This window comes from Arachis hypogaea, chromosome 15, assembly GCF_003086295.3.
Source record: "Arachis hypogaea cultivar Tifrunner chromosome 15, arahy.Tifrunner.gnm2.J5K5, whole genome shotgun sequence".
Taxonomy (NCBI): domain Eukaryota; kingdom Viridiplantae; phylum Streptophyta; class Magnoliopsida; order Fabales; family Fabaceae; genus Arachis; species Arachis hypogaea.
In genome coordinates, this window is record NC_092050.1 from 22,427,892 (window position 1) to 22,499,980 (window position 72,089).

The 72,089-nt window shown below is 34.9% G+C and overlaps 4 protein-coding genes and 1 long non-coding RNA gene across 6 annotated transcripts; 3 read left to right on the plus strand and 2 right to left on the minus strand.

The window, feature by feature from the left end:
* Nucleotides 1–15,385: 15,385 nt before the first annotated feature.
* LOC112749958 (ABC transporter B family member 26, chloroplastic) lies at nt 15,386–21,918 on the minus strand. 2 transcript variants are annotated; one of them, XM_025798412.3, is made up of 18 exons: nt 21,162–21,918; nt 20,945–21,072; nt 20,508–20,550; nt 20,202–20,246; nt 19,976–20,098; nt 19,787–19,890; nt 19,396–19,450; nt 19,243–19,313; nt 19,060–19,162; nt 18,661–18,871; nt 18,296–18,369; nt 17,644–17,700; nt 17,475–17,549; nt 17,217–17,291; nt 16,851–17,132; nt 16,692–16,756; nt 16,531–16,591; nt 15,386–15,910 (listed from the first exon to the last, which is right to left on the minus strand). In XM_025798412.3, the coding sequence occupies exons 1-18, from the start codon at nt 21,624–21,626 to the stop codon at nt 15,830–15,832; spliced, it is 2,118 nt and encodes a 705-aa protein (XP_025654197.1). In that variant the 5' UTR covers nt 21,627–21,918; the 3' UTR covers nt 15,386–15,829. The 2 variants fall into 2 exon arrangements, with proteins under 2 accessions (XP_025654197.1, XP_072074961.1); XM_072218860.1 differs by having other exon boundaries at nt 20,934–21,072.
* Nucleotides 21,919–25,525: 3,607 nt separating this feature from the next.
* On the plus strand, nt 25,526–26,179 carry LOC114925334 (uncharacterized). The gene has a single exon (XM_029292917.1). It carries the CDS (start codon nt 25,526–25,528, stop codon nt 26,177–26,179), a length of 654 nt encoding a protein of 217 aa, XP_029148750.1.
* Nucleotides 26,180–37,303: 11,124 nt separating this feature from the next.
* On the plus strand, nt 37,304–38,626 carry LOC112749959 (large ribosomal subunit protein P2B). Its single transcript, XM_025798414.3, has 3 exons — nt 37,304–37,981; nt 38,106–38,332; nt 38,434–38,626. The coding sequence occupies exons 1-3, from the start codon at nt 37,894–37,896 to the stop codon at nt 38,458–38,460; spliced, it is 342 nt and encodes a 113-aa protein (XP_025654199.1). The 5' UTR covers nt 37,304–37,893; the 3' UTR covers nt 38,461–38,626.
* A 1,333-nt stretch (nt 38,627–39,959) lies between these two features.
* LOC140179629 (uncharacterized) lies at nt 39,960–41,081 on the plus strand. The gene is made up of 2 exons (XR_011873290.1): nt 39,960–40,137; nt 40,241–41,081. It is a non-coding gene; the product is annotated as an uncharacterized lncRNA (long non-coding RNA).
* A 16,571-nt stretch (nt 41,082–57,652) lies between these two features.
* LOC112746935 (protein DETOXIFICATION 29) lies at nt 57,653–65,045 on the minus strand. The gene is made up of 7 exons (XM_025795042.3): nt 64,677–65,045; nt 63,026–63,567; nt 59,398–59,484; nt 59,216–59,272; nt 58,281–58,638; nt 58,091–58,177; nt 57,653–57,924 (listed from the first exon to the last, which is right to left on the minus strand). Exons 1-7 carry the CDS (start codon nt 64,995–64,997, stop codon nt 57,850–57,852), a joined length of 1,527 nt encoding a protein of 508 aa, XP_025650827.1. The 5' UTR covers nt 64,998–65,045; the 3' UTR covers nt 57,653–57,849.
* Nucleotides 65,046–72,089: the final 7,044 nt, after the last annotated feature.

Consider the following 72,089-nt stretch of genomic DNA (forward strand, 5'->3'; position numbering starts at 1 on the left):
GAACACATCTATTTTATGAGTCTTGGCCGTGGCCCTAAGCACTTTGTTTTCCAGTATTACCACCGGATACATAAATGCCACAGACACATAATTGGGTGAACTCTTTTAGATTGTGACTCAACTTTGCTAAAGTCCCCAATTAGAGGTGTCCAGGGTTCTTAAGCACACTCTTCTTTTTGCTTTGGACCTTGACTTTAACCGCTCAGTCTCAAGTTTTCACTTGACACCTTCACGCCACAAGCACATGGCTAGGGACAACTTGGTTTAGCCGCTTAGGCCAGGATTTTATTCCTTTAGGCCCTCCTATCCACTGATGCTCAAAGCCTTGGGATCCTTTCTATTACCCTTGCCTTTTGGTTTTAAGAGCTTTGGCTTTTTCTACTTGCTTTCTCTTTCTCTTTCTTTTTTTTTCTCTTTTTTTTTTCTGCAAGCTTTGTTCTTTGCTGCTTTTTCTTGCTTCAAGAATCATTTTTATGATTTTTCAGATTATCAATAACATGTCTCATGTTCATCATTCTTTCAAGATCCAACATATTTAACAGTCGTAAACAACAAATTCAAAAGACATATGCACTGTTCAAGCATTCATTCAGAAGACAGAAAGCATTGCCACCACATGTTACTAATTAGAATTTTTCTTATTAAAAACTCGAATTTTATTGCCTCTTATTTAAAAGATCTACTATTTTATTCATGTTTGCTGATGATGAGAAAAATAGACTATAACTTAATTGGAGGTAAAATCAAAATAGACACTAATTACTACTATATGACTCCTAAGGTAAACTCCTATAACGACAACTATCACAGAGTTAAAGCAGAAATTGGAATTTAACAACCTTTGTTCTGGGAAGTGGATGTTCCTTGGATCTGTGGGGTGCTTGGTCCTTCAAGAGATAACTTCTGGCGCTTCAATTCCCTCAAGTCACGCCCTTGCTCTTCTTGTTCTTTAATCAAATAGCAAAGAATTTGACTTTGTTCCTTCTGTTCCTTTATTATTTGTTCCATTGCTTCTTGCATCTTGGTAACTGATGTTTCAAGATACTCCCAATATTCAGATTGAGGGATTTCTGGGAGAAATTCCTGTGTTTTCTTTTTGATGGGGTCATCCTGTGCTTGTTGTTTTTCCATTGATGCTTTGGTGATTGGTTTCTCAATTGAGATATACTCAGTTATTCCCATCCTTACTCCAGCGTCCTTGCAGAGCAGAGAAATCAAGCTTGGGTAAGCCAACCTGGCCTCTTTAGAATTTTTATTAGCAATTTTGTAGAATTCAGTTGAAATCAGTTGATGAACTTCCACTTCTTTTCCCATCATGATGCAATGGATCATCACTGCTCTTTTAACAGTGACTTCAGAACGGTTGCTGGTGGGCAGCAGAGAATGCCCAATGAAGTCCAGCCATCCTCTGGCGACTGGTTTGAGATCTTCTCTTTTGAGTTGATTTGGGACACCCTTCGTGCTAGTGGTCCACCTTGCTCCAGGGATACATATATCCTCTAGAATCTTATCCAGGCCCTTGTCTGTTCTCATTATTCTCCTGTTGAAAGAGTCTGGATCATCTTTTAGCTGAGGTAGCTTTAAGATCTCTCTGATCTTGTCAGGGATGGTATGAATAATCTTTCCTCTGACCACGATCCGATATTCATAGAAAGCAGTTCCAGATAGTTTTTGCTTGTCAGTCTGCCACATATTAGCATAGAACTCCTGGACCATATTCCTTCCCACTTTCGTCTCAGGATTAGCTAGGACCTCCCAGTTCCTGATTCGAATTTGCTCCTGGATCTCCGGATATTCGTCTTCTTTCAGATCGAATCTAACTTCCGGGATCACTGATCTTAGACCCATTATTTTGTAATAATGGTCTGAATGTTCTTTAGATAAGAACTTCCCTTGATTCCAAAGTGGTTTTGGAACGCTCTCTTTCTTGCCTCTTGAAGTGGGTTGTTTTCCCTTAGGAGCCATGATCTTAGTGATCACGGATAAACACACCAAACTTAGAGGTTTGCTTGTCCTCAAGCAAAAGAAAAGAAAAGAGAGGGATAGAAGGAGAGCTAGGTGCAATTGTTGATGGAGGGGGGGGAGGCCGAACCCATATTTAAAGGGAGGGGGGTGGGTTCGAAAATTTAGAAAAGATATGATAAAAAAAAGATTGATTTGGAAAAGATAAGATAGAAGATATGATAAGAGAGGATATAGTTTAAAATTGAAAAGATATGAAAATTTTTTGAAAAAGATAAATCTAGATTTTGAAAAGGATAATGTGGAGATTTGAAAAAGATAATAGTTGAAAAGATAGATTTGTTTTGAAAATTTGAAAAAAGAGTTGAATTGAATTGAAAAAGAGGGTTTGTGCTTATGGATTAAGATATATTTGATATTTTTAAGGTAGGGTTTTTAGAAATTAGGGATTTTAAAAATCAGAGTTCTTAACATGTTTATGCAAGAAATCATGGATTAAAGCATGAAAATTAAGATTAGAACGAAAAAATATGAAGAAAGAATGAATTTACCTCCTCCCCACCATCCTGGCGTTTGAACGCCCAAACGCTGCATGTTATGGGTGTTCAGCGCCCAAATGCTGCCTCTCCTGGGCGTTCAACGCCCAGCTGCTGCTTCTTTCTGGCGTTGAACGCCAGGAAGTCCTTTGTTACTGGGCGTTTTTTTGAACGCCCAGAATGCTGTAAATCTGGCGTTAAACGCCCAGAAAGAGCTTCTTTCTGGTGTTTAACGCCCAGATGGCTATCCTCACTGGCGTTCAACGCCCAGTGGATGCTTCTGTTGGGCGTTGAACGCCCAAAACAGACTTTGACTGGCGTTTTCTTGCCAGTGAGCTCTTTTTCTCTGTTTTGTGTGCAGAATCCTTCTGTAACCCTGTGAACTTATACAATTGACTCTTTACCTTAGGATCAGTGAACTTTATATAAACAAATAAAAATAAAAATAGGGCAAAATGCTTAGAGGATTGATGCCCCATGGCTGGGTTGCCTCCCAACAAGCGCTTCTTTATTGTCTTTAGCTGGACCTTGCTGAGTTTTTAGTCTAGCTTCAGCCTTGAGCACTCTTGCTCAACATTGCCTTCAAGATAGTGCTTGATTCTCTGTCCATTGACAATGAACTTCTTATCAGAATCAATATCTTGAAGCTCCACATAACCATATGGTGATACACTTGTAATCACATATGGTCCCCTCCACCGGGACTTCAGTTTCCCGGGGAATAGCCTGAGCCTGAAGTTGAACAACAGAACCTTTTGTCCTGGTTCAAAGATTCTAGATGACAGCTTTCTGTCATGCCACTTTTTTTATTTTTCTTTATAAAGCTTGGCATTTTCGAAAGCAGTGAATCTGAATTCCTCTAGCTCATTTAGCTGGAGCAATCTTTTTTCTCCAGCTAATTTGGCATCAAAGTTCAGGAATCTGGTTGCCCAGTAGGCTTTATGTTCCAGTTCCACGGGCAGGTGACATGCCTTACCATAGACCAGTTGGTATGGGGAGGTCCCTATAGGAGTCTTGAATGTTGTTCTGTATGCCCACAGAGCATCATCCAAGCTTCTTGCCCAATCCTTTCTACGGGTATTTACAGTCCGTTCTAGGATTCTTTTTAGTTCTCTGTTAAAGACTTCAGCTTGTCCATTAGTCTGTGGATGATATGGAGTCGCCACCTTGTGGCGAATCCCATACCGAACCATGGCAGAGTAAAGCTGTTTGTTGCAGAAGTGAGTGCCCCCATCACTGATTAGTACTCTAGGGACCCCAAACCTGCTGAAGATATATTTCTGGAGGAACTTCAGCACTGTTTTAGTATCATTAGTGGGTGTGGCAACGGCCTCAACCCATTTTGATACATAGTCAACTGCCACCAGAATATAAGTGTTTGAGAATGATGGTGGGAAAGGTCCCATGAAGTCAATTCCCCATACGTCAAACAACTCAATCTCCAAGATTCCTTGTTGAGGCATGGCGTAACCATGAGGCAGATTACCAGCTCTTTGGCAACTGTCACAGTTACGTATAAACTCTCGGGAATCTTTATAGAGTGTGGGCCAATAGAAGCCACATTGGAGGACCTTGGTGGCTGTTCGCTCACCTCCGAAATGGCCTCCATATTGAGATCCATGGCAATGCCATAGGATCCTCTGTGCTTCTTCTCTAGGAACACACCTACGGATTATTCCGTCTGCACATCTCTTAAAGAGATAGGGTTCATCCCACAAGTAGTACTTTGCATCAGTGATTAATTTTTTCTTTTGTTGCCTGTTGTACTCTTTGGGTATGAACCTTGCAGCTTTATAGTTTGCAATATCGGCAAACCATGGTGTTTCCTGAATGGCAAATAAATGCTCATCCGGAAAAGTCTCAGAGATCTCAAGAGAGGGGAGGGACGTCCCTTCTACTGGCTCTATCCGGGATAGATGATCAGCCACTTGATTCTCCGTCCCTTTTCTGTCTCTTATTTCTATATCAAACTCTTGCAGAAGCAACACCTATCTGATGAGCCTGGGTTTTGAATCCTGCTTTGTAAGTAGGTATTTAAGAGCAGCATTGTCAGTATACACAATCACTTTTGATCCTACTAAGTATGATCTGAACTTGTCAATGGCATAAACCAATGCAAGTAATTCTTTTTCTGTGGTTGTGTAATTTTTTTGGGCATCATTTAAAACGCGACTAGCATAATAAATGACGTGCAGAAGCTTGTCATGCCTCTGTCCCAATACTGCACCAATGGCGTGATCACTGGCATCACACATGAGCTCAAATGGTAATGTCCAGTCTGGTGCGGAAATAACTGGTGCTGTGACCAACTTAGCTTTCAGCATTTCAAACGCCTGCAGACACTCTGTGTCAAACACAAATGGCGTGTCAGCAGCTAGCAGATTACTCAGAGGTTTTGCAATTTTTGAAAAATCCTTTATAAACCTCCTATAGAATCATGCATGCCCCAGAAAGCTTCTGATTGCCTTAACATTGGCAGGTGGTGGTAGTTTTTCAATTACCTCTATTTTTGCTTGATCCACCTCTATTCCCTTATTTGAGATTTTATGCCCAAGGACAATCCCTTCAGTCACCATGAAGTGACATTTTTTCCAGTTTAAAACTAGGTTGGTCTCTTGGCATCTCTTCAGAACAAGTTTCAGGTGATCAAGACAGGAGCTGAATGAGTCTCCATATACTGAGAAGTCATCCATGAAGACTTCCAGAAAATTTTCCACCATATCAGAGAAAATAGAGAGCATGCATCTCTGGAAGGTTGCAGGCGCATTACACAGCCCAAATGGCATCCTTCTATAAGCAAACACTCCAGATGGACATGTGAATGCTGTTTTCTCTTGATCCTGGGGATCTACTGCAATCTGGTTATAGCCTGAGTAACCATCCAAAAAGCAGTAATAATCATGACCTGCCAATCTTTCTAGCATCTGGTCTATGAATGGTAAAGGAAAATGATCCTTTCTGGTGGCTGTATTGAGCCTTCTATAGTCAATACACATGCGCCACCCTGTAACTGTTCTTGTAGGAACCAGTTCATTCTTTTCATTATGAACCACTGTCATGCCTCCCTTTTTGGGGACAACTTGGACAGGGCTCACCCAGGGGCTGTCAGAAATAGGATAAATAATCCTAGCCTCCAGTAATTTGGTGACCTCTTTCTGCACCACTTCGTTCATGGCTGGATTTAGCCGCCTCTGTGGTTGAACCACTGGTTTAGCATTATCTTCCAATAAGATTTTGTGCATGCATCTAGCTGGGCTTATGCCCTTAAGGTCACCTATGGACCACCCAAGAGCTGTCTTGTGTGTCCTTAGCACTTGAATAAGTGCTTCCTCTTCCTGTGGATTTAAAGCAGAGCTTATGATCACTAGAAAAGTGTCACCTTCTCCCAGAAATACATATTTCAGGGATGGTGGTAATGGTTTGAGCTCGGGTTTAGGAGGTTTTTCCTCTTTCAGAGGAAATTTCAGAGGCTCTTTCATCTCCTCTGAATCCTCCAAATCAGGCTGAACATCTTTAAAGATGTCTTCCAACTCTGATTCGAGACTCTCAGCCATGTTGATCTCTTCTACCAAAGAGTCAATAAGATCAACTTTCATGCAGTCTTTTGACGTGTCTGGATGCTGCATGGCTTTGACAGCATTCAACTTAAACTCATCATCATTGACTCTCAGGGTTATTTCCCCTTGTTGGACATCAATGAGGGTTCGTCCAGTTGCTAGGAAGGGTCTTCCTAGAATGAGAGTAGCACTCTTGTGCTCCTCCATTTCCAGCACTACAAAGTCAGTGGGAAAGGCGAATGGTCCAACTCTGACAATCATGTCTTCAATCACGCCTGATGGGTATTTAATGGAGCCATCGACAAGTTGGAGACATATCCGGGTTGGTTTAACTTCTTCAGTTAAGCCAAGCTTTCTGATAGTGGATGCAGGTATTAGGTTGATGCTTGCCCCAAGATCACATAAAGCTGTCTTGGTGCAATTACATTCTAATATGCATGGTATCAGAAAACTCCCAGGGTCTTTAAGCTTTTCAGGAAAGCTCTTCAGAATGACTGCACTGCATTCTTCAGTGAGGAGAACTCTTTCTGTTTCTCTCTAATCCTTTTTATGACTCAAGATATCTTTCATGAACTTGGCATAAGAAGGTATTTGCTCTAGTGCTTCTGCAAATGGAATCTTTATTTCAAGAGTCCTGAGATAATCTGCAAAGCGAGCAAATTGCTTATCCTGCTCCTCTTTCCGGAGTTTTTGAGGATAAGGTATCTTGGCTTTATATTCCTTAACCTTAGTTTCTGTAGGTTTATTGCCTACAGAAGTGGTTGAAGAAGCCTTTTTAGAGGGGTTGTCATCAGCACTCGTGTGTGTCTGATCCCTCACTGGCAATTGAGAGCCAGAGTTAGAAGCTGGAGTGACGTTAGACGCCAACTCCTTGTCTGTTCCTGGCGTCTGAACGCCAGAACTGTGCCCATTTTGGGCGTTCAGCGCCAGATCTTGCCTATTTTGGGCGTTCAACGCCAGATCCTTGCTTGTTATTGGCGTTGAACGCCAGTCTTGGGCATGGTCTGGGCGTTCAGCGCCAGTCTTCCACCAGATTGCTGGCGTTTTAGTGCCAGAATTACTTTTTCCTATGCTCTTACTGTCCTCAGGTGAATTTTGGGTGGTTTGCTCATTCCTTAGCTCTTTGCTGCCTTGAGGTGGGGTATTTAATGTTTTCCCACTTCTTAATTGAACTGCTTGGCATTCTTCTATTATTTGTCTTGACAGCTGCTGCTTTGTTTGCTTCAATTGTTCTTCCATATTTATATTAGCCATCCTTGTCTCTTGTAGTTTATCCTTGAATTCGGCTAACTGCTTTGTTAGAAAGTCTAATTGCTGATTGAATTCAGCAGCTTGTTTTACAGGACTGAGTTCAGCAGTTACTGTTTTAACCTCTTCTTTCATGGAAGGGTCGCTGCTTAGGTACAGATGCTGATTTCTAGCAACTGTATCAATGAGCTCTTGAGCTTCTTCAATTGTCTTTCTCATGTGGATGGATCCACCAGCTGAGCAATCTAAAGAGATCTGAGCTCTTTCTGTAAGCCCATAATAAAAGATGTCTAACTGAACCCACTCTGAAAATATTTCAGAGGGGCATTTGCGTAGCATCTCTCTGTATCTCTCCCAGGCATCATAAAGAGATTCATTATCTCCTTGTTTAAAGCCTTGGATGTCCAGCCTTAGCTGTGTCATCCGTTTTGGAGGAAAGTATTGATTCAGAAATTTTTCTGTCAGCTGTTTCCATGTCCTTATGCTAGCCTTAGGTTGGTTATTTAACCACCTCTTGGCTTGGTCTTTTACAGCAAATGGAAACAGTAATAGTTTGTAAACATCCTGATCTACCTCCTTATCATGTATTGTGTCAGCAATTTGTAAAAACTGTGCCAAAAACTCTGTAGGTTCTTCCTGTGGAAGACCGGAATACTGGCAGCTTTGCTGCACCATGATAATGAGCTGAGGATTCAACTCAAAGCTATTGACTCCAATGGAGGGTATGCAGATACTGCTCCCATATGAAGCAGTAGAGAGGTTAGCATATGACCCCAGAGTCCTCCTAGACTGTTCATTTCTACTCAGATCCATGATGGAGAAAGGGAGATGATGTAAAGTAAAAAAAATTTTATTTTTATTTATTTATTTATTTATTTATTTCGAAAATGAAATAGATTAAAATAAAGTAAATAAAAATGATTGAAAATTTTCGAAAAATTTGATGAGGGAGAAAGTGGTTAGGAAGTTTTGAAAAAGATATGAATTTTTTTTTTAAATAATTTTCGAAAATTTGTTTTAAAATAGAGAGGGAAGACACCAAACTTAAAATTTTTAGAAAACCAAAATAAAATTTTCGAAAACCAAAGAAAAATCAACAAGAAAACACCAAACTTAAAGTTTGGCACAAGATTTAATCAAGAGAAAATTGTTTTTGAAAAAGATTTTTAATAAAACTGGTGCCCAATCATCAAGAACATAAACCAACACTCTAGCCAATTGGGCAATAAATGTAACACTTGTTTTGAAGAAGGATATTTTTAACCAAGAACAATAATAAAAGACTCTAAACCAAAAAGAAAAATTTTCCTAATCTAAGCAACAAAATAAACCGTCAGTTGTTCAAACACGAACAATCCCCGGCAACGGCGCCAAAAACTTAGTGCACGAATTGTGAATCACACTTTTCACAACTCGTACCACTAACCAGCAAGTGCACTGGGTCGTCCAAGTAATACCTTACGTGAGTAAGGGTCGAATCCCACGGAGATTGTTGGTTTGAAGCAATCTCTGGTTATCTTGCAATTCTTAGTCAGGAAGTCAATTATATTTATCAGTTGAATTGCGAATAAACAAGAGAGCATGGATTAAAGGTTACTTGTTATGCAGTAATGGAGAATATGTTGGAGTTTTGGAGATGCTTTGTCTTCTGAATCTCTGCTTTCCTCTGTCTTCTGATTCACGCACGCACGTCCTTCTATGGCAAGCTGTGTGTTGGTGGATCACCGTTGTCAATAATGCACCACTTTTCCAATCAAGAAAATAAATGCTTTAGAAGCATTCGCTCCTCGGTTCAAGAAAGAAGAAGAAGTCGGATACGAGGTCAAGAGAAGGAGATCGACTGGCTATAATTGGAGTTAGGTTCCGTCTTTGGCGTAGCCTTTCTTCGAACTACGCTCACCGCGCACTTGCATCACCACCTGAGCTTCGCTACCGCTTCGCCCAGCTCCTACGCCTACCACGAATCTTGAATCATCACGAGTGGATGCTAGGATTCAAAGCAAAAGAGATTGGTGCTTCGGCTCTTATTTCAACGAAGTTGTAAGGCCTGAGGCACGACAGAAGAGTTTTGGATTCAAATTAAACCAGAGCGTAAAACAGGTACTGCTGACAGCAATCCCGATCTACGGATATCTATCTAATGCGGCGCGTTGCGATTCGTCTTTTTTTGAAGAAATGGGCACGATCTAGGAACTTCCATAACGTTGGTGTGATTCAGTTTGAGCAACGGATCCTGACGTGAGACATCTTCGTAATGAAAATGGAGTGGAAACATAGTGTAGTGATTGATTGAGAAAAATTGATTCCCTCCAGACAGAAAGTCATGTAGGAGTCTTGAAGAATTCATTCTATTGAGTTGTGCTTGGCACTGGGAAAACGCTCTAGCGACGGGAAAGCGGCCACTAGTTACAAAGCTCCAATAAGGTATCGAGAGGGCTATCCTTGTGAAGGTTCGGGGCAGGTGCGGCTACCATCCATCCTTCCAGTGAAAAGGGTCCAGGTGCACTGTCACCGCACGGCTAATCATCTACAGGTTCTCAGTCGTACCGGAATAGGATTTACTATCCTTTTGCGTCTGTCACTACGCCCAGCACTCGCAAGTTTAAAGTTCGTCACAGTCATCCAATCCCAGAATCCTACTCGGAATACCACAGACAAGGTTTAGACTTTCCGGATTCTCATGAATGCCTCCATCAATCTAGCTTATACCACGGAGATTCTGATTAAGGAATCTAAGAGATATTCATTCAATCTGATGTAGAACGGAGGTGATTGTCAGACACACGTTCATGGATTGAGGAAGGTGATGAGTGTCACTGATCATCACCTTCTCCATAGTTAGGCGCGAATGGATATCTTAGATAAGAACACGCATGTTTGAATGGAAAACAGAAATACTTGCATTAATTCATCGAGACACATCAGAGCTCCTCACCCCCAACAATGGAGTTTAGAGACTCATGCCGTCAAAGAGTACAAAGTTCAGATCTAAAAATGTCATGAGATACAAAATAAGTCTCTAAAAGTTGTTTAAATACTAAACTAGTAGCCTAGGTTTACAGAAAATGAGTAAACTATGATAGATGGTACAGAGATCCACTTCTGGGGCCCACTTGGTGTGTGCTGGGGCTGAGACTTAAGCAATTCACGTGCATGAGGCTGTTTTGGGCGTTCAACGCCAGTTTTGGACCCTTTTCTGGTGTTGAACTCCAACCTTTAATCCTTTTCTGGCGCTGGACGCCAGAATTGGTCAGAGAACTGGCGTTGAACGCCAGTTTACGTCATCTATCCTTGAGCAAAGTATGGACTATTATATATTTCTGGAAATCCCTGGATGTCTACTTTCCAACGCAATTGGAAGCGCGCCATTTTGAGTTCTGTAGCTCCAGAAAATCCACTTTGAGTGCAGGGAGGTCAGAATCCAACAGCATCAGCAGTCCTTTTTCAGCCTGAATCAGATTTTTGCTCAGCTCCCTCAATTTCAGCCAGAAAAATACCTGAAATTATAGAAAAACACACAACTCATAGCAAAGTCCAGAAATATGAATTTTTCCTAAAAACTAATGGAAATAAACTAAAAACTAACTAAAACATACTAAAAACTATATGAAATTAACCCCAAAAAGCGTATAAAATATCCGCTCATCAGCCTCCAATTGAATTCTATCCAGGTCTGATGCAACGCAAAGACATCTGGAAGATGAAACTCTCCCCCAAAAGTTCTCTTTTTCCTTTTGTGTGCTCTCTTTGAAAGTCTCCCGGTCATGGTCAACCTTCATAAGCGTATTCTAACAAAGCCTTCAATTCATAAGCGTATTCTAACAAAGTATTCTAGAAAACTCTTCTTTGACTACAGTTCAACATCTTCCTCCTAGCGCCACCAATTTCTTCTCTAGGAATTGCTTTTTCTCTTCTTATTTTTCATTCGTGTAGCTCACATAGAGCATTGGGAGAACTCTTTTTATATGTTAGTTGTCCCAATTAGACATTAATTCTTTCTCTCTTTCAATGAAATGAATAACTCAACTTTGGGGAAAAAAAATATAATGATCAAATCCAGTTGTTTGTATAATTGTTTTTAGTAGGTAAATTGAGAATAAATAATCAAATTAGTCCCTAAAAGATCAAGCGATTTTTAAATTAGTCTCTAAATAATTTTTTAATCAAATTCATTTTTTAAAAATTTAAAATGAGTCACGTTAGTCCTTCCATTAATTATATAACTGATAGTGTCATCATTTACAAAATTAGATCAAATTAGTCCTAATTGATAAACCATAATCCCAATTTCATGTATGAATATCCACTCTATCATACATATGCAGAATCTGATCATCAACAAAATTATATGCACGGTCCACCTGTCTCAAACACCTCTGAGAGTAATCTCTAAACTACCATAAGTAGTCCACAAGACTTGCATCCAATAAAATGTATCACAAGTGGTCACCTGTGATCACCAATACCAGGATGAATGGGTGATAATTTTCAATCATCTCTTCATAACGATTCACAAGAACTCCCCCAATAGTCATGCAAGTAGTAACCATTCTCAAGGTACACTTTTGCACTCAAATAGCCATGTTACAAGAAGGATATGGGCCTTGTTCCGAGCGATAAAATTTGAAAAATTAATGTATTGTTGGAGCCACCTTTTGCACCATTGGTCCCAATTGGTGATTTTGGGGCCTAATGTGTATGGTGCGTTTGCAGGTTACTTCGTCGTTGCTGGATGGTTTGTCGACGAGGATCGTGGAGATATCGAAGGTGACATAGTTGGTGGTGGTGGTGGTTTTCTCTAAGTGTTGTTGTTCTTCGAGGATGCAGCCGTGCGAGTTGAGGTGGTGGCTGAGATTATTGAAGCCTTGTTAAGGGGTTCCGAACTTGTCGGCGCCAATGGTGCCGTGGAGGATGATGACAGTGAGAAAAAAAACATAGAAATGTGAACGGCGTCATGGTGGAAGGCATGGCGAATTTGACAAACCCTGTTGGGAGGGGTTTTTTTCTTATTGAGAGTGACTGAAAGTGTGTGGTTAAAGTAAGAGCGAGTAACGTTTTGCCAATGATATAAATTAGATTAATTTAAAATTTTTTAAAAATAAATTTAATTAAAAAAAATCATTCGAAGATTAATTTAAAAATTATAGAAAAATTATCTCGTATACCTTTTCAAATGAGTGGAATATCGTATGTCTTGTACGAATAAGTTGCCAATGCTATATTTGTCTTATAGTGAATTAGAAGAACTAAAATAACCCTACTTTTATTAATATATTCTCACAAATAACCGACTCATAAACGTAATTGTCTAGTCGAGGAGTAATGGATAAAGTAATATGTAAAAGTGAGTTTGGAGTTGTTGGATATAAACTATTTTTTTTTGGCTTGGTAGCTTATAGGTTTAAGTTTTGGGGTGCAGTCTAACCATGCTTTTTTCAGGAATTTTTTTCATTGAATAATTTATTGAAACAATTTTCCCTCCTGTTTATTATATTCAGAATTTTTAATTTATAATAAGAATATTATTACTTTTTCCAGCTATATGTAATAAGGACAATATTAAACAAGTTTCTATTTTTTTTCATGAAAATTAAACTCTAGTATAGCATGCATGTGAATATTAGTTATTATTATAGTGATTGGTTGCTACCTTTATTTGTATGATTAGCATCTTTTCCTAATTAATGATAGCTAAACTTCAAAAATATTTTATTGTGATTATAATTTTTTTTATATGTTATGGTTTTTTATCATCTATTTATGAATTATTCTTTTATATTTATTTATTTATTTGGGTATAAATATTTTTTAATATATATATATATATATATATATATATATATATATATATATAACTTAAAAATATTAATTAATGACTTAACATATTATATATTTTTAATAAATATTTTTCACTAATAATATTAACGATTCAAAATTTATTAATTATTTTTTATGAATTCTTATTTTTTGTTCTTGATTAATTTGTATGTTATTACTTAACGATTTTCACTTATGAAACTATCAACTATTTAATATTAAGATTTAGTTAATAAGAATAATGACATTAATATTTTTTTCTAAGTTTTGTTATTAATTATAATTAGAAAAGAGCCGTAAATAAATTTATTAGGAGTCGCAAATAGGTTGAAACTTATCGGACTGGCTCGCGTATCTCGAAGAAAAAAAAGATGAGTCGGACTAGAAATTTAAGTCCTCTATAATAGAAAAAACTCATCGAACCCACACTGCCTAATTCACAGATTTCGCAGGTTTCGGCAAGGTAGGACGGACTTTTGACTTTAAGATGATAATTGAATTTGGAACATTACTTTTGTGTTTGTATTTGAAATGTTTGTTCATTTTACTTTGAGTTAGTTGGACAATATTTAATTATATATTTTAGATAATGTTTGTTTTGCTTTAAACAATATTGATTTTATTATTTTGTTTTAAAAAACTTGGTTAATTATTATGTATATTAGATATTTAGAATTATAAATATTTTTTAATGTTTGTGAATTTAAAAATTATAAATTTATTGAAATACTCATGAAATTATATATTTTTTATTATAATGGTTTAATAATTTTTCAAAAAGAGAAAAAGAGCCTACCAAACCGCCATTAGGTAGGACGGAATAGAAATTTAGGACCGCTTCAATAGACGGAAAGGGGGACTAGCCCGCCAAATAGTGACCTTTTGGCGGGACAAAATGGGACAGGGTAGGCATGCCCACTTGCCACCCCTAAAATTTATTTTCTTAATGAATGTTAATTTTGTTGTGAAATTCTATATTTCATTTAAAAATGTAGCATAATTGAATCTAATTCCTACATTTTGAAATGAATTTACTTGAAAATTTTAAAATGTAAATCACATTTTTTTATAAAATTTTTTTATTAACATAATTAGTGGTGCTTACTTGAATAATTATATTTAGATTCTAATCATATTAAAGTCAACATATTTTATTATTTTATGCCTTCAAAAAATTCACAAGACTGACATGAAAATGTAACAAGTTATATATTTTATTAATAATGTACGTCAGTTATTGATCTTTTAATATTTAAAATAGTAAAAAACTTAAATATGTATGTTATTTTTTAAAAAAATTAAAAAGATACAAATTTAAAATTGACCGTAAACATAAAGATTTGTATTAAAAATAGCTTATAAATAAATTATTTTATAATTAATTTTTTAATCATAAAAATATTTATTTTAAAAAAAAGTGATAAAAAAATTTATTATAGAAAAAATTAAATCACTTTTTTTAATATCATGATTTAACATTTATGCAAATTAATGACTTATTCATCTTGGTGATATACTCGTTAACTTTTATTGAGATTGAAATATAATATTCTTATTTAGTCATATTTATGATATGTTATCATATTAGTATATTACTTTTAGTGGTAAAATTTTTATTGTTATTAAAAATAATTATTCATTTTTTTTAAATATTGATATCTAAAATTAATAAATTAAACAAATAATTTATTATCATACACTCAATTATAGTATTTAATAAATACATAACTTTTAACCCAACAAAACGGCTTCGCTTAAAAAGTTATGCATTCATCCATTCACACATCTACCTTTTATCTCACATCAGTCACATGGGTCATGGATAAAAGGGACATTGTATGCGTGTATATACTTGTCAACTATAAAATCCGAATCCGTTGCAAATTTACCGTGAACTCCTGACTTTCACGTACACTCAAAGTAGTTTATTAAAATTTTGACCGTTCATATTAATTTATGTTATATCTCTATGGTCAAAATGAGAGAAACATCACATTCCATTACGTACATTGTCATACCAGAACAGCTTCCTAAACTATAATACCTATTTTATTATCTCATCTTCTAATTATTATTATATCAAAAATCACATCCACACCCATTTTACGTATCTCAATTAGTGATAAATCCATTGAGAATTTCCGGGAACCAATTTAGAGTATTCTCCATCTTAACTTCAGTGTCTTAGGTTAGTTTCTTATTAAGAGTAATGCAAAAACGAACATCTTTACCAATTATGTATATGCATATAAGCAAAACTTGGGGTGGATAAACCACTAGTTTCTTTCATGATTAGTTCATTCAATTTTTCGATGGAATTTGGATATTCCTGTATTATTCAAATCAAATAGCTTTAACACGTTAAGAAATTATATTACAACATAAATGAACATATAATACATGTTACCAACAGCATAAAGAAAGTGCAGCTTAATCTAGCATCTTGAATTCCAATGTAGCCCAATGGTGGAGCTAGTTTTCATGCTTTCGCATCTAAGAATCTGATCCGGTGAGATTTTCTGTGGAGCTGCCTCAGCATTTTGAATCAAGACTTCTGCAACAAATATCATTTCTTCCTTCTTTGCTCTAAACCTTAATATTGTTGTGTAAGACTAAATACATGGGCAGCAAGACATGAAAAAAAGAAGTTGCTACCCCACTGTACTGCATTTTAAAATAAAGAATCAAGCAGCAATGGAAACCCCAAAATCATGCCATGGCATCTGCCTGTTTTCGAGTCAACCGAGCATATAAACCATCTTTTAGGAGAAGTTCTCTATGACTTCCAATCTGCACAGAGAGAAGTTATTGGCAGCTAGAATTCAGATTATGACAAATGGGGCATAGTGAAAACAATAAAGCCTTGCAACATAATAAGAGTTATGTCCCCACGCTATTTAACAGTCTGATTAAACTTAATGAAAAAAACAATCAGATTAAAAACTGGAAGAGAAACAATTAGGGACTGTTTGGTGTGAGTTCATATTTATATTGCTTTTTACTTTTAGACGTTTCTGAAGAAAAAAGTATAAAAATTAGTTAAACAATAAAATTCCTTTCATTGCAAATCGAATAATTCTTATTTTTATTATAGGATTTTAAAAATAGATATATTGAAAATCAAAATTGAAACCAAACAACCCTTACTGTCTTCAACTCTTCATGGTCCTGTCTAATGACCATCATTATCCAGAATAAGAACTTCGGTGAAAATCCAGTAATTTTTTTTTCTTGTTTTTTAAATAGAGAACATGTATAAACTTGTAACCCAAATTTTCATACACCATTGAAGATGACAGAAATCAAGAAAGGAGGAAACACATGAAAATATCAAGGGTACTTCAAAAGGGATTATTAAAATGTTGATAGGATAATTTAGGGCAATCAAATTAAATCAACACTTTACAAACCTCAATAACTTGACCACCATCCATTACCACAATCCTGTCAGCGGCTTGTATGGTGGAAAGCCTGTGAACCAAGTCTTATAGATCAGGAAAAAGAAAAAGAAAAAAAAAAAGAGACAGGATACTATCTAATGACAATCATAAAACCAAAGAATCTATATCACCTGTGTGCAATGACTATGACACTTCTCCTTGATGTAGAGTCACTTCTGACGGATCGAAGAACACCCTACATAGAATTGAATGCATCAGTGCCTTAATCTCTCTATTAACATTTAGTGTGTCTAATTACCAACCGGTTAATAATAGGTTCCAGAAACAACCTTGACGTTATGTTCACTCTCAGCATCCAGTGCACTGGTGGCTTCATCAAGGATCAATATTTTTGGGTCCCGAAGGATGGCTCTAGCAATAGCGATTCGCTGCTTTTGACCCCCACTTAATAGATCGTCATCGACAACTGTTTCATAACCGTTAGGAAGTGCTGTGATGAAATCATGAGCATAGGCCTCCTTTGCAGCCCATTCAACATCCTCCTGTGTTACATCGCGAGTACATCCATATCTGATGTTTGAACTAATATCCATCCGGAAGAGCTTGGGTTCCTACACAAGCAAAAACTGTTAGGTCAGAAGGAAAGAGCAATATTTATTTACTGAATTTCAACCATGTTGGAAAGACTTAAGAACCTGTCCAACATATCCTATTCTCCCTCTCCACCACATGATGTCCAAGTCTTTAATAGGAATGCCATCTACCAAAATCTGCAATAAATAAAAACTTATGTCGATAAATATTCAAATAAAAAATGTAAGCTACTAGTAAGACCCTTGTCTCACCCGCATTCAAACATAGATTCAGAACCTTCTTCTTTTTAGCCCTTTTAATGGAAAGTCAACATGTAAATGAAACCATCCAAGTCTGCGCTCAGTTTATATGAGATATACCTGGCCACTTGTCGGCTCATAGAGACGAAGCAAAAGGTTCACCAGTGTGCTTTTTCCGCTACCACTAAGACCAACCTATACCGAATCAAAAGGAAAAAGTAAATTAATCTCTTGAGCAGAGTGCAGGGAAGGAATGTATTGAAGGTGCTACAGGCAATTTCTTTCTTACAATTGCAACCACCTCACTGGGATGGACCACAAAGTTTACATGTTGCACCACAGATACCTGCCACAACGTCAGTGTGATTAATTGAGCCTGTATCACTGACAATAACTTAAACACGTGTACATGGAATGTCAAATCGAATATAACATGTTAAAATGTCACGCAAACAGAGAAGTGATGGCAGAAGAATTCAGAATTCAGGATATATGTCAATAGTAAACCATTCCATTAATTTGAGAAATTGTGTTGCATGGGATATTCGTGGAATAAATTGTCTATAATGAAGAATGATTGCATGAACACTGAGATAATATGATTCAAAATGTTCTGCCCCTTTTCCTTCATCCCTTTCACACAAAGATTTTATTTTTAAATACACTTAGTTCAAAGCTTATATAAAGCATGCATTTTTTCTAAAAGGACATAAACAGTTAAACTTCACAGCATTGTTATTTGACACCCAACTTACACTACCAAAAAGGGAAAAAGAATGCATCAACAATTTTGGAGGGAGAGCAAGCTTTTAAAAATTGCTGCATTGAAGTCAATATTTTAATTTTAGCACCATTCACAGTGTAACTGAGACATGGAGGAGTAAGAATATAAAAGTTTCTCTATAGAAACCAAATAATGATGCTAGCAATAGGAGATCTACCGTTGGCCTTGAAGGGTAGCGAAAAGATACATTTAGAAACTCAATTTGCCCCATCAACCCCTGCAACTTTACTCCTGCGAAAAAATTGTCCCCAATCTTCATTATATTTAGAATTAAATGAATGATGGAAAGTTATGCAATAACTCAACATTTCAATAATAGGAGACTTTCCTTTTCTCTTATTTTTAGATAAAACTTTTTCAATATGTAAATTACTATCACTATTTTCCACAAATTTCTTGGGTTCAGAAAATATTAATGTTTGATCCACAAGTAGTTGAAAGTTGCACATGCAGACGTAGGTACCAGCAGTCTCATACAGGTGGAAGAATGAAAAGCCTTAATATAGCTCTCACAATACTTGCCTCTTTCTGTGAATTGGCTGCTAGGTAAGAGATCCATTAAATGGAATACTTTTTCACTAGCTCCAACAGATTGCATCAAATTGGAAATATTGTCTCCCACCCACCAGGTTGAATAAATTAGCCATTCACTGTATAGTATAAACTTAGTAAGTTTCTCAGCAGTAATATGTCCAGCAAGAATAGACATCCCTCCAAACAGCACAGCGATAACCTATAAGATAAAACATTCCCATAAAAGCAGCAGTCAAGTACAAAGGTTTAGTTTAGCTAGACTTCTGAATTAAAATAAATTAATTTTTAATCAAACTTCCTTCCAATAGCAAATTAAAGGTCAAAGGTGAAAACAGGGGCAAATATCTCAAAATAGATAAGTATAGAAATTTAGAATCCTTATTATACCTGAGTTGAATGATAAAGAGCATTGAAGCTTAAATTCCAAAACCCATATGCAGCACTTTGTCGCAGGCTTATGTCAGCTAATTTCTCCAGCCACCATTTGTACCTGTCAATAGAGATGAATATAATTAGCAGAATAATGGGAATAAGCAAGTAATAAATAAATTATAATCATAATAACATCACCTTCCATGTTCTACTTCTTCTGTTCCATAAACACGGACAGTTCGAATGAGAGACAAGGTCTCTTGAGCTACCTATGATATAATAACGAGAAAATTGTTACAATAGCATTTATGAATTATAAAACGAATTACATCACAAGGCATCATATTCTACATCATTTGCAGAAGCAGTGACTTCTTGGATCAACCTTGCTGCCTTTTTCTGGTACCTATGTTGAAATATATAACAAAATTAACACCGGTGGAATAAGGAGACAAAATAAGGCAAAAAGTAGATGCCTGGGGTAAACACTGTTAGGGAATGTTAAGAGATTCCTTTGACTTTTACATATTGACATCTTCTCTAAAATGGAAATTAATTAGCCTCTATTGTGTGAACCAATTAAGAGCAAGTCATAGCATTCATGAGCAGTATGTTCTGATAGATACACTCCCTTTTTAGACATGATGCCTCTGTTAGTGCTATTTAATTTGCAATTAACACAAGAAATGGAATTGCAATTTTCTAAAGGAGATATTTGAAGAAAATCAACCAAAAACTTTACCTTCCATAATGTACCATAACTGCTCCTAACATGATGCATATCATCAACGTACTTAAACCAAGTGGCCAAGACAAAATCACCAAGTAGATTAATGAACCTGTCCCCTAACAAGATGAGAAAACTAATTTAAATCTTTTGACATGTGGGATGACTTATATGGATATTTCATCTTGCACAACTAATTCATACCTGAAGAACATTGCGCAATATCAAGTTAAGATCATTTCCAATAACCCTAGACACTTGTTGACAATCTGCCCCGAGTCTACTTGTCAAATCACCAACTGTTTCAGAGTCAAAAAATGATATATCCTACAATAAGGGCACTGCAGAATGAGTTAAACCATACACCAAGAGAAAAGATAAATAAATGAGGGCAACAAACTTATAGTGTTATTAAGTGCTGCGGCAGAACCTGAAGAATAAGGGAAGAGTATAATGTTTCTCTCATTCTCTTAACCTGCACATATTTGTAAACACATAAATCATTGTTTCAACACACACATGCACACACACACAAATCGCCATTTATATAACATATATGCAGACCAGATCTGAAAGTAAAGGCTTATCAAATTGCATAAAGATCACTGCTCAAGTACAATAGTCTTAATTTGAAAACTATACTTATTTCATTATGACCTAGCCTATTTGTATTTTTAACATAAAGCATTGAAGTCCCAAAACCCAAGTCTTGTTTACACAGTACAGAGAAACTCACCAAAATCATGTTTGCAATGCCAAAACAGCAACCTCTTATCCCACTGAAGCATAGGAAAACTACTTGTTAGCCACCATATCTCAAATGTAAAACCAAAGTTTCAAATGAACCAAACTAAAAACAACAAATGAGGGCGGAAAAGTAAATGATCTTTGCCATTCAAAATTAATTTTAGATGTAAACCAAGCATGCTCTAACTAAATCAAAACCAAAAGTTCTCTAACAAAGTTTTAACTCCTAGTTACAATAATATCTTCAATACTTACAACTGTCATCGGAATCTTAACAATGCATTACTATATTCTACTCCATAAAAGACACTAAAAGAAAGAGGAGAATGATTCATTGATTCCCCCTTTTGGTAAAGCAAAAAAAAAAAAAGCAATTTATGAGTATCAGCAAGTAGAAAGGGAGATTAGACCATACAAGATTTTGACCTGCATATTCCCGAGATCACACACAACAGAACCAAAAGCCGCACATTCTGGTGAAAAACCGCAATCTCCGCGCTCTGCGCCGAGAAAATCGACGCCGTCAAGAAATGCGGTATTGAAATCTCAGAAACCTGAAAGAAAGCAAAAAAAAAGTCATACAACAAATTCTCGAAAAATCAAATGTTCCAAAAAGCAGCAAAAGAAGAATGGGCAGACGCACCGCCGCGAAAATGAGAGCGGTGAAGGCGGCGAAGATGATCCAGCGGTCACGCGCGACGAGGTGCCACATCTTGCCGAGTGCGCGCCAGACAGAAACCGGCTGAGCCAGTAGCTCGATTTCGATGTCGTCGTCGAAGTTCCACCAGGATCCACCAGGGAGAATGGAAGGGAGGAAGCGGAGCCAGGTTCGGAGCGTTTGGAGGAGAAGGAACTCATCCCGAGTAGGAGAAGTTGATTCTTCGTTTCTGGAATGTTCTGGAATGTCCTCAAGGGAAACACCGTTGATGGAGGAAGAGGAAGAAGCAGAATATTTAGGGAGAATGCGCCTGGAACGGAGAGAGGGTGGGGTTGTTAAGGTGTTGGGAGCGAAACCGAAGCGCTTTCTAGAAAGTGTGATGAGAGTTTTATTACTGTGTGGGATGAGAGGGAGTAGGGGAGGTTGTGAAGCTGAGAGTAGAAGAGGCATGGTGGTGGTGGTGGTGGTGGTGGTGGTGGTGGAGTAGCAGAGAAGAGAACATAGGAGAGAGATGAAGAGTTTTCAGTTTTGGGGATAAAGTTACGAGTTTGAACGTGCGAGGGTGTGGTTCATGTGTGTCAGTGAGAAGAAAAAGAGAGCTGCGGTTCCGGTTGAACCTTGAGTTTGCTAGGCTCTCCTTTCACCTACCATAAAATCCATGCAATTATACGACATCGTTTTCTGTTCCAGAAAGCCAGAATTGCCTTCCACGTGCAAAATAGTGTTGCACATTTACACACCCACCTGATGCTTCTTAACTCTTAAATAGGAGAATTTTCGAAGTGTCCAATCTAATCCATAAATATTATTTATTTTCATTTATAATGTTTGAAAAATATATTAAAAATATTGTTTTAGTATAGCTATGAAGTATTCTTGTATAGTTAATAGTTCGTTCACTTTGAAATGTTCTTTGGATTTTTCGAATTGGATGAGTTATATTTCGATTGAAGAAGAATATGAAGCATAAATACCTGCAAAAGACATCCCATAATCAAATAAGACTAAAAATTAGAATTTTTTCACATATTTTTTTAGTGAAAAATTTACTCTCTTTTATATAAATATTATAAGAAAGTAATAGTTGATCTGTTAGAATAAGATATAAAAATTGCAAATAATAATCGAATTATAATTTTTTTTTTGTACGATAAAAATCGAATTATAAGGCAGTTATACTCGAGTTGTAACGGACAAATCATATATATAATAAACAATACTTAATTTTGTTTTGGATTCGTATTAAATATGTTTTGGATATATGCAACTATTTTAAGACCATGCAACTGATGCAAGTTTTGAACTCCTTAGCTTGTAATAATAGTAGTTTTGACATAATCAGTAATGCCTGTATGTGTGAGTTCTGTACGTACTCTATCTATGCATGTTTTATTTGTTTTTAAGTTGGTCTTTAATTTATGGTACTCAATTACGACATTGTTGCTTTGACTTCCTTGCACTTTTTATTTTTTATATTAGGTTGAGAATGGTGTTTTTTTTAGATTATGGATTGTTGAGATATTATTCTTAAATGTGACACCGATTAATTTAAAAAACCGAAATTAAATCTTTCGAGTTGTAAGAGATATAAAAATCGAATCTTCGATTTGTGAAATAAAAATCAAACCCTCTAATTTTTAAAATACAAAATCAAACCTTTTAATTTCTATTTCAAAAGAGTTAAAAAATTTAAGATATAAAAATCAGATTCAATAATTTCTGTACCTTTTACATTTTTTTTAAAAACACTTAAAATTATCATATTAAAAAATATCCCCCATCTCACGTCCACCAAAAAATAAATTAGCCCCTTGCTTGCCCCCTTAGATTCATCTCTTAAAGGAGTGCACACAATGACTAACTAGTAGCTACAAAAAAAATATTCAACGAATCACTACTCAATGTGAAAAAATACAAATCTGGGTGTCACATTGATGATACAATGATACCATATGAAGTTATGAACTGCAGCCGTGCACACTTAATGTTTTAATTGCCCTTTAAAACTCCGAAAAATCAAACAAATGAACAGCTCTAGTTACAAAAAAAAGATTCATGATATTTTTGTTTCGGATCAAGCTCAAATTTGTAAACTGAAAAAGTGAAAGTCCAATATCCTTAAATCAAAATAATAAAATTTATATATGATAAAAATTATAAATTTAATAATAATTAATATTTTATTTTATTAGGCTCAAGAATTTCAATATGGGAAGGAAAGTGGTGATTGGGCTAGAAATAGAGAAACATTGTGTTTTACCCAATGGTGGACGTCTGGAGTGCATGATCAACACGCAGGGGGCGTGTTGACTGCTACACGTGGGGAGCGTGATGATGACGTGGCGCAGCTTGAGTGGTACACGGGGGCATCACGTGGGGGCGTGCTGGCATACCACGTGGGGGCGTGATGATGACGTGGCGGATCTTGAGTGGAACACAGGGGCATCACATGGGGGCGTGCTGACGTAGCACGTGGGGGCGTGATGAGTCAGCACGCAGGGGCGTCCTGACACGTGGCAATACGTGATTGGCCTGAGGCAATCAAAACGTGGGGGGCGTGGTGAATGCTACACTCTCTATATAAGGCAGTGCTCGGGTCCATTTTTATTCTGAGGAAGTGTGTGAGTGATCTTTGAGTGTGTTTCTGGTGTAATGGAAGGTACCACAAACTTGGTAGTATATCGCGACGGTGAGATAATACGTAATACTCATGAGGGAGTGAGGTTTGTGTGCCAGAATCCGTTTTCCTTTGTAGTTCCATGCACCATGATGTTTATGGAACTTCAGAATAGTCTCTGTCAAAGCATGGAGAATGGTACGTTAATGAGAGTGAGCAGAATTCTGTACCGGAATCCGGTTGTAGTTTTTGGTGGTCTGATACAGTTTGATACCATGCCAATCACTGACGAAGTGACTATGCATAATATGTTTCAAATTCACCGGCAGACTCAGATGCGACAACCACAGATTGAGCTGTATGTTGAGTTTGAAACCGTAGAGGCGGAAGGGATTCAAAATGATTTAGAGGTGGAGGATGATAGAGCAGCAGTGTACGAGAGAATGAATAGTGACAGTGAAGAGGATTTCGAAACCACTTATGAAGCCGGCGACGAAGACGAGGATGGTGATGTGGGAGTTGAGACAGTAGTGGATAATGTAGTGGTTCACCCCTCGATCAGTCAACCGATGAACGTGCCACCTTTTATGCGTGAGTTGGATCTCGACGCCATGCATGCACCGGAGTTTCCGGAATATTCAAACATAAGTACGTGATGACCGAATAATATGTTTTCTTTAATTTATACTTTGGATTGATTAATAAATGATGATGGGCACTTTCTGTAGGCGTTGCTGATCCCAAGGACGGAGAGTTCCGAATTGGAATGGAATACAGTTCTAGAAAGTCGGTCGTGGCATCAATTAAAAGTTACACTATCGCTAGAGGAGTTGACTACGGCGTGTATGAGTCTAAGCCACAGACGTTCTATGCAAAATGCAAGATGTATGGGCGTGGGTGCGACTGGCTTATCCGAGCCAGCTTGATACGGAAAAAAGGTTGTTGGGAGATACGCAGATACAACGGTAGGCACATGTGCACAATGGGAGTGATTTCACAGGATCATTCCAAGTTGGACTCGGATACAGTTGCTGAGGCTATAAGGCCATTGGTCGAGACTGACCCGTCCATCAAGGTGAAATCTATAATAGCCGAAGTCCAGTCAAGGTTCAACTATACCATCAGTTATCGAAAGGCTTGGTTGGCAAAGCAGAAGTCCATAGCGAAAGTTTTCGGTGATTGGGAGGAGAGTTTCCAAGCCTTGCCATGGTGGCTCTCGGTTATGGTTCAGAAGATGTCTGGGTTAGTTGTCCAGATAGAAACACGCCCACTGTACAATGGAAATGAAGAGGCGCAAAGGGTAAAAATACTTCATCGTGTATTTTGGAGTTTCAATCCATGCATTAGGGCATTTAGGCATTGCAAGCCCCTAGTTAAGGTTGACGGAACACACCTATATGGAAAGTACAAAGGTACACTTCTGGTCGCTGTTGCACAGGATGGGAACCAGAACATTGTGCCTATCGCTTTTGCCTTGGTGGAAGGGGAGACAGCTGATGCGTGGCACTTCTTTCTCAGGAATCTATGAATGTATGTTGTCAGAAAAGATGGTGTGGGTATGATCTCAGACCGGCATGAGTCAATTAGGGCAGCAGTGAATCGTTTCGGAGGTGACTGGCAACCTCCAAGAGCATGGTGGATGTTTTGAATAAGGCACATCGGCAGCAACTTCCTACGAACATTCAAAGTCTCTCACTTGCAAAAGCTTGTGGTCAACATTGGGTATTCAAGAATGGTGGAGGAGTATAACATCAACTATAAGAGGTTGGAAGAGCGAGGCGATGCATATGCTAGGTGGTGCGATGCTATTGCACTTAGACATTGGGTATTGGCATTCGACGAGGGACATCGATGGGGCCATATGACGACGAACCTTATCGAGTGCATTAACTCAGTGTTGAAGGGTGCCCGTAATCTACCTGTGTTGGCACTAGTCCGAGCAACATATTATCGGTTAAATGAACTTTTTACGTGGAAGAGTGCTGAGAGTCACGAACGCAAACGTGCTGGATTTACCTATTCCGTATTCGCACAACAGTGGATAGAGGCAAGTATGCAACAGGCTGGAAATATAGTTGTGCACCGTTTTGACAGACGGAATGAAGTATTTGAGGTGCGCAAAATGACTAGCAGAAAGGTGTTAGTCGTTGATCTTGCGCGACGTACGTGCGACTGTGGGCACTTTCAGGTGGAACGAATACCATGTCGCCGTGTTATTGCTTGCTGTGCTAACCAGCGAATCGATTGGCAGCTGTATGTGCATGACGTGTACAAGATGACAGAGGTCCGTAAGGTATATAGATTCGAGTTCACACCGTTAGGTGATGCCGAGACATGGCCTGCATATGAGGGACCCACATTGGTTGCTAATCCCACCTTGAGATGAACGTCGAAAGGTCGCCCAAAATTGACCAGATACTTGAATGAAATGGACTCACGCGACATGCGTGGTCCTCGGATATGCCGTCTCTGTGGTGCTTAGGGTCATAGTCGGAGTCGATATCCTCAGCGTGCTAGACCGAGTGGTGGGGGGAATGACTTTTATTTTCATTGTGTTTGTATTTCTGAATTTGCATTTTTATAATAGATTTTCTTTTTTTATCTTAGTCTTGTTTGTATTTTTAAATTTGAGATTATCCATTGATGTTTAACACCATGATAATGTTAACATTTACGGCCTTACTGAAGCAAATATACAAATTTTTAACTACGAATAACATCGGCCAACATACAGAATATTAAATACGAATTACATTAAACCCTAGGATGAAATCTAAAAACCCCGACCCGATGCTCACTTCCTACGAGCCATCCAGTTCAGTGCCTTACCCATCATGCCCTGACCTGGCCGCAACGGAGTATAACTATCAGGCGGATTTTGCTTCGTCCGTATGTCATATGGGTGACCTGGAACAGAGTCATCCACACCTGCAGCGGCCGACCGGCCCGCCTCTTCCGGAGGTGCCGACCCACCCGCATCTGCCGGAGGGGCCGACCCACCTGCCTCTGCTGGAGCGGATGCACCGGGGTTGTACTCGTCAACAACTGTGTATGTCCGCCAAAGGAATCCACTATCACATGACGCACCCTCTGACGTGTGGTCGGAAGCAGGACGCCGCAAACCATGGCTCATACCGACTGATGCCCCACGTGGATCAGCTGAGACTGGCGGTGAATGCATAGCACTAAAATCTGACCAACCACCCAAACTAGCGTTGGCCCAATCATGACCACCGACGGAGAAGTCAAACCAATCATGACTGGCTGGAGTCGTCAGTATCGGATGACACAACTGGCTGGCTGGCCCGGGTGCCTGTGCTGAGAGTGCTGGGAATGGTGGCTATGCTGGGAATGGTGGCTGTGCTGAGAGTGGTTGCTATGCTGAGCGTGATGAGAGTGGTGGCTGGACGCATTGTGATGACTGTGATGGCTACCATGGCTCTGGTCTTGTGGCTGTGGTACATAATAAGGAATCGGCTCAAACACTGCATGCTGAGGTGGGACCTGAGGTGCAGGTGCTAAGGTGCTGCTGGGCCCTGAGGAACATACGCCGATAATCTCAGCATATGTCCGAATGAGCGCACGTACCAATCCCGATACTTCGAGGTCGGTATAAAGTCCCAAGTCGGAAAGGGGTGCAGATCCCGCAGTCGAGTGTTTCGCCTGTTGCCCCCACTCCGCTACGGTATGATCATTCCTTCGTACGGTCGCCACTCAAACTGCCACATATAATTCGTATGTCATAACCCTAACATTAATGTCTGGAACTAGGATTCATTAGAACCATAAATATTTACCTTCTGCATGTAGTCTATATCATGCCTAAATGTCACAACGGTCTTCTCTAACCACGCTGTGCTCCGTTCCGAATGACTCCACCTGAAACATGATACAGTGAAAAAATTTACATAAGTAACCGTAATTGAAACATGCATAGTGAATATAATCTCCGACAAGAACCATAAATATTTACCTCATGGCAACTGGTATCTCAGCAGGTGGAAGGATATGTCTCGGTACGGGCGCAATACACGGCATTCGCTCCCATGCCCAAACAAACAACAGATTAAGAGGGTCATCCATCTCCTTCGTATCATATCGTGATGCACGGCATAGTGCTCTGTAAAGATGTGCGAGACATGCTGAACCCCAACTATAAGTATGGATCCGCTCGAAATCGCGAAGCAACGGTAGATACTTCGCATGGGCGTATGCGGTCGACTTATCTGTGAATAGGGTCGACCCTAACATACAGAAAATCTGACATCTCACGTATCTCTTTATGGACTCTTCAGTGTCCAACGGCTCCGCATCTCTGTTACGTTGAACCCAATCAAGCTTTATATAAGATTTCGAATTACGACTGAGTACTGGTTCACGTCCGAATATTGCCATGCTCTGACTCTGAACGAAATCACTACTACTATCAGTCCATCCACTCACAGGCTCTCAATCAATGAGTAAGCCAAATATATGTGAGACATCTTTCAATGTCACTGTAACCTCACCCACCGGCAACACAAAAGTGTGAGTCTCTGGCCTCTACCTTTCAACCAGAGCAGCTAACAATGGGTGAAATCCTCTTATCATCCCAATCCTAGATACGTGGTAGAATCCCGTGGCGCGTAAGTAGTTTTTGACCCCCGGGTTCCAACTCTGTGGCGAATCTAGTTTACGCACCAACAAATTTCTGTTAGACTGCATCAACAAAAATATATTTGTTATATTAGTTATAAATATTCATTTATTAATAAACAAATATTAGCATATCTATTTATATGTGATCACTTTATTTAATAATATTATTTACATATTTATTTATTTTAATATTTTATTTGTTAAAATAATTAACGTGCAGTGCATTACCAGTACCATAGTTAAAATAATTTTTTTCCGTGCATCAAAAGCATATATTTCTCTAATATTATTAATAACAACGTATATATTTTTCTAATATTTATTTATTACTTTAACATTTATATATTAAAATTTTGAATATGTTCAACATACATATTTATTTATTTTACAGAATATATATTTTATTTTACTATAGTATTATTTTATATTTTTATCATAGAAAAATATATATTTTTTAAAAATTTTTAGTATATTGTATCGTATAATGTATATTTTATTTTAGTATTTTTATAACATAAAATTAATTCAAAATTAACAAAAAAATTATATTTTAACATGTTAAATAACAAAAAATAACAAAAATTTAAATACACAATAAAAATATAATTTAACAACTTACATAAATTGGATGATCCAAATAATTTATAATATGTTCCTCCAGAGCATTATAATTACGAACCATTTTTTAAAATAAATACAAAATATTTTTTTCTGCCTATTTTCCCACCATTTCTCCTTGTGGAGCAGCAACACCCTTCCCCTCTTAGTTGAATCGCAACCCCCCTTCCCCTCTGCTTCACACACTAATGCTTTTCTTCCCTCTCACTAACACACTTTCTATATATTGCAGTTGGGGGAGGCTCTTTATATAGAGCAACTTAGACCACGCTTGCTGTTTACCGGGGTGAGACCTGTCCCCTGCATGGCAGCAGCTGCAACACGCCCCCCCTGTGGTGCAGGCACATTGGGACTCTGCGACGTCAGCTCCACCACGCCCCTGCGTTGTACCAGATCCTTGCATGCGCGCCGCGTCACCACGCTCCCGGCGTGCTACTGAGGTGCTGACACGCTGCTGAAGAGCAGGGACACCACGTCCCCTGCGTGTTGACCGGAAGCTCCACCGCCCGGTAAATCACCCCACCTCCCAATATCTTCCGAAAACACCAACTTCTTTCCTATAACAAAAATAATTTCTGTATTTTATTACTTTATAATGTTTTTTTTTTCATTTTAAGTGATTTTGTCCTTTTGTATCAGTCAAGTGGATTGCATAGAACTGCAAAGTTTGCAACTAACTTGCTTATTCACTTACGAAAACTTTCATATCCATTCTTTATTTATTTATTTTTTGTAACTTTGTAAGTAATGCAAAGTCCACATAATTCTTATTCAGGTGAATCAAGCCACTTTTTTATTTTGAAATGGATGAGAGGACGTTCAATTTGCATAATAATAATTTTTTAAAAAAATTGCTCCATATTAAAAAGCACCAACCTTTCTAATAAAAGTGCATATCACACCATTTCAATTCATAAAAAAATAGCCTAATCAAGTAATTGATGTAAATATTAATAACGGTCAAAATATGAATTAAAAGTTAATCTTTAAAGTAGTCAATAAAATTAGATTCGATGTTCATAATGGTTCCTGAAATTAATAGTTTTTCAAATTCATTTCTGCAAATTGTACTCTAGAATTTAAATTCATCTTTTAGATAATTTCTATGCAAATAGCACCATCAAAAAACTAGTCTGGACTCTATTGTGACACATTATAGATGATGTGGCAGGAGAAATTTCTTGAGAGCAAATTGGTCCATACGTGAAATTTAAAAATCCTAATCCCCAATTGATTACACCATCTCCAGACCTTCTGTACTCATGTCCTCTGCTGGATTCAAGAATCTCCAAAGTGAAACGAGATGGCTAACGCGAGTGACATAGCTGGGAGCTTGACTAATTCTCGCTCCAATGAAAGTGTTGGTAGGAGAACTGCTAGAAACAGAGATTCGTGTTTGCCAGAATAGTGTAGGTGTGGGGGACGATCGGTTCTAAGATGGTCAGGAGATCAAAGGCCCTTCTTCGGTTGCCAAACTACAATGTAAGTGGTTGCTCTTGTTTGCTATGTTCTAGATATAATTATGGCTTATTTACTTCCAAATTCTCTTGAATGTGGGTGTAGATTGTAGGTAAGAGGTGGTGTAGGTTGTTCCTATGAGCAGATAAAGTTCAAGAAGAAGATGTGATAACAGTTAATGGTAGAGTAAGTCCTTTAAATGACAATAAAAAATAGAAGATGAAGATTGCTTGAAAGCTTGGAAGCCTAAAGTCTGAAGTTAGGGTTTTAGAAATGGGTGGGGCTATGTTGTTTGTATGTATGTTACTGATTATTGTGGTTGTTTTGTTTTTCAAGTGGGATAAGTAATTTGGACAATTGTATCTTGCTAAAAACAAATGAGATGTGCATATGCACATTGTATTACTATACATTTTTTTAGCTTTCAAAGAAACAAAAATTGATAGCATTTTACATATTTTCGTATTTTAGGACAAAATAAAACAAAATCAATTCAAAAGAGTTATAATTGATATTCATTGCATAAAAAGACTTCGCCAAAAGTGTTGTATATGTCAAGGTTCCAAAAATAAAACCTTTATTGAGCTTAAAAAAGTTTATCCTAATTAAGAAAGCATTTAAAGCAAGTATTCTAAACAAAACAGAGAGACAAAGACACCAATTATTTTCTATACATAATATTCTATGTCATTATTTGTTGGTTCTGGGTGGCTTGAATTTAGGAGTAGGCACAAATCTCATGTAGTTGACAAGCCTTGAAACAATTCTCTATGTTGCTTTTTGCATGGGACTTGGTGTGGTAGTTGCAGGTAGGGTGTTAGCTAGTGTGGTAGTTGTAGGTGGGTTGCTTGCTGATGGAGTGCTTGTGGCTTTGGATAACTTCCTTTTAGGAGGGAGCTTTATTAGCCAAGCTGGAGCGAAAGATACCTATGTAAGAAACATGTTAAATGATTAATAAAATTCATAAGAGTGTGGATATAATAAAATCTATACAAGCTACATTTGCAAACTTATTGAGAGTCATCGGTTTCTGACAAAATAAGTTGACTAAGTTGAAGCTGTATTTCAAGTTGAGGCAGTGGACTAAGTATGGCATCACCACCATCTACAGCAGTAGTTGAAGTAGAATTATTGGCCTAATTTTCATCAACATCAATACCAGTATCAGCTACAGCAACTGCAGTTGCTGCTTTTTCATCAACAACTCTCTTGCCACAATATCTTTTGGTGTGTTCTGCTTCACCAAAGTAGTAACAATGGCATTTTTTATAAGTTCTTTTCAACTTGGTCTTCTGCTTCTTACTACCACTTGGCTCATCATCAGCATCCTTTCTTGTTTTTTCCTTAATTGGCCTTGGTTTCTTTCTGAATGGTTGAGGTATGTTATAAGGTGATCTTTTTTTATAGTGCTTGGCATAGAAATGGGTTTATATGGAAGGCATATGTATCATTATATGCTTCCATAGTTAACCACTTGTGATAGAATTGATCTGATTTTTTGTCAGCTATTGCCAATGCAGCACATGCGTGCACCCATGGCATCCCTGCACAAAAAATCTCTATCAATAAACAACTAATGCTAGATAGTAGACATAATTAAATAGATAAACTTAAATGAATGAAATTATACCACTTAGCTGCCAAAAATTACATGTGTACAACCTCTTTTTCAAGTCCACAACAATGTTGATTGGCCAGTCGTAGACTTCAAACTTCTCATAATGTGTGTTACCAGACCACATAGGCACCCAATTTTTGGATTCTTTCCTTTTTTTTTCAACCTACTACACTGGATGGGACGAAGGTAGGATCCCAACATGAGCATTAGACTTCACCTTGTTCCTGGCTATAGACCTTATAGCATACAACCTAACTTCCTCCAACAGTGTGATAATGGGCTTGGCTTTGGCTTCTTTGATCCTAGCGTTGAAAATTTTGTAGGCATTATTGCAAATGTTGTCAATTTTAGAAAAATTACTGAAGAAGGCCCTACTCCATGAATCCATTGGCCACTTGCTCAGATATGTCCACGCATCCTTATTAACTCTCTATATTTTTTTATCCTTCAATGAACCCTTCTTGGATAGTACACCTTGCACACTCCTATAGCAACTCTCTAAGCTCATTGTCCTTCCATTACTTGTTGAAGTTCCTTCATAAATAGCAAACATAGAATTTGTGATAGACATCAGGGAACACCTCCCAAATTGCAAGAATGAGGCCCTGAAAATAAAATGAAATAAAATTAACCTTAGCTAAAAGTTTTCTCCCGAGCCTCAATGTAATTCCCAAAGTTATATAAGTGATAGCAAATTGGTCCCCAAAGTTATATAAGTGATAGCAAATTGGTCCCCAAAATTATATAGGTGACAGCAAATTGGCCCTTTTTTAGTGTAAACAAATAGTCGAGATAGTCCTTGTGGCACTTCTCTTAGTTAAAACAAAGAAAAACATTGCAGCGGTATAAAGGCCACAAGAATAAGAATAATAATTGTAGTTAATGAACATCTCAATGAACATCATATGTAAAGTTCAAGTCAATGAACAACTAGTGTTAATTAACAACTGCAACAACTACCATAAATAATCTCTATTAACAACTACAAAAAATCACAACAGCTGCAACAACTACCATAACTAATCTTTATTAACAACTTTAACAAATCACAACAGCTACAATAACTATCATAAATAATGATAATTAACAACTACAAACATCACAACAGCTATAATAACTACCATAACTACAAAAAATACCATGATTACAATAAATCACAACATCTACAATAAATCACAACTATAATAACTACCATAACTAATTTTAATTAACAACTACAATTATCACAATAGCTATTTATGGATTAATAGATTCATCATAGGTTAGTTACCATGTCAATTAACAATAATACCTTTTGCATGTCTGAGATAAAATACCAACCATGCTCTTTATAATGACCCAAGTATTCATGAAGCAGTTCCATGAATCACTTCTAGTTGTCCTTGTTTTCAATAGAAACAATAGCATAAGCAATCACATTTTACATCTTAACCAATAGCAGATAGAATTTGACCAACATGCTGTGTTTTCAGAAATGCTCCATCCATGCCTATAAGTGGCCTGCAACCAGCCTTAAACCCTCTTTTACATTCTTTAAGATAAATATACATCTTCTCAAATATTATATTTTCATCAGAATTAGGATGAAGCGTGACACCAATCTAGACATCGGAGCCATGATTACTCTTGATCAATGTCAATCTGTAATCCTTAACCATTCCATTCGGGCAGCAGCATCGCCATATACTATGGCCCTTGCATTCCCTAAAGCCCTTGTTAGTGAGGACTTGTTAAGGTCCAACTCACAGTTGCTCTTGAAAGTACTATGCAACCTCAAAATACTTCATATTAGGATATTTCCTCAGTTTTCTCACCAATCTACAAGCTAGTCATTTCTTGTTAGCCAATATATTTTCAGTCTCCCTTGGGCATCTATGATCATCCATAAAGGTCTTGATCTGCTAATAATTACCCTCAAATAGGGGTGGCAAGCAGAGAAGCCCGCTCCACCCCGCCAAAAGCCCGCCTTTGGTGGGCAGCCCCGCCCCGCTTGCCTAGTACGACAGTCCTAAAATCTCACCCCGCCCCGCCTAATTGCGGGCTGGCGGGCTAAGCCTGCCAAATCTCTTCTTTTTTTATTATTAACTATTAAATAATATATATAATTTTACAATCATTTTAATATATTTATAATTTATAAAAGCATAAAAAAATTATAATTTTTATATTCACAAACATTAAAGTCATTGTAATTATAAATATCTAATAAAAATAATTATAAACCAAGTTTTCATCCAAAACATAATTATAAATATTGTCTCCAAAGCAAAATAAACATAATCCAAAACATAATTATAAATATTGTCTCCAAAGCAAAATAAACATAATCCAAAACACTCAATTTTCATCTTCATTCTCTTGTAAGTTGGGTTGGGAGAAGTTGGATTTTGACAAAAAATTGCAAAAATATTCCCTTGCCAAAAAATCACTAAGCCCGGCAGGGAAGCCTGTCCCGCCTTGCCAAATCCCGTGGGTTAAGCGGTGCGGGTTAAACAAAATTTTGCTATTTGGCGGTCCCAAATTTCCAGCCTGACCCGTCTTTTTTGGCGGATTACGCGGATCAGCCCGACGGATTTAGGCCCGTTTGCCGCTCCTACCCTCAACGTCTCTGGAAGCATACACAACCCAACCACATTCCTCCAGCTTACACACTGACACTATCATTCTTCTTAAACCAAATTTGTCTTCCCTCTTGAATACAATACTCACTAACAACCTCCTTGAATTCCATTTTCATGTTAAATTTCATTTCTACCTCAAGTTTCTGATCTCCAAACCTTTCTCCTTCTCTAAACACCAGAAAGACCTTATCTAAATCAACCTCATCCAATACATCTTCAGAGTTTGGAAGAGTCTTCATTTCCTTCGAATGTCATGAATCTCCACCATCAGATTCATCATAAGCTCCATCTTGAGCTTCAGAATATGGTGTCATATCACCAAAAAATAGTTCATCATCTTTAGAGTCTGAGTCTGCACACACCATACCATCATCCTCAACCATAATTACTCTTCTCTCTTGCATTAGCTTGGAAGTTGCTGCAGTCCTCAACTTAACTTGAGGGAGCTTTCCTGTTGACTTCTTCACAGCCACTTCTTCTTCTTCAGTAGAGTCTTCTTTGTCATAACCAGGCTTATATGGTTCATCCTCCACACTATCATAACTATCATGACTATCTGTTGAGTCATCTGAACTAGATAGTGTCACTGTCATAGTTTCGGACTCTTTTCCCTTAGCATATGATATTCTGATAGTGTTAATAGAAGCTGCTCTTGTTAAAGGCCTCCTAGCATGTGTTGTTGCAATTTTGCCTCTTTGGGAACCTTTTTTTTGGTAGATCACACTCCTTAAACACTGTATGTTTGGGCCTGGTTACAGATTTTGCAGTGGACTAGACATTTATTTTTGGTGGTGGGTGGGGCTTACTACTACCTTTTGCAATGGGTTGCGTCTTTGCTTTTGGACCTGGACTGAATTTACTATTTGGTTTTGTTGTGTGGATTGATTTTAGGGTGGACAAGACATTTTAAGAATTAGCTAACTTTGTAGTGGTGCTAGCAGTGTGACATGGTTCTGGATTTGGGGTTGATGATGTTGTGGGGATTGTTTTGGTGGTGACATTAGTAATGAGGTTTGGCTGGAAAAAACGGTCTTTTAAATTTTCTCCTACAGTAGCATTATCCTCTAACACAATCAATTCTTTGCCTTTAGATACTGCTTCTTCTTCCACATTAAACACAGATTCAGGCATTCCATGCTCATAATAACACATAGACAACTCTCTTGTTCCTTTGAGTATGATAATACATCTTCATGAGCTCTTTATCATGTGATATAGTTCAGAGACTAGTCTTCAAAAGTCTATTAGGAGCCAACAACCAACATTGAGTCACCTTGTCATACCTAAGTTGCTTGTGGTAGTCTCGGATTAAGAAGACATCGAGTGTGTCTACATCAAGTCGTTGCATATTTGAAATTTGTCCACTACTGTAGGACACACTTCCATCCTGCTCTGTGGTAAATAACCCTCCATGGTGATATATGATGGTAATAAAAAGCTCATCCATCTGAAAATAAAAAAGATAAACACCTAACTTCAACACTAATATCATTAAACCATAAACCACATTCCACTAAAATGTTAGAATCAAACTATAACAATAATGAAATAGATATCAAATATAACAAACAACTCTTGATCAACGAAAAATTTTATCATGATCACTAACAAAATTAGTTCCAATTAAACCCTAACAAAAACAGCATAACATCAACATGCATACCCACATAATCAACGATAAATAATTCTATTTAACTATTAAAAGAAATCACATTAACAACATTTAAGTAAAACAAAGCATTTCTTATTCTACTTTCTCTTTTTTTTTCTTGCCTCTAATAGAGAAATCAGTCTTCATCACACACTCTCTGAATGATGACGACGATGAAGCTGACCCTCGAGTGCAGTGTGTTTTTAGAGGGAATCGCTGTAAAGACACGATTCACACCATTGCCATTAAGGGTTAAATGGAAGAAGAAAGGATTTTGTTTCTGTTTTGAGAGGGAAAGAAAATGTTGATTTAACTTTGAAGGAGAGACTATTGTATATAGTGTGAAACGATGTTGCATAGCAAACGTTTACTTGCCAATACACATACGGTGTCGTTTAGGGTTTGCAAACGTGTCAAAATAGAGTCTATGTCAGCTTTTCGATGATGTCACTTGGACAGAAATGTCCTGAAGGATGAATTTGAGTCTCAAAGTACAATTTTGAGGATGAATTTGAGGAATTATTAATTTTAGGGACTACTTTAAACTCTGAGTGCAATTTCTAATACCACTTGAAAGCTTAATTCTCGAATTGAGAAAATCTAACACATTAGACAAACACACACGTAATCTTTTTTTTTTCTCTCTCTCCTTATTTTTTGTGAAAAAACATGGCTTAATTTTATATATTGGTCTAATATTTCATTAGAAACATGTGTGCAGTGGCTACTGCCAATTCTTTTTTTTTTGTCAGAGAACTAGACCAAAACCTGGCCCAGACCTAATACAATACAAAAACTCAAAGCCCCCAACCTTTGACCAAAAAAAAAAAAAAAAAAAGCCCCCAACCCGACCCGAAAATCAAACATACGTTTCCTTCTTCATTTTTTGACGAAACTAGACTCTTCATCTTCCATTACAGCAAGTTTTCCTCAACAAGCCAAGCAGATGAACTGCAGCATCTCGACGCGGAAGAGCACCAAATCGACGGAAGTATCTTCGACGCTCAAAGCTCCAAAATCAATGGACGCAGTTATCGAACCGTCGGTTGTATCTTCGTCTTCGTCGGCAGCATCTTCATCTCCATCGACATCCTCATCGTCTTCATCCCTGCCGAACTTTGGTGGTCCTTGAAGTTTCGAATCGTTCGCTTCTTTGAAGGCATATAATGGGTTTTTTTTTTTTGGTCAAGCGGCATATAATGGGTATTTTTTTATAATGATTATTAATGAAGGCATATAATGGGCTTATAAGGGCCCGGGGTATATAAAAGGCATATAATGGGCTTATAGGGTCCGGGGTAAGCTGGCCCAATAAAGTATGGAAACAGCCCAACAACAAGGGCCACGTTGGCCACATTATAAAACCCTAGGAGCCCATGCGAGGACTCAAACCCTAACCCTATTTATAAATCTGCAGAACTGAAAAAACCTTCACTTTTGTTCATCCCCCCACCAGATCCACGCCGTGATTCGTGATACCTAGTTGTGGAAGGAAGATGAAGGTCATCGCCGCCTACCTCCTCGCCGTCCTCGGTGGCAATGCCGCTCCTTCCGCCGCCGATCTCAAGGGCATTCTCAGCTCCGGTAGCCTTTTTATCTAATTAATCCTATTTTATTTCAATACATTTCTATTTTGCTTCGAAGTTAGTTGATATGTGGAGAATTTTGACCTTAGTATTGTAAATTATGACATGTATGTTTTGTTCAGTTGGAGCTGAAGCAGATGATGACAGCATAACGCTCCTTTTATCTGAAGTTAAAGGCAAAGACATAACAGAGGTTATTGCCGCCGGAAGGGAAAAGCTTGCGTCGGTGCCTGCTGGTGGTGGTGGTGCTGTTGCCGTTGCCGCTGCTCCTAGCGGTGGTGCTGCTGCTCCCGCAGCCGCCGAGGCAAAGAAGGAGGAGAAGGTCGAAGAGAAGGAGGAATCAGATGATGTAAGAAGATTCAACTATTATTATTATTATTATTATTATTTAATTACTTTGGTTTTTCAAAATGATCTGATTATTTGGTTTTGGATTTGTTTGTCTTGCAGGATATGGGATTCAGTCTCTTTGATTAAGTGGTAGGTTGTTCAAACTAGAGCTTCTAAGTTTTGTCTCTTATTTTTGGGTTAATTGTAGTGATCTATGTGTTTGAAAGGATTTGGTTTTATATTTTTATTGACTTTTTATTGATGTTATGGAACTTCAATTTGGTAAACACAGTTGAGTTTATTTCTTGGTTTAGCTTATTTTTGCCTGGACTTACGTTCTATACTAATTCAGGTAGTTCAGTCGTGACTGAATTAATAGGGAGTTAAATTACAATTACGGAATTACTCACGGAATTGCCTGGATTACTCGAATAAAATATGGGCTGGGAAGTGATAACGAAAACTAATCTCAAATATCGTGAATTGAATAATGAAGATAAATCGATTGTTAAGATATAGATATACAATGACTGAATTTTATATGCTATTATGATCGTCCTAATTTTACAATGAAATTCCTCATGCCTTTCTCAGAATGTCAAAAAGATTTTCTGGCGATACCGAAATTCAATTTATTTTATGCCTTGTCTCGCGTAGCGTGTACTGTCATTCTGTCATGCATTGATGTTGTAAGTCGAGCAGTTATATTTTCTAACCAAAATTTTAACACAAGGGCTAAAATTGAAATATTAAATAAAATTAGAGATAAAATGTACACTCAAATACTTTGATAAATTCGGATCTAGAATGTGTTTGCTCTAAAATTATCAACCGTTGCTGCTACAGTGCTACTTTCAATTAACACTATTTTCTTATGTCTGGATCATTCTTCACAATCTCGTTCTCTGATTCGGTATACCTGCCCCACTTTATCTTATTTCGGCAAGAGAGGCCTGCCATTCGATCAAAAGATTAGGCTCTAATAAAAATAAAGTGATGTTATACATTCAAATCTTATTATGAATCAAGTCTAAATAAAGTAAATAATAAGATTTAAAATAATATTAGTTATAATTGATTTTTATTATGTTAGACTAACTTGGTTAACAAAAAAATTTAGATGCTTATTCTTTAAATTCTTTTTCTTCCAACATTTTAATTCATTAATACATAATAGTAAATTGTTTTGATCCAACACCGTAGTAGAAAATTTTACCTCTCTACTCCAATTGGTTTTATAGACCATGAGGCTTAACACACATGATTGTAGGAAGGTCCTTGACAGCATTCCAGACCAAATTCGCTAAAAATCGTCAGGCACACCAAAAATATGCTTAGAATAATTTCTCTCTTAAAATTTTTAGATATGGATAATTTCAGTGAGAAATACAATAACATTTGATATTTTGATATTTTACATTGCTATGATAGTAGTACAAATTGACGTTTTGTAAAAAAAAAATATTATTTTAATTATATAAAGGCAAAATTTCATTGACGTTTTATTAACACTCACAACAACAAACGAAGTGATCATAGCAACTACTATGGTCAATTTTGCTGTTCTTGGGTGACTTGCCCCGACTTCATTTGACAGCCTCACACTGCATGATGTTAGGAATCAAATTAGTTTTTATTAAAACTAATAACATTTCTTTTAATTGTTGTGTTGCATAGTTTTTCCTGAAAAATGATGCATCTAAAATAGGACCAAACCTCACGGCTGCATTCATTCCGAAGGCGAACATGATTGTCCAGCCCAAGATATTCATGCTGCAAAGTCATCATCAGAAAAACATGCATGAATCGCCAGCATTGGAAAAGGTGAGCATTGAACCCATATAAAAAAAATTGGCTTTTTATTGTAAGATAATGTTGTGTAGTACCATATACTCATTGCATCCACCGAAATTTCTACATTCTTTAGATAACCAGCGAACAAAATCAGGACCATAAAGTACCAAACTTCCAAGCTGCACAAGATTTTAAGGAAACATATGGAAGAATATATATCTTTTGGGTAGATAAAAAAAACTTGTGATTATAATTTGGTAATAATATAGATATACAAGCATAGGCAGTACATATTTGTGCATATATATGAAAATGTGACGCACCAGAGCATAACAGCAGAGGCTAATGAGAGACGAATAAAACCACAGAGACTCTGAAATGCTTGCAAGGAGAATCCCTTCCAAGTGTCCTTGCAACTTCCATTTGAGCCACCACTATGACACGTTAAGCATCACGGCAGCGGATTTTTAGCATCGACACCCAGCTCAGCACCGCATGCGCCACCAGCACCCCCGCGGAGATCCAAGCCATGACCATGATCTTGCTTTGTGCCTGTAGGGATTTTTGGATGGGGAAGTTCATGGAGTATGCAAAGAGTTGTGGAAGCATCCAAAGTGCGAATACTCCCGCCACCTTTGCTATGGATGCTGTCTCGTGTCTCCCCTATCAATCTTGGTAACTGGCAAGCAAACACATATAAGAAGCTAAGGAGAAGTGCAATGGCGTTGAGGATCACCCATGATCTTTGCATTAAGACTCCAAGCATTTCCAACTTTCTTGCTCCAAATGCTTGTTTCTAGTGCGCTTCCCATTCCAAGCTGCATCATTGCAAAATATATGCAATTACTTTGACTCATTTTATTTAGATTTTGTTTCAAGGAAACAATAATCTCTTTTCCAATTATGAAATATATGTGGAAATGTTACTATTGGTAAAGAAAGTCTAAATAATATAGTCTATTTTCCAGTTGAAATGATTTTTTTTGGTCGGAGTAGGAAATTTTTTGAAGAGCAAAAATTTTGAAATCCCTAAAACTTAGTAAAATACATATTTTAAACTAAAATAATAGATCCATAACATATGTTTATTAGCAACAATATCAGCTTGGCGTTCTTATGGTCTGTATTGAAAGGGGAGTTACTTATATTTTATTAAGAACTTATACAGTATATACTTGGTTAGTGTTGATACGCGAAAATTTAAATATTAACGCGTAACCGGTAAGTATATCGGGTCGTATCAAGTAATAAAACTCATTAAGAGTGAGGTCGATCCCACGGAGATTGGTAGATTAAGCAACTTTAGTTAAATGGTATATTTAGTCAAGCAAACATGGTTTTGATTTCATGAGATTTGTGATTTTTTGAACATAATTGCAAAAATTTAAATGGCAAGGAATTTAAAGAACTAGAATAGAGAAAGAAAATGAAAGTGACTAACTGAAACTTAAAGTGCAAGAAACTTAAATGACATGGAAAATAAATTGCAAGAAAGTAAAGGTTGCAGAATTTTAAAGAGCAGAAGAGTAAATTGCAAGAAATAGAGAAACAGAATGTAAATGACAAGAATGATAAATTGCAAGAATATAGAAGGGAATTGGGTAGTGGGCATTCAAAGAACTAAAGAACAAAGAGATGAGAATTAATGATGGAGAGATCATTAGGGATCAGAGATGTAAATTGTCATGAATTGATGTTACTCAATTCCTTCTCAATCATGGGTATAGATCCATGGCGGATTGTGAATAATTGAATCCCAATCTCTTGGCAATTCAATTTCTCTTCAACACAATCAATTGCCACTCTCGTGATCTAATTGGTCATGAGAAGAGGTGAAGTTCAATTTCTAATCCAAGGCCACACAACTTCCAGGATCTCAACTAAGGAAGGTTACATCTCACATACCAACCCAAAGTGTATTGATCAAAGAAATCATGAAAGGATGAACTCTAAACTGAGTTACATGGCTCCTTTCTCAAGTTCACCATATAATTCATGTAGATTCAACCCTTCTCTCGAATGTAGTTGAATCTTTGAAGAACAAGAGTTTCCTCTTGGATGAACCACTTGAATTGAGAAGGAAAAGAAGAATTATCAACCCATTCAAATAAACAGAGCTCCTCCCCCTAGTGAAGGTGGGGTTTAGTGAATCATAGCTCTAAATTCAACAATAAATGTAAAAGTTAAAAATTAAACTAAGTGTAGAGAAGAATGAAGAAGAAGAAGAAGAAGTATTCCTTTAAAACTGAAATTCAAAGTTGCAAGAAAAACAAAATAGAAGACGGGTGAGATGCAGAAAAAAAAGTAAAAAAGCTAGTGTAATAGTAAAAGTGTCTAAAAAGTAAAAGTAAAAGTCACCGTAAAAGTACAAACTCCTTCTCTATTTAAACTAGTCCTAAGACTCATTTGGAGATCTTCAATTGGATTAGCAATGTGGGCTTTATCCTTGTTGAATATTGGCTCAGTGGAGGAAGTGTTGCTAAACAGAAGAAACAGACCTCATTCTTCTCGCTTCTGGCCCAATGGTCTGGCGTTACTGGCAAACACGCCAGCTTTATGCACGTTGGCAACGTGCCCAAGAATTTTCTGGGCTAGGAACTTGGTGCTTGGGCGTTGCCAGCCCAAGTTGTTGCTAAACACTTGGCCCTTTCTGCCTTTTTGAACTCAGTTTTGATGCCCAAAGTTGCCTCTGGTTTGAGCTTCAATTTTGTGCTCTACTATAGACTATTATACATGGTTGGAAAGCTCTGAGTGTCAGCTTTCCAACACAACTAGAAGCACCTCAATTAGATCTCTGTAGCTCAAGTTATGTTCTATTGAAGAAGACATGGTCAGCCTGCCAGAATCGCAGGCGTTTTTGGCAAACACGCCTATGCCAACGTGCTCAGTTTCTGAGGCTCTAAATGAAGCCAGCTTTTGAAGCTTCGAATGAACTCCAATCCCATGCTATGATATATGGTTGGAAAGCTCTTGATGTCTACTTTCCAATGCCACTGAAATCACCTCATTTGGAGCTTTCCAGCTTAAGATATACTCCATTGAAGAGGGCAAGGTCAGGCTGCCAATTTTTTCTGGAGTTGTTGCTGGAGTTGTTGGCAAACATGCCAGCAACAACGTGTAAGCCTTCTCCTCCATTTTTCATGGGCGTTGTTGCCCATGTTTTTGGCAAACATGCCAGTAACAACGTGCAGACCTTCTCCTCTGGTAGCTTCCTGGCATTGCCAACTTGGTTCTCAAGTTGGCAACTTGCAATGTATCACCCTCCAGGATTGCTGGTGTTGCTGCCCAAGTTGTTGCTGGACACGCCAGTAACAACGTGCATACTTCCTGCACACACACTTGTATGTTACCAACTTGGTTTCCAAGTTGCCAACTTGCTTGTTCTTCCTTGCTCCAGGCACACACATTGGCGTTGCCAACTTGGTTTCCAGGTTGCCAACTTGCTTCATTACCTAACATAAACCAAAAGATTTTCCTCAAAGTCTTGCCATCTTATGGAATAATTTTCAAGGGAATCATTCACATCAACTTGTATATAAACTTCTTGAGTCATTTGCATGGATTATGCCAAATTTCACTTAGTTCTTGGTTCATGAATGCATGGATGAAAAGCTCACAAAATTGCTTATTTATTTCAAAGAAAATGAATGAAACTAAACTAAAACTACTTAAACTAATTAGCTAATATAGAAAAGATGCAAATGCATCACAACACCAAACTTAAACCTTGCTTGTCCTCAAGCAAGAAAAGAACTATGCAAAAAAGATTTCTTTCAATCGGAACGGGTTGAGGAGTAGCTTGTAATGCCTGAGTGAGTGAAGTGATTAGTTGACAGTGGGGTGAACTCTGAATTATATGCTCATACAAGGATTCCAGTGCTTATTAGTCCCTACATTTTGGAAGTCTTAGGTCTTAGGACTTTCATTCAAATGATATCATGGAAATCTCTCTATAGGTAATCACCTTGAAGCAGCTTATAGTTTTTGTGTCTTGGCCTTGACTCTAAGTGTCATGTCTCAAAGCGGCTCTTTAGATAAGCTTTCAATCAATACTCCCAAACCAGTTGGTTTTAAGGTATTAGGTGTTGAAGCACCCCTTAGGATTTACTTGCTCAAGCCTCTCTCTTTGACACAATTCTACCACAAGCATTTAACTAGGATAATAACTCTTTGAGTTCTTATTTCTTTCTTTTTCTTCCTAGTAATTGATGCTCAGAGCCTTTTGCCATGTTCTCTTTTTTTTTTGCTGCTTCTTGGATCAAAAGATGTTTGAGAATCTCCATAATACTTCTTTGAACTCTATTTCCTACCTATGAGCTCCCATGCAGGTTTTCACAAACATGCAACCTCAATACACAATCATATAACTAGAACCACCACTTCTCTTAATCTTTTGCTTGTCTCAAAACAAATTTTTGACTCCTCAATCATTCTTTTCAAGGAAATTTTCTCTGTTTGCAATTTATAGATCTTGAGTGTAAGCAAATTCTCAAGTGTATGGTGCTATGATGTATTTAGCATCTTAGTTATTGAACTTTTAAGGAGATTATGCTAAGCAGACAAGCAGGGGTGCAATATTGCTCTCAATCATAACAGTTTTGAATATAAGATGATCACTTAACAATACAACCTTTCGGAGTTCACTTGCTTTACTCCTTATCATCATCATTTTTGGTCTTTACATCCTTCTTTGCCTCTTTGATTGATAATGCTTAATCCTTCCAAAAATTGAAGTGACTACCTACAATGAATTTTGAAAGTTTCTTGTCCCCAAGCACTTGAGAGATGGTTAGCATGCAGGTATGCTTGTGAGTTCTTGACCTTAAATTGGTGTGGGAATACCAAACTTAGTTCCTTACCTACTTCTATATACTAACACAAGAATGCTTCTTTCATGCATGCATACTACATCATGTGCTTTAAATCTATGAGTAAATAAAATGCAGGACTAAAAGGTAAACAGATGAAATGCAGGCTTAGTCAATTTCTATGATTGTTTGGGATTTATGATTGTTCATAATTATCTCAAGAGTTACTTTGTTTTCCATGACTGTTGGTGGAACACCAAACTTAGTACCATGCATTCACCCTTAATTTTTTCTTTGTTGATACAATCACATTGGTGTGGAACACCAAACTTAATTCCTTGCAATACATAGAAGTTGAACTAACCATTTATTCTGAGAAGAGTATGAAAAAGTAGTTACCTAAGGTTGGGTTGCCTCCCAACAAGCGCTCTTTTATCGTCATTAGCTTGACGATTGTCCCTCTTTAGGGAGGATGATGATCATAGTGCCTTAATCCTTCCCCTCTCACCGTGAGCTTCCTTCCAGTATCCTTCTTGATGATTTCCACATGTTCAAGTGAGAGGATTTTGTTCACTGTGTAATATCCAGAAAAGTGTGGAGATATTTCCATTGGTTGGTAAGTTAGCATCACTTTATCCCCTGGTGAGAAGCTTTCAGTGGGGATTTTCTTGTTTCTCCATCCTCTTGGCACTTTCTTCTTGGGACTCTTTTCTTTTTCAGGAGGTAGTTCAGGTTTTGAAGCCTCAATTTTTGGAATGTCCTTGCTAAGAATCTCAAATGCTTTCGTTGTAGCTTCTCCTTTATTCTTTGAGCTTGTTGCACCACTTCTACCTCTTCCTTTCTTTTCCAACATGAGCTTATGTGCATTGGAAGTGTTTCATCAGGTGCCTCTTTCAAGTTTGGATCTATGGAATCAATCTTCATACACTCTTCCTCTTGGGTGGAATCTTGCAAATTCTTGAAGACATGGAACACTATATGCTCTTCATGCACCCTTAGCATCAATTCTCCTTTTTCAACATCTATCAATGCCCTGGCAGTAGCTAAGAAAGGTCTCCCTAGGATAATAGGAGTGTTGTCATCTTTTTCTATGTCTAAGATGACAAAGTCAGCTGGGAGGAAAAATTTGTCCACATTTACCAATACATTCTCTACAACCCCAAATGCTTGCTGAATAGATTTGTCCGCCATTTGTAGGGCTATTTTTGTGGGTTTCAATTCATGAATCTGAAGCTTCCTCATCAAAGATAGAGGCCTTAGATTTATGCTTGCACCAAGGTCACAAAATGCTCTCTCAATCATCATGTTGCCTATGGTGCAGGGGATATGAAAGCTCCCTGGGTCCTTCCTCTTTCTTGGCAATCTTTTCTGGATGATGGCGCTACACTCCCTGGTCATTACAACCATTTGTCCCTCCTTCAAGGATCTTTTCTTTGTCAACAATTCCTTCATGAACTTTGCATATAATGTCATTTGTTCAAGTGCTTCTATGAAGGGGATGTTGATGTGCAGTGTCTTGAATATCTCCAGGAATTTGGAGTATTGTTTCTCTTTGTTCTCTCCCTTGAGCCTTTGAGGGTATGGGATCATTGGTTGGTATGCTTTCATTGCCTCCTTCTTAGCTAACTTCTTACTTTGTGTGGAAGTTTCTTGCTCCTGCTTTTACTCCTTTACCTCTCCTTTTAGGCCTTCTTTGTTGTGCTCTTCTTGAGTGATGGCTTCTGTTTCCACCTTCTTTCCACTTCTCAATGTGATTGCTTTACACTCCTCCCACTTTATGGCTTTTCCTGTGTCCCTTGGGGTTGTCTTCAGTGGTACTAGGAAATGCTCGCTTCTCACCTATCTCTGTGATATGTTTAGCCATTTGTCCCATTTGTCTTTCAAGATTTTTCATAGATGCATCCTGATTTTTGAGTGTCAAGACTTGATCTTGTCTTGCCATCTCTTGAGTCTTGATGAGTTTTTCCATTAAAATCTCTAAGTTAGAGATCCTCTGAGAGTCTGGATGTGGTTGCATGGGAGGTGATGGTTGCTGGTGGAGGTTGTTTGGAGCATTGAGGTGGTTATTTTGTGAGTTGAATGGAAGTGTGGAAAGGTTATTTTGGTGAGTTTGTGAGTTGTTATGAGGTGGATGATATGTGTTTTGTGAGTTTTTGTATTGGTTAGTGTTATTGGATGAATGATTTTGGTTGTTTGTATTGCGAGAGTTATTGGAATTGTGGTTTCTCTGCCATGAATTTTGATTGTCACCCCATCTCAGGTTGGGGTGATTCCTCCAAGATGAGTTGTATGTGTCACCACAGAAATCATTTTGAGAAGAATTTGAGGTATTATGCATATATTGAACCTGTTTTTGTTGCTGCTCAACATTGCTCGCTTCATTTTGACCACATTCAATTGAAGGTTGATTTGTTGTGCTCACTGAAGCTAGTTGGAGGCCATCTATTCTCTTAGCCATCATTTTCATTTGTTGCTGGATTTGTTGGTGCATCAACTTGTTTTGTGTCAAGATCGTGTTTACTCCTTCTAATTCCAACACTCCCTTCTTTTGAACGGGTTGGCGTTGTCTCTGATGAGTATAGAAGTATTAGTTATTTGCCACCATGTCTATGAGATTCTGGGCTTCCTCAGATGTCTTCATAAATTGTAGCGAGCCTCCTGCAGAGTAATCCAGGGACTCTTGAGACTTTAGAGTTAACCCTTCATAGAAATTTTGAAGTCTATCCCATTCACTGAACATCTCAGGTGGACATTTCCTAATCAGAGCTTTGTATCTTTTCCATGCCTCATACAATGATTCCCCATCCATTTGAGTGAACGTTTGCACCTCCGTCTTCAACCTGATGATCCTCTGAGGTGGATAGAACTTAGATAGGAATTTATTCACCAGATTATCCCAAGTGTTGATACTTTCTTTGGGGAATATCTCCAGCCATTGAGATGCATTGTCCCTCAAAGAAAATGGGAACAACAGCAGCTTGTAGATATCTGGATGTACACCATTTGTCTTGACAGTTTTACATATTCTCAAAAAGACAGATAGGTGTTGATTTGGATCCTCAAGGGGACCTCCTCCATAGGAACAATTGTTTTGCACGAGAGTGATGAGCTGAGGCTTCAATTCAAAGTTGTTTGCATGAACATTGGGAGTGAGTATACTGCTCCCACAGTGTCTTGGATTTGGGAAAGTGTAAGAAGCTAGAACTCTTCTTTGAGGTGGGTCGTTATTGTTGGCAACTCCCTCAGGAGGGTTATGCAAGTTGCCCTCTATGACTTGGTCTTCTCCTTCTGAATCCTCCTCACCAATTATGCATTTTCCTGTTACTTCTCTTCTTAACCTTCGGAGGGTTCTCTCGTCTTCAGGATCAAATCTCCTTGCCTCTGACATACACAAACACACGCAAACCAACAACACAAATGAAACACTCTATTGCTAGAGTGAAGTTAAAGTTAGCGAAACAAAATATCAAACAATTAGTGGGCTATAACAAAGAAAAGAAAAATGCTTAATCTAAACTTCCATTCAGTTAATCATTGTTAATCTTTGCCAATCCCCGACAACGGCGCCAAAAACTTGATACGCAAAAATTTAAATATTAACGCACAACCGGCAAGTATACCGGGTCGTATCAAGTAATAAAACTCACTAAGAGTGAGGTCGATCCCACGGAGATTGGTAGATTAAGCAACTTTAGTTAAATGGTATATTTAGTCAAGCAAACATAGTTTTGATTTCATGAGATTTGTGATTTTTTGAACATAATTACAAAAATTTAAATGGCAAGGAATTTAAAGAACTAGAATAGAGAAAGAAAATGAAAGTGACTAACTGAAACTTAAAGTGCAAGAAACTTAAATGACATGGAAAATAAATTGCAAGAAAGTAAAGGTTGCAGAATTTTAAAAAGCAGAAGAGTAAATTGCAAGAAATAGAGAAACAGAATATAAATGGCAAGAATGATAAATTGCAAGAATATAGAAGGAAATTGGGTAGTGGGCATTCAAAGAACTAAAGAACAAAAGAGATGAGAATTAATGATGGAGAGATCATTAGGGATCAGAGATGTAAATTGTCATGAATTGATGTTACTCAATTCCTTCTCAATCATGGGTATAGATCCATGGCGGATTGTGAATAATTGAATCCCAATCTCTTGGCAATTCAATTTCTCTTCAACACAATCAATTGCCACTCTCGTGATCTAATTGGTCATGAGAAGAGGTGAAGTTCAATTTCTAATCCAAGGCCACACATCTTCCAGGATCTCAACTAAGGGAGGTTACATCTCACATACCAACCCAAAGTGTATTGATCAAAGAAATCATGAAAGGATGAACTCTAAACTGAGTTACATGGCTCCTTTCTCAAGTTCACCATATAATTCATGTAGATTCAACCCTTCTCTCGAATTTAGTTGAATCTTTGAAGAACAAGAGTTTCCTCTTGGATGAACCACTTGAATTGAGAAGGAAAAGAAGAATTATCAACCCATTCAAATAAACAGAGCTCCTCCCCCTAATGAAGGTGGGGTTTAGTGAATCATAGCTCTAAATTCAACAATAAATGTAAAAGTTGAAAATTAAACTAAGTGTAGAGAAGAATGAAGAAGAAGAAGAAGAAGTATTCCTTTAAAACTGAAATTCAAAGTTGCAAGAAAAACAAAATAGAAGACGGGTGAGATGCAGAAAAAAAAAGTAAAAATGCTAGTGTAATAGTAAAAGTGTCTAAAAAGTAAAAGTAAAAGTCACCGTAAAATTAAAAACTCCTTCTCTATTTATACTAATCCTAAGACTCATTTGGAGATCTTCAATTGGGTTAGCAATGTGGGCTTTATCCTTGTTGAATATTGGCTCAGTGGAGGAAGTGTTGCTAAACAGAGGAAACAGAGCTCATTCTTCTCGCTTCTGGCCCAATGGTCTGGCGTTACTGGAAAACACGCCAGCTTTATGCATGTTGGCAACATGCCCAAGAATTTCCTGGGCTGGGAACTTGGTGCTTGGACGTTGCCAGCCCAAGTTGTTGCTAAACACTTGACCCTTTCTGCCTTTTTGAACTCAGTTTTGATGCCCGAAGTTGCCTCTGATTTGAGCTTTAATTTTGTGCTCCATTATATACTATTATATATGGTTGGAAAGCTCTGAATGTCAGCTTTCCAACCAATTGGAAGCACCTCAATTGGATCTCTGTAGCTCAAGTTATGTTCCATTGAAAAAGACATGGTCAGCCTGCCAGAATCGCAGGCGTTTTTGGCAAACACGCCTGTGCCAACGTGCTCAGTTTCTGAGGCTCTAAATGAAGCTAGCTTTTGAAGCTTCGAATGAACTCCAATCCCATGCTATGATATATGGTTGGAAAGCTCTTGATGTCTACTTTCCAATGCCACTGAAATCACCTCATTTGGAGCTTTCTAGCTTAAGATATACTCCATTGAAGAGGGCAAGGTCAGGCTGCCAATTTTTTCTGGAGTTGTTGCTGGAGTTGTTGGCAAATACGCCAGCAACAACGTGCAAGCCTTCTCCTCCATTTTTCATGGGCGTTGTTGCCCAAGTTGTTGGCAAACACGCCAGCAACAACGTGCAAGCCTTCTCCTCCAGTTTGCATGGGCGTTGTTGCCCAAGTTGTTGGCAAACACGCCAGCAACAACGTGCAGGCCTTCTCCTCTGGTAGCTTCCTGGCGTTGGCAACTTGCAATGTATCACCCTCTAGAATTGTTGACGTTGCTGCCCAAGTTGTTGCTAGACACGCCAGTAACAACGTGCATCCTTCCTGCACACACACTTGTACGTTGCCAACTTGCTTGTTCTTCCTTGCTCCAGGCACACACATTGGCGTTGCCAACTTGGTTTCCAGGTTGCCAACTTGCTTCATTACCTAACATAAACCAAAAGATTTTCCTCAAAGTCTTGCCATCGTATGCAATAATTTTCAAGGGAATCATTCACATTAACTTGTATATAAACTTCTTGAGTCATTTACATGGATTATGCCAAATTTCACTTAGTTCTTGGTTCATGAATGCATGGATGAAAAGCTCACAAAATTGCTTATTTATTTCAAAGAAAATAAATGAAACTAAACTAAAACTACTTAAACTAACTAGCTAATATAGCAAAGATGCAAATGCATCAAGTGTTAAAAAAAATTATATCCTCATTTAACTAAAAAATTCTTTTTATCCACATTTTAAGGTAATGAATGGTTAAATTAATCAAAAATGCTATTTGTACAACAAAATCAACCACCAATGTATTTATGTATAAATGCATATGTAGTTTAATTTATTTTCAATGTGTATTTATATTCTAGCATGTATTTTATACTAAAAACTTATTTTGGTTGCTGATTTTAGTGTACAGATGGTATAACTCTTAATTTATCTACATGTTTTCAAATAATGCATAACAATAATTAATTCTTGGACCAGGAAAAAGTACCATGATACCAAAGCAGAAGCAGGCAACGACATTATTCTCCACGGAGATGGCGGCGAGAGCGGTGGTGCCGACGTGGCCCGCAAGGAGCTGAGTGACGGCGCCAAGAGAGTACTGGCAAAGGGAGGTGAAGATGGCTGGGCCGGCCAGGTACCACAGCTTCTTAGACTCAATGAAGAACTCTCTGATGAAATCTCCCAGGCTTGTTATACAAGGGATGTCACTAGATTCTGCTCTGAAAACTTCCGTGTCTCTCGCTGTGACTGGCAGTGTTCATCATCACGGTTCTCCATCACCATGAATGATAATGAATTCTTGTTAATAATGATATAAACAAATTAACAGTATATGTAGCATGTGTGGCTATGTATATGTATGTGATAAGTGCTATCATTCTTTTTTAATTAATGTCATTTCATGGCATAATTAGCATATTTAAAGATTCTAGATTATTTCTGATGCCTGAGTTATATATATACTTCTTAATTTTTACTGTAAATTAAATTAACATTGAAACAGAACTCTCGGCAACACCAATATTCCATGTTTAATTGGGGGGACAAATTCAATATCCCCATACTCTTTCAATCGTATATATTTGGAGATAAGCCTCAATGTAGTTCCTGAAGTTGCACTCGAGCCTCATAGTAGTCCCTGAACTTAAAAGTTCCTCAGAGTCATCCCCAAACTTGCACTCCGGGACTCAAAGTGGTCCTTCCGGCAATTTCAGCACACGTGGCGCAACCGGAAAGCTTAGCTGACAGCGTTGGTGACACGTGGGACTCACAACGGCTAGCTGAAGTGGCAGAGTAAACTCTTCCGACTCAATTTAGTCCCTCAGGTGAAGTTAAAACCCTAATCCCCTTTTTTGAAGGCCACATTGTTCACTCTGCTGTCTCTTCATCGGTGATGTGTTCTTCTGTTCTCTCTCTCTGAAGCCCGAAGGTTATGGCTAGCACGAGCAATGCAGCTAGAAGCTCGAACAACCCACGATCGTTTGGAAGCATCATGAGAAGAATGAACAGAAATAGAGAAGCTCGTTTGCCAAAAATGAAAAAAAAAATCATGGGAAGCCTGGTTTCTCTGAAAGAGGTAAGCCAAAAATGAAAAAAAATGTGGTTCCTCTGTTTTTTGATATTGTTGTTAATCTAATATTCACAAAAGTTCAGGCCGTTTTTTTCGATTGTAATTGGTGGGTATGAATGCCTCTGTTCTGTTCTCTGTGCTAGGGTTTGATCACTACTGGCTTTCGTAGTGGTTTGGCCAAGAAAATTGTAGAGTAGGAGCGTTTCTTGTGTTTTGATGATATAAAAACGTGTTCTTTATGTGTTAAAGTTTACTGCTCTTAGTGGAGGAGTTTTCAAACTGTTAATGTGTTTCAAGACAATGACTCTGATCAATGAATTTGTTAAACAGAGTTTGTATGATCACAGTAGAAGTAAAGATCTTTTGGGAGTTGAAAATTTTTTTAACTCTGATAATGGATTCTGAATTTGACTGATTTACCTAATTGCCTTTCTTTGTATTGAGTTGGTTTAGTTAAAATGAATGTAATATGTAATGCTGTTTAGTTAAACTGAGTGTGTGATTATAAAGGATTCTTGCATACATAAGTTAGAGTAATATAAAGTAATAAGTTTTGCAATTGCTAATGAAGTTAACTTAGCTATTGGAATAGTCAAATTATTTGATGAATTTGGTCTGGACTAGTGGATTAGTTGTGGGAAAGGGTATGTAAATTTGAATGGTTTGATCCATCAAGATTGAAGTTAGTGTCTAGAGAACTGCTATCCTTAGTTACACCAAAATAATGTTCTTGATTTCACACTTTCTTATGTTCACATGACACAAATCATTAGCAACATGATCAAAATAAAGGTGAAATATCATATAATTTAACAGTTAACAACTAACAAAGTTAGGCACTCTATTCAATACCCCGGTCCACAATAACCTTTTCTAATAAAAATTTTGAAAAAAAAAGCACAAAATAATAGAAGACTTAACTTATATTGTTAATTTGAATATAGTGATAATATAGCACAGTGAAATATTAGAGAGAGAAGGAGAAGTAGAAAAGTAAGGGAGTGGTGCTTTTGTTGCCAACTGTCAAATAATGAAAAAGAGAGAGTGAAAGTGATGATGAAATGGTAGAAGAAGATTAGGACTGAATCAATGCTATGATCATTAACTACTATTTACCATTACTATTTCTAGATGGTTTTTCTTATTTCATCTCCACCTTCAGGTGTTGTATATTATTTTATTGTTTTTTAACCTCTCTAGTTAGTGATTACTTTAGCTCCAAATTTGGCAGATTTTCTTTATTTCTGTGTGCCTTTTTTTGTTGGTAGTAAGTTGTAGTTGTATATATATATTTCCCTCAGTTGCAAAAAAAAAAAAAAGGGTCTTAGTCTTGGGTTTTGTGGGGAACTACACGGAGAGTGAAGTTTGGTGCCTGTCCTTGTGATTTATTTGCCAGTTTGATTTAAGGCACATATTGCTGATTATATATGCTGAATTAATCCTGGACTGATTATATGATGTTAATACACTGGGCTGGTGTCTATATATGCAGAATTAATCCTGGACTGATTATATGCTGCATAATGTTCTGTCAATCTATTGTTACTCATTTATCCTGTTCTGCATAATGTTTTGTAACAGTGCTGTGTAGGGACTAGTTTGATGTCACTTACATAAGTCTAGGGACTAGTTTGATGTCACTTGAACAAGTCCAGGGACTATTTTGATGTCACTTATATAACTGTAGGGACAGTTTTGCTGCCTGAAAACAACTATCTGACCCCTTCTTTGGTATCTGAAACAGGGCCTTATAAATGCAGTTAAGGAGGTTTTTCCAGATGTCCATCACAGATTCTGTGTTTGGCATCTGTGGAAGAACTTCAATAAGCAATGGAAGGATCTCCAGCTTAGAGGGCTACTTTGGGATTGTGCAAGGTGTACTAGCCAAGATGGCTTCTTTGATATCATCAAAAAGATTGAAAGGGTTAATAAGGAAGCCTGAGAGTATTTGAACAAGTGGCCCTATGCAAGGTGCAACACAGGAAACTGCTACAAGGCTTGCAAATTTTATGAAGTTTGTGTCCAACCCTGGATTCAAGGCACCCAAACACAAAAAATGAAGATTAGGATGATTATATTTAGGAAAAACAAGCTGTTTTTTTTTATCTATTTTGCTGATGTTGTTTACAATGCCTAAAATATTGTCCCAGTGTTGGGGATTTTAGAATTTGAATTTTATCAGGTCAATATGTCAACAACTTTGATATACTTAGTGTTTTGGCTCTATATTGTGTCTTTTTTGAGTCAAACATTACCAATATGAATTATGAATTATGACTTTATTGAATTGAGTTTTCTAAGCCTTTTGTTTATATCTTATCCTCTGTTACAAACTTAAGAGTAGTTCAAATCCTGTCCATTTCTATTTCATTGAAAAGAAGTCTAGGAACAAAAGTATGCATATAATCAAACACTTTAATTTCCATTTCTTTCAAACAAAAGGATAGAAACAAGTACATGAACAAGGAATGCATATAACATGCATGTCATTTGTTTTTTGCTAGATACAGTTGACCCTGTTGTCTATCCAGCTTTAATACAAGAACACCAATTACAATCAGCAGCATGAACACAAACATCAAAATTCCTTCCATTTTCAGAACCCTAATTTCATCTTCTAATTTACCAAATTTCCAAGCCATCTTCATCTTCCATTCTTCATCATCAACTGAATGTCTTGTTCTATCATCACATGGCATGGCATCTTCCAAAACTTTATCAACCCACATAAACAATCCACACCATTTCTTACCCACAGTCTGCACATCAAAGAAAATTCAATCAGCAAAATTTATATCCATAAATACAGCAATCAACAACAATAATACTTACATTGTAGTTCGGACAACCCAGGAACGGTCTCTCTGGATTAGAATCCGTCCCTGACCACCGCAGCACCGGTCTCGACCCGCATGCACACCATTCTGGCAAACGAGCTTCTCTGTTTCTGTTCATTCTCCTCATGATGCTTCCAAACGATCGTGGGTTGTTCGAGCTCCCAACTGCATTGCTCGTACTAGCCATAACCTTCGGGCTTTAGAGAGGGAGAACAGAAAAACACAGCACCGATGAGAAGACAGCAGAGTGAACAATGTGGCCTTCAAAAAAGGGGATTAGGGTTTTAATTTCACCTGAGGGACCAAATTGAGTCGGAAGAGTTTACTCTGCCACATCAGCTAGCCGTTGTGAGTCCCACGTGTCACCAACGCTGCCAGCTAAGCTTTCCGGTTGCGCCACGTGTGCTGAAATTGCCGGAAGGACCACTTTGAGTCCCGGAGTGCAAGTTCGGGGATGACTCTAAGAAACTTTTAAGTTTAGAGACTACTATGAGACTCGAGTGCAACTTCAAAGACTACATTGAGGCTTATCTCTATATATTTGATATGGGGATATATATTCAAAAAAGCATCATATCATAGTAATGTTATTATTCCGGAAGTATTATTCTTACATATATGCAACTTCCATTAGTAGTCTCAAATGATTAACTAGTGACTAATATATTAGATGTATGACAGTCAAAGTGAAAGAAGAAAGTGGAGGGAAGGAAAACAATAGAAACAATTGTGCAAAAGAGCCTTTTCAACTAGAGAAACGTTCCCAATTAATGGGGAATAATAATGAGTCCACGCCACCACTTCTGGTTCTTGGAATAACAAGTTTCTTCTTTCATTTCATCTTTTATAAACCGAAAATCTATTATATATTCTATTATATATCTCTAATTTTAAGGCCAAAATATGCCACATGTTACTCTCTCGTTGCAATTGAAATAAATCTTTTTCTCCAAAATCAAAGAACTCTCCTCTCTTCTCTCTTTCTTTCTCTATCTCTCTCATTTTCTCACTCACTCTATCTCTCTTATATATCATTATCAATGACTAATTACGAATTTGACAATCAAAATATACAACATATATAACATTCTCTAATTATATTTAAATTAAATTAAAATTAAAATTGAAATACTAAAATTAAAATATAGCTATATTATATATTATATTTATATATCTATTATATATTACTAATTTTAAGGCCAAAATGTGCCACATGTCACTCTCTCATTGCAATTGAAATCAAATCTTTTTCTTCAAAATTAAAAAACTCTCCCCTCTTCTCTCTTCCTTTCTCTATCTCTCTCATTCCTTCACTCACTCTATCTCTCTTATATATCATTATCATTATTAATGACTAATTACGAATTTGACAATCAAAATATACAATATAACATTCTCTAATTGTATTTAAATTAAATTAAAATACTAAAATTGAAATATAGCTATATTTTATATTATATTTATATATTACTAACTAATTTAATAACTAAAATGTGTCATACGACACTCTCTTATTAAAATTTAGAGAAAATATTTTCCTCTAAAATTAGTAAACATCCTTCTTATATTTTCTTATCTACGACCTCTCTTTTTTTCTATTTCTCTCTATCCTTCCTACTCTATATATAATTTATAATTCATATTTTATATTAGTAATTTGACAAATCAAAATTTGTCACTAGATATTTTCATTATAATTAAAATAAAAAATTTTCTTAACTTCCAAAATTAACAAACTCCTTCTCTCATTCTTCTTCTTTATCTTTCTCTCTCTTTTCTCTCATTCTCTATTTTTTTCTACAAAAAATAAAATTAACAACATAATATAATTTAAATAAAAAATATTATTATATACATATATTTTATTTAAATTTAAATTTTTACTGCTTATCTTTTTAATATATGTTTTTACTTTTTTCTTTTAAATATTTATTACATATAATTTTAAAAAAAATACAAATATTGTGATTAAAAGTTAGAATCAAGATTCAATTGTTTTAAAAAAATGAGTTAATTTTATAACTATAAATATAAATTTTTTTTATATTAATATCTAATTATATTTTTATATATATAGAAAAAATATTATTTTTAAATAGTAAGTATAAAAATTAATTATTTCTATTTGTGCAACAAACTTAATACCTAATCAAATATAAAAATATACACCTTAAATTCTTTTAAATTTTAGATAACGAATGTTAAAATTAAGTAAAAAAATTAAACTCTTTCATTTAAAAATAATAACTAAAAAATTTATTATTTAATTTTGTTTAAGATTCTGATCTTTTTAGCCGACGAGAACTTTTGTCCCTTAATACCATTTTATAAAAGTAGTTTAATATTATAAATTTTTCGTGTCATAATCTATAATATCAGGACTTAACGTAATTTTAAAAGACTTATATTCCCGTAATAATATTACGGGTAAAAATACTAGTTGAAAACTGTTTTGCATAATTATTATTCGTTTGCATCAAGCAAGGTTCTAAAAATTGAACCGATTATAAAATCGATAAAGTTTCGAGGTTCAAAAGTATTTAATTTGCAGCACTTTCATGTTTCCTGATGATCATGCTTTAATTTGCAATCAAGTTCTCTTCTGAATCTTTAGACCCACCCCACTTCTTTATCCTATCTTCAGCAAGAGAGGCCTGTCATTTGCACACAAGATTAAAATTAATTAGTTAAGTCTCTACTGAAATATTTTTATGTATACCATTGCTCAAGTATTTTTGCCTTCATCTTGCATGCATTTGCAAAATCATACACCTACATATATGCATATATACTACTCCAATTTGCAAAAAACAACGTTACCTCTTTATTCCAATTTGTCTTATAGACCATAAAAAATAGCACACAAGATTGTAGGATGGTCCCTGACATCATTCCAGACCAAATCCCCTAAAAAACATCAAAACACATTAAACATATATTTAAAATTTCACCACTAAACTAAATATAAACAGAAAGTTGATTAATCCATGATAGAGAGGAAGATACTCACAATGACACCCAAGTCAAGTTTGAAACCTAACAAAAGTCCAAGGGGAACACCAATTAAGTAGTAACAAGTAATGTTGACATAAGCAACAGTAGCTTGCCAACCTGCCCCAACAGCCACACCTGAAAGAACTGGTTGCACATTGTTGATTATAATGCACAACGCCAACATGGGTGTCAACTCTATCACAAGCTCTTTCACATCTTCATCCGTTGTAAACAATGAAGGGTATTCTTTTCTGAAGATGACAAGAACCATGGAGAGCACGAAAGAAACCATAAGTGTAGTAATCACAGCAACAGCTATAGCAAATTTCGCCGTTCTTGGGTGACGAGCTCCCAATTCATTTGACACTCTCACACTGCACCAAAATTGCCTGACTTCATTTTTTTAATGGTAATATCATATCTTTTCCATTTATTTTTCAGAAATATCCCGGGTTCTTTTAAAGTATTGGTCAAAATTAAGGTAATATTTTTCTATATTTTTGTAATATTTTTTTGTATATTTTATTTTAATATTTTAAAAAAATAATTTTTTTTTAAAAGTTGTTATAATTATGTAGCCATTATAGCTATAGTAATAATAATTACCATAGCATGCATACACTATTTTGATATATCAGATAAATTTCATATATATATGATCTGTCAAAAAAAAAAAGTAACATAATAGTATCTTATGTTTTTTTCTGATAGCATAATAGTATAAGAAAAATTTTAAGTATATGGAGAATACCGGTGTTCCAATTATTTTAACCGTTGATTTCAATTAATATATATTTTTAATAATTCAGATCAACGGTTAAAATAACTGAAACACCAGTGTTCTAGGTACACTTGAAACTCTTCGAATAGTATATATCTTAGTAGACAAAAGTGTTATTAATTTCATTTATGCATATTATCGTGTGCATGTGTGACCAATTAAATCCAAACCTTACTGCTGCATTCATTCCCAAGGTTAGCATGATCATCCATCCTAGTATGTTCATGCTACAAATATAATTAAATGATCAATATTAGACAAATGAAGTGTTTGAGTTAACTCAACGTAAGCGAAAAGAAGATATTTTTCTAGCACTTGTTTGAATTATTGAAATGTGAGTGACCACACTTACCAGATAGACATGGCATCCACCGAAACTTCAGCATTCTTGAGATAACCGGCAATAAGAATCAGGGCCATGAAATACCAAACTTCTAGGCTGCTCCAAGATTTTTAAGCAAAAAGAAACTATTAATATATGCCGAAACCTCATAAAGAACAGTCATTTCTATCATGAAACTGTCTCAAAAGTTTAAATTAATAGAAAAAAATAATATTAATAATTATATTTCTGAGTATTTCAATTTTTAACTATTATGCATATATATTGATATTGTTACTTTATAGCATCTTTTATGCTTAATTTTTTTTATTTTATTTTAAATTCTACAAAATATTATATAAATATTTGTGATATTATATATCATTAAAATTGATTTGACGCTCAATGTAAAATTTGTCATTTTAATATTTTATCTCAATTCAATTTAAATTTTATATTTTTAATTATTATATTTAATGAATTATATAAGTAACAACATTTAATTAATTTTTTTAAATAATATATATGATCTCTTTGTATTGATACCAATCTTATTTTAAATGTTATATTTAATTTAAATTTAAATTTTAAATTAATTCAATTATCATAAATATAAAAAATAATAGCAAGTCGGAGACAAAATTTTAATAAGGCTGAGGCTATGAGATTTGTTAGTTTTAAATGTTCAACTCAATGTGTGTAAATAAGGATTATACATTATTCTATTTAATTTAGAATGAACCACACTCCAATAAAACCATGCATATATAGAATAGGAAGCATTTCAAGTGCACCGGGAGTACCGGTGTTCCAGTTGTTTTAACCATCGATCTGAATTATAAAAAAAATATATAATATATATTAATTGAAATCAACGATTAAAACAACTGGTGCACCAGTACTGCCTGATGCACTTGAAATGTTTCATATAGTATAAAATTAAACAGATTTTAGATTTCTTTTTCACTCATACATAGGTTGTGGAGAAATATACACTATACTGTAATAAAATATTAGTGTTAAAAAAATGGAAAAAGTTAAAAGTAAAATAGTACAAAAACAAATGAACATATCTTAAAATTATTTTCACTCAAATTATGCACACATTATGAAGACATACACATTTGTAATTGAAAAGAAGAATGTTTTAAAAAAATTATAAAATAGTACAAAAAGGAAAAAAAAAAGAATAAATGATTCAAACTAAAATTAAATTAGTGGTGCTAAACACCGAAATGAAAACAAAAGAATTTGAATCAAGCAAGTGATAGTTTTATTTCAATTTCATTGAGTCTCACAAAATATCACATCACATCAATATTTATATGATTATATATTATAAATTGAAAAAATAATAATTTCACTTATTTTGATAATGCCACTTCTTTTTAGATGTATACAAAGATACAATACAAAAAAATCATATGAGAAGTGTTATTATAAAAAATAAAAATGAAATTATTATTTTTTATAAATTATTATTTGAAATTAAATACAAAATTTATCACTTCAATATTTAGTTTCAATTCAATTTAAATTTTATATAAAATAATAAAATTTAATTAATTCTCTTTTAACATGAAACCATCTTTTTATACTGTGACTGATTTTATTTTATTAATCATCTTTAATGCAAAATAAAATATGAAAATATTACGTTTTCTTTTATATATATATTAAATTTAAAATCCCAAAAATACTGTATTGGAGCTCTTAGAAACGGATGAGAACAATCAATGTATGGGAAAATCCAATCCCAGCGCACAAATGTAAGATTACAATGACAATTGAATCAATAAAATTGTGTGTTTCATTTAAATGTTATCCGATGAAGTTGGCTTAAACAAATATTGATTACCAAAACTTTTCCCTTTCTATTAATAATAAAAAGGATAATTATCTAAATAATCTTTAAAAATTTTAAAATTAAATATTTTAGTCTTTTAAATTTTAAAATACATAAAATAATTTTTAATATTTATTTTTATTAGATAATGTAATTTTTTTTAATAGTCACTAATGATGACTGCTGATGTATGTGGTATGTTGACTTGCACATACAATCGTTAAGTATTCATATGTGCAATTTGGATAAATCAATAATTAGAATGAAGTATAAAATAATTTTCAAAAAATTTAAAAACTCTCAAAACAGCTTCTAAAAGATTAAAAAAATATAAAATAGTCTTTCAAATTATTTATATATAATTATTTCTTAATTAATAAATTTTAATTTCTAAAATTTTTGTTATATTGATCTCAAATTTGATTATTTATATACAAAATATTTTTAAAATAAATTATAAATTAATTTTGAGAAGGCACTATATATTTTAAAAAAATAATAAATAAATGAATCTATTTTATTTTTGATCATGCAAGATATTAATTTAATTTAATTTAATATATAGGTATCATATTCTATGATTATTCTTTAATAATGAAAAAGAGAATGAACTAATATTATTTAAAAAAGATAGGAGAATTTTTATTTAATATAAAATTTTTTATAAAAATAATTAGGAATATTTATGCAAATATTTATGACTACCACACTTTAGAACTTACATGCAATTTGAATTAAGTTATCTATAAAGTCAAATTTATAAGTTTTGGTTAACTACAAGGTCAATGTAGTGATTTACAAAATTTCAATGTGAAGTTATTAATACTTTGCACCACTTGAAGAAGAGATGTCTTAGCAAATCTAAGTGTTGTGTTTGTCATATTTCTTAAAAAGTTTTGAGATTCATTAATTGTAATAATGTTGCACAAAATAGATTTGCAATTGAAGTTGTTTGTGCTACTACAATTAGCAATTATGCTAAAAAAATAGATTTTTTTTACTTAGGAATATTTTTTTAAATTTATTTGGTGTTAATATCTTAAAAGTTTAGATCCATAAAATAATAGTCTTCATAATACAATAACTCCTTAGATTTAGTTGTTATTATTATAGTTTCTATATTATATCGATGTAAGTGTCATATATAAATAATTAAATAATAGTATTTCTTATGACATTTTAGTATTAATAAATAAAATTATTTGGTAGTATATATTTTGTTATTTTTTATATTATTTATTTATTATATATTTTTTAATAATATTTTATTATTCTAATTAATAAAAATATTATAAGATGTTGAATTTTGAAAATGATTAAAAATATTTGAAAGAATTATTTAAAATTTTAAAAATTTTTCAAAACCTATTTTGAGATTTTTTAAATTGTTTGGGAATTATTTTGTACTTCATTCAGATTGATATGTCAAACTTGCACATATGATCACTTAATAACCATGTATGCAAGCTAACGCTTTACATCCGCAGTCATTGTTAGCTATTAATAAAAAAGATTGTATTATATAATGGAAGTAAATAATAAAGATTATTTTATACATTTTGGAATTTAAAAAAATTAAAATATTCAATTTTAAAATTTTTTGGCTAATTTCAGTAACTCTTTTAATAATACTTTATGCATATAAAAGCATCATTAGAATTAATTAATTTTAATTATTAATAATTAATATTTAAAAATATAAAATAGAATATATTATTAGATAATAAAACTAAAATAATTAAATTAATAATTAAATAATGATTTATTCGTTGACCATTTATTTTTGCGCATATAATGAAAGGTGTAACGCACCAAAGCATGATAGCGGAGGCAAATGAGAGACGAAGAAAGGCCCAAAGATTCTGAAACGCTTGGAAGGAGAAGCCTCTCCAAGTCTTACCACAATACCCACACACTACATAACCAATCTTAACTATCACCATGAACCACCACGCCGCGTTGAGCACCGCCGCCGCACCCACCAGGCCCCACCCCAATTTCAACATTAGTACCCAGCTAAGCACAGCATGCGCTACCAATGCAACCGCCGCGGTCCATGCCATGATCATCATCTTGCTCTGAGCTTGCAAGAATTTCTGGATGGGGAAGTTCATGGAATAGGCAAACAGCTGCGGGATCATATACAACGCAAAAACACCGGCCGCCTCGGCGATCGCGGTGGTTTCTCCTATTGCCTTTAGGATCTGCCGTGCGAATACGTATAGAAGGGATAGAAGAAGCGCGGTGGTGTTCAGAATTATCCATGATCTTTGCATGTACACACCTAACATCTCTGGTTTCCCTGCTCCAAAGGCTTGTCCGCACAGCGTTTCCAACGCGCTTCCCATACCAATCTGCATTGCAAAATAACGCTTTATCCTACAAATTATACTTTTATTATACTATTTACTTATGGAAAAGTTTAGGGGAAGTAATTTTTGTGTTTTCTGGCCAACACTTAACCATCAAAACAAAAGTGAGTATTCTCTCACCATTAGATGTAATCTCACACCATTAAAAACACTATTGATAACCAATTGATGGTTACAAAACACCAAAATTGCTGGTACCCTAATATTCCTCTTATTAAATATAAAATATTCAAAAGATTTATCTGTACACTCAAAATCATGTTCATCATTTTTATTAGGAAAAATAATTATTTGTACTATAAATTTTATTAAGGCTCATAAAAATATCTATTAAATAAAAAAATAACAATATATTTATAAAAGATTAATTTCATATGACAAAAATATTAAAATCTTTTTAATAAAATTTTTAAATTATTCCGACTCTTTATCTTTAATTTCAGTTCCACTGCTATTTTTTCTTTCCCAACTTACAAAGATGCTCCTTCTTTTCCATCCACCCCCGCACTTCCTCTCCTCCCACTCCTTCTCAAGCTCCCACTCCCGCTTCCTCTCATAAAAATGTTCTATTTTCAGTAAGTCATGTAGGCTGTTGGTCACTACTAATAATTCAGTGGTATATAAACAATTTGAATAGTAGGTAGACATGGCGTTCAAACCTTTAACTTTGAATTTCCTTTCTGGTATAGATATTGAGTTCGAACTTCTCCTAAACTTGATCCAAAAACCCTTTAAATTATACCGGGCTTTGAAAAATTAGTGGCCAGAAATAGAACTTCTGTAGTTTTATGTATTTATTTTTCTATACTATAAGCAAAAGGATTGATGCCCATTTTTTTAAATACCTTTTGTTTTATGATCTATAAAATGTTTTTTTTTTTGTTATTTCTAAAATTTAAATTGAAAACCTCTTAGTGAAATCATAAACTATTTTTAAATAAATAAAAGAGTGATGAATATAGTGCCTATTGATTTACTAAGGTATATAGATATATACATAATATGAAAAATGCTATGTATTTTGAAGTAAAATGTTTATTCAAATATTAAGCACAAAATCTTTTGGGCTAGATAGATAGATGAAAGCTTACCATGATGCCAAAGCAAAAGCCGGCGATGACAGAGTTCTCGATGGAAACAGCGGCAAGGGCGATGGTGCTGACGTGGCCGGCAAAAAGCTGAGTGATAGCGCCAAGGGAGTATTGGCAAAGGGAGGTGAAGATGGCTGGGCCCGCCAGGTACCACAGCTTCTTTGCCTCAATGGAGAACTGTCTCAAGAAATCTATGGGGCCTGTGATCGGACCAATGTCATCGGAATCCGTCGTAAAAACAACCGTGTTCCGGGGCCGCATTTGGTCTTCTGGAGATAGCAGTGGCTGATGGCTCTGGTCATCATTACCTATATTCTCCATGACCACAAATATGCAAATATGGACCAGAATTGTTGCCTCTTATATATATAAACGGATAAATTTAGAAAGAAGAATAATAATTAGCTTACATTATTTAAAAAATGTTATAAACACAAAAAATTAGTCACTAAATCAATCAGCATGTATTTGTATTGTATATAAATATATGTAGTGTTTTCATTTTTAATATATATTTTATATTTAATTTTAACATATATTTTATATGTATTGATTTAGTAATTGATTTTTAGTATACACACAATACATGATTGATATGATTTTATTAAAATTTAATATATGTGTTAACAAATAAATTTTTAACAAATATTATGGTCAAATAATTAAGTATTACAAATATATTATTATAATAAATTAATTTTTTTTATAGAAAAGTCAATCTATTTCAAAGTTTTTTAAAATAATAAAAATTTGTTAAAAATTGAAATGTATAATTTAATTTTTTTTTGAGAATTAACTTAAATATCTATTATTTGTTGGTTTATTTTTGTTATTTCCTATTGTATATAAATAAAGGCTTGGCCATTGTGTGCATATGTGAACTTGGATATGCTAAAATAGTAACATGGTTTATGTACCTTAATTTTATGGAGGTGTTTAATAATCTTTTTTCATCATTTCATGGTTCTATCTTTTCCCTTTCTAACTTTTCTTTTTATTATTTTTAGACAAGACACGTTAAATATGTTGTGTTTTAAACTTACTCTCACTTAAGTCACCAAAAAAAAAAAACTTAGTCTCACTTAGAAGGAGATTATAAAACCTTAAGTTCTTTTATATTAATCCAACTAAGCATATGTCAAAAGAAATCAAAGATCTTGATGGACTCCCACACATGATTTACACTTGATTGTTCTTGACATTTAATTTGCTAATTGACAAAATAAATATTTGGACTCCTGTTGAAAAATTAACTATCATTGTAACATTATTTTAATTTATTTATCTATAAAATTTTATTTATATTTAAAGTAACTAAAATATTATTTTTGAATGTCCATTAAATATAGATGATCTATTTGGACTTAGATTGGAGTATAAGTCCATCCAAAAAAAAGAAGACAAAAGTTGGTGTATAAGAAATGTTTGAGAATTGAAGTAGCAAAAATGATTTATTTCGGTGGATATCATCTCATTTTTTTTTCATTATTTAACAAATAAAGTTATGCGTGATTTTAATCTATATATATACATACGCCATGCATAGAACTTTCAAATGAATGAAACTAGTACAAAATATATAAAAGCAAACACTATATATCTTTCTCAAATTATTAGATACATCAATTCTTAATAAATGTAAATTGTGGAACAAACAATTAATTTGATATAAAGGAAGTAAATGTATCTTGATAAAAGATCACACTTATCTTATAAAGCAGAAAAAAGGAATTAAAAAAAATTAAGGTCACTGTTGTATAGTATGATACATAAACGAACACTGATATGGACACAGAACACAATACGATACAAAATATATAGAGATGCAAATTTTAAAATTTTATAAAATATAAGAACACGACATATATATAAAATATAAAATAATTTTTTAATTGTTTATTTTTAATATCTTCTTTTAATATTAAAATATTTAACATATTTTTTTGTTTTAAAAAATAATAATATATATTATTTTTAAACTCATTTCAAGAATATATGTTAAGAATAAAGTTGGACATGCTGACACGTGATGATATTTAAATGTGTCCAAAAAAATTTTTTTTTTATTAAAATACGGTTAAACACAATAGATACGCGTGTCAAACGAGTGTCAATAAGTATCATATCTAAAATGTGTCTGACACGCGAATACAATAAGTTATCAAAGTGTTCTTACATCATAGTTTATAGGTAAACTTGCACCGTATTTTGACATATTTTCACTATTTTTAACTAAAAAGCTAAAAGTAAGAAGATATCAATTTTATTTTTGTATTACTTTCTAAAAATATTTTCACTAAAAATATTATTAAAATATTCTATCAAACATATTTTGAAATTCAATTTTTATTTTTTTTGAAAATCAAAATAAAAATATTCTAACTAAATTTGACCTATATAGACCGAGTACAGACTGATTCATTGAGCTAGATCGGACCATAAAGGCATAAACACGCCAACTATAACACTTGTTTTATACTTCACAAAGAGGAGAAGTTCTGTTAAAAGTTAAAACTAGTTGATAAATATTTATACTAAGCATTTAATTAATGTTGTGATGTATGTGTAACTAGTGTACGGTAGTGGTACTTCTATATTTATTTTATGTTTTTTTTTAAATAAATTTAATTATTCTGTTAATTTTTATAATTTTATAAAATTTTTAATTAAATTTATATATATATATTTTTTAATTGAGTCTTTGCACCAATTTTTTTAATTGAGTTTCTATATTTTTTTTCTTTTTATTTGGATTTTTGCACCAATTTTTTTTAATTAGGTCCTTATACAATTAAACTAATTACTGTTAAGAGAGACCTAATTGAAAAAAAAATTTGGTGCAAGTTTACCCATTTAAAAAGAAAAAAAATATAGGATCTTAATTGAAAATTTTGCAAAACTATAAGAACTAACAAAGTAATTAAATCTTTTAGGTAGCGTTTGTTTTGAGGTACTAGGACAGAGACAGAGAGACTGAAATACAGTATAATGCACTATAAGAAAAGAGAGTTATTTTAACATGATTTTTTTTAACAACCATAGTTAAGTATAAAAATTAATATATATTTTTGACAAATATCACAAATGTCAAATTTTCTATGTTTTTTTTTTATTTATAATTTGATTGTAGAAAATTATTCCTCAATTTTGATACTCATTTGTTTTCAACATACTCCATTCTTCCTTTTTTCGTTGAGCTCCGTCAATTTTGGCATCACACTGCTCTCAGTTTGGGATCATACTACTCATTCTTCATCTTCAAAATCTCAGTTTATTCTTCAGTTTCAAGATCTCATCTCATTCTTTGTTAAAAAATTTTTATTGAGAATTTTTTGTGGTCAATAAGTGTCCAAATAAATAGTATTTTTGACGGTTAATAAGTATCACAAAAAATACATTCTCAAATTTTTCTAACAAATTAATTTTGATGGCCAATATTTATCAAAATAAGATTTAAACTTTTTTTATAATTACTTATATGTTAAAAATACTATTTTTGACAAAACTTTTATTAACATATTTTCATAGTTAAAATAGTGTCAAAATTTATTTTTTTTGACGAATTTTAATTTTTTTTGACACATAATAATCCTTAAAAATAGTCTATATTGTTGTAATGATGTTTGTTAGCTCAGAGACAGGTACTAAAATTTTTCTATCTCTGTCTCCAAAATTTCAGTATTTCAGTACTTTCAAAAAATAAGGACACAGGAGACTAAAATTTTCAGAGACGGAGACTGAAATTTTAATAACATTTTATCCATAAAATACCCTGATTTCAATTAATTAATTTCAATTTTATCCTTTGTATAAATTAAATTAGAGTTTCATTCTTATTTTAATTTCTGTCTCTCACTTTATACCAAACAAAATATTAAAATTTTATTTCAATCTCTGTCTCTCCACCAACTGTTACCTTAGATATTTATTAAATTTAAAGGAAGAGAAAGCGAAAGGAATAAATACATATATAGCTACCAATTGATGGTTGTAAATTAAATGTAGGATTTAAATATTTATATGTAGTGTACAAATATTTTTTTTATGTAATTACTTATTCATCCTATACCATTTCTACATATAATTGTTGTTGGTCGTACATTTTTGTCCTTTCCTTAAATAATTGGGAATCATGGTTGCAACAAATATCGTCTAGTGATTTAGTAGGCTTTGAGGCATGAGGTAGGGAGTGAAAATTTGTAAAATGTGTAACAAGCTCCCACACACTGATCTTTTTTCTGAGTTCTAATAACTCAAATGTCATGAGTCCGTTTTTTTTTTTTCTATGGTGACTAACAAATCTTTCTTGTTAATTAATTTTTGGAGGAAAAAAAAAAGGTTAGTTACATGTGGAAATCAAAACTAATCTCTTTCACCACCCAATCGCCATTGGTAGCCAGCTAGTTATTTGATTTTGGCCACAAATTTATTGGTATATCCCAGCAAACTTATGTGGATATATAGTGGAAACTAAATATACAACCATGCAATGAATACATAAAAAATTAATTATTCGTAAAAAAAAAAACATGTTAAAATATAATAAATTAACTCTCTGATTAAATAGAGTTTGATATATAGTAAAATAGTTCTTTTAACTTGAAAAAAGAAAAGGATAATTTTAAATAATTTCTCTGACTAGAGAAATAATTTTTAAATAAAATTAATATTAATATGCTAGTAGTATAAGCCTTTGTAGGATTATTTTCTTATTTGATAAGCTTGTTCTTGCTATAAGAAGTATAATAATGTGATAAAATATCACAAGGCTAACAACAACCATTCAAACACTAACTACCAGCCTGTGCAAACTAGGTAGCTACTCAAATCGAATGGTAGCTATCCAAGTATTTAAGTTCAGATCTTTGGCAGAAATAAAGTGCTTAAGGGGTAACATTATTGACTATACTTTATTCACCGAGATATTCTCTTCCTTTCCTTCCCTAGCTTTATTCACTCCAAAATCAACAATAATGGACAAATGTGATATTTATATATATCTTATTTGAAAAATGCTATTTGTACACTAAAATTAGTCACTAAAATCAGTCACTAATATATTTGTGTATAAATATATGTGTATTTTAATTTATTTTCAATGTGTATTTATATTTTAACATATATTTTATATTAGTGGCTAATTTTAGTGGTTGATTTTGGTGTAAACGTAGCATAACCCATCTTATTTAGGTACTCCGAAAATTTCTTAGCTATTCGAATAATAAATGAGAATTTTTCTCTATTTTATTCATATTATGACACATCAACATAAATTATTTTTATTTTAAAAAATTAAATTTTTAAAATTTAAATTCTTACTTTCTTTGAACTAACATAAATTTTTGTTTTCTTATCTATTTATTTATTTACTTATTTATTTGTTGATTCATTTTTTAATAATTATTTACCCTTATTTTTACTATGAATAATTTCTATTTAATTTGATTTTAATCATCTTGTAAATGCATTCTTTATTTAATTTGGAAAATTAAATATTATTTAAGTTATATTATTTGCATAATTTATTCTAGGTGATTGTTTTATGTTGGATGTGTTAGAAGTGTAATGAGATTAAGTTTCAATTCTTTTTTTATGTATAGTTATACTTTTAAATCTAAATTCTATAAAAAAAATTGATTTTTATGAATTTAAAATTATTTTTTATTTTTCTATAAAGAAAATTGATAGTGACTCCTATTTTTTTCAAATATTTTTATTGTCTGTCCTTTATTCCTAGTCATTCCAATTTTGAAAAACTCTTTCGCCTCTTGTCTTAATGTATTTTAGTCATAATAGGCTGTGACACTTAACAAAATTTCATATTTGCTTTTTATTTAAAATATTAATAAATGATGAGACTTGACAAAGGTAATGTGTTTAAAAGATCTTGATGTAAAACAACAAATGTACTTAATAATAAATATATTTTTGTCTTTAATATTTGTGTCACATTTGGTCTAGTTTTAATAATACTTCTAATGTTTTAAATATATTTTCTTTCACAATTATTTTAATTATATTCTTAGACATTAACACTATAAAAAATACACTGAATACCGTCAAATTTAATGACGGACGTTACTGACGAATTTAACGGTAAATTTTCTGACGATTATGAATGAAAATTCGTCCCTTGAATAAGTTACCGTCGGATTTAAATTTCACCGCTAAATCCGACAGTAAATAAAGACGCAAAAATTAATTTATTAGCGCCGAATTTAGCGTCAAATTTTCCGTCGAAAAATTTTGACGGTAACAAAATTTAGTAAAACGCGTTGTTTAGACAACGACGAACACCTTATTGTCAGATTTTTCCGCCGGTAAATTCAACGGTAAATTTGGGATAAAATTCAAATGCGAAACCCTTCTCCCTCACTTCTGCAAACACACACACACACACACACACTCTCTCTCTCTCTTCTCTCTTTTTTCGTCTCTTTCTCATCTCTCTTCTTCTAGTCCATTGAAGAAGGTTGCTCCACCACCACCTGGAGGCTGGAGTTGTTGTCACCGCCGGTAAACCACATTGTCATTGCAGATCAGCACGTCGTTGTCACTATTGCTAGAGTTTCTGTGGTAGCCTCCACCGTGCCACTACTGTTAGTGTTCCTTGCCGTCTATCAGAGGTCGTCGCCTTGTTGTTATCACCGCGGCTGAGGTCTACCGTGCCAAGGTAAGGTTGTTGTTCATTTTTCTTTTGGTTATTTGTTATATTACTAAACCCTAACTCCACCATTGTAGGTTTCACTGCTGCCTTCTGTCACCATCACGCTTCCACCATTCTGCAGCCACCATCAGAAGTAATTTTTTTGTATTTTTTGTATTTTTTTCAAATTTTTTATTTATTTAGGATTTGTTAGGTATTTTATTAAATTATTGATTAAATTTTTTAATGAAGTGTGTGATTATGGTTTGTTATATTAATTTAGTGTAATTAAAAATTAAATAATGTTAGGTTAGGTAGGGTGTAATTTAGGATTTGTTTTGAGTTGATGGGATTTTGGATGATTGTTAATATTCTGAGTTTATTGTTGTAGTTAATTATTTTCTGAGTTAATTAGTGTTGATTGTTGTTAATTCTTTGAGTTAATTTTATCTTGTTAATTTTCTAAGTTAATTATTGACTTATTGTTGATTGTTGTTAATTTTTTGAGTTTATTGTTGTCTGAGTTAATTATTTTCTAAATTAATTTGAGTTGATTGTTGTTAATTTTACTAAGTTTGTTGCAATTTATTCATTTGAAGATATGAACTTTGATTTGTTTGTTTAATTATAATTTGTGTGTTGATTATGTTTACAGTTTACAATTGAAGGTGTACAGCCTGGTATTCCAAAAAAATGTGCCTGTAGACAATAGGTTTATGATGCAAATTAAAACCTCCAGCTAGATTTGTAAGTTGCTGATATTGTAT

Bases quoted from the DNA above. Each gene is read 5' to 3' on its own strand.
- LOC112749958 (XM_025798412.3), bottom strand. From the start codon at position 21,626: ATGCCTCTTCTACTCTCAGCTTCACAACCTCCCCTACTCCCTCTCATC. The intron at 20,551-20,944 runs GTCAAAATCTTG...CCTATGCTTCAG, and splicing joins GTGATCTCGGGAATATGCAG to TGGGATAAGAGGTTGCTGTT. The intron at 19,451-19,786 runs GTAAAGTTTTTG...ATTTCAACATAG, and splicing joins GTTATGGTACATTATGGAAG to GTACCAGAAAAAGGCAGCAA.
- LOC114925334 (XM_029292917.1), top strand. From the start codon at position 25,526: ATGGTGGAGGAGTATAACATCAACTATAAGAGGTTGGAAGAGCGAGGC.
- LOC112749959 (XM_025798414.3), top strand. From the start codon at position 37,894: ATGAAGGTCATCGCCGCCTACCTCCTCGCCGTCCTCGGTGGCAATGCC. The intron at 37,982-38,105 runs GTAGCCTTTTTA...TGTTTTGTTCAG, and splicing joins CAAGGGCATTCTCAGCTCCG to TTGGAGCTGAAGCAGATGAT. The intron at 38,333-38,433 runs GTAAGAAGATTC...TTTGTCTTGCAG, and splicing joins AGAAGGAGGAATCAGATGAT to GATATGGGATTCAGTCTCTT.
- LOC112746935 (XM_025795042.3), bottom strand. From the start codon at position 64,997: ATGGAGAATATAGGTAATGATGACCAGAGCCATCAGCCACTGCTATCT. The intron at 58,639-59,215 runs GTTTGGATTTAA...ATTTTGGTGCAG, and splicing joins GGAATGAATGCAGCAGTAAG to TGTGAGAGTGTCAAATGAAT. The intron at 57,925-58,090 runs GTAACGTTGTTT...TGCAAATGACAG, and splicing joins AGACAAATTGGAATAAAGAG to GCCTCTCTTGCTGAAGATAG.